We start from the raw sequence: 72,089 nt of genomic DNA on the forward strand, positions 1-72,089 counted from the left end.
ACTCGATCTAATGTGCAGAAAAGATGGATTTTTCATGTCGATGGCACAGAAAAGGTTATGCAGATAATTTTGTGAAATTGTTCAGTTATCCAAAAAAAAATCACATCTTACATGATTATTATTGTAACATTACACCAACAAATTAATTTTATCGAATAAAAGTAGACTTTTATAACTGGGTTAATAGTTTTCGAGTAAATCATACCCTTTACAACATTAAGTGCATAAAACTAACTCAATGCTCTGTTTTTCTTAAGTATTTTAAATATGAAATTATTAACAATCATTTGGACACTTGGAAGCACTACTGTCATAACTCTGATGTTGATGATTTTTATCTAAAATATTTCTTAATATTTTTAAAAAATAAATTATAAATATAGACATTCCTTTGGGTAATTTTGAACGCATTGTTTGTAATATCGTCCACATTGTGTAAAACATCGTACAACAAGTTTTGTAAGGTCCTCTATCCAGAATACTTTCAAGACCTTTGCAAACGAAAAGCCTGTGCAAACAAACGATATTGTAAAGAGATGGGAAGGATGGGAAGAGTACTTTTGAAAATTTTTGTGCGCGAGCAATGAAGCATTTCGGAGTAGTAAAAATAAATACGAACACGAACTACTGATGTCCTCGAGAAAGAGCAGGTGAGAGTAATCTTCTATTTGAAGAATCACAAGGCACCATGGGAAAACAACGAAAACAACATTCCAACGGAGCTTTGAAATATAGGGGAACTGAATTTCATGACCAGATCTTCGGGTTTGTCTGTAGGATCTGGGAGTTGGAGACTATGCCTTATGACTGGAGATTTTATGTATAGGAAACACGCCCCTGGCAAGTTGCCAGAAATTTGAAGTCACTTTCTCATACTTTGAATTAAATTTATATAGGAATTTTTTGCACTTGCGACCATTACATTAAATAACAAAAAAGTGAGAAGTTTTTCCATATTATGAGATACCTTTCCGTATGGAGGGATAAATATACTAAATTTTTGTTCAAATAATTTTTTTCCTCTGAGCACTGTGAGCTGAGTCCGATATCAATTTAGGGATTGGCTTCAAATAGCTTCATATAAAAAAATTAACTTGCCACATGCTTGATAGGAAAAGTACTCCAAAGCACCGTCTAGAAGGTTCTACCTCGAGTGATCTCGGAAAAAACTGAAATACCAGACAGGCTTCCGGCCTAGAAGGTCATCGGTTGATCAGCTGTTTAGCGTTCAGCCAGTTCTGGAGAAATAATGGGAACAAATATCCCAGTTCATCAGCTCATGATCGATTTAAAGCAGACCTACAACTCTATTAAAGAGCAGCTCTTTGACCATCTCCGGTTCAATGTATCAGGTGAAAATGACCAAGGAGAGATCAGGAACATTTCGGATTGATTCTGGCTTACGCTAGAGGGATGCCCTGTCTCCTGTTTTTGTTCAACGTCGCTTTTGAATATGCCTAGCGGCCAAACGGTTAGAGATAGAGACATCAGTCGACCCTGCACTGAGAAAAAAACGGGGGTGCGATTAACTTTTTTCCTCATAACTTTAACACTTTTTAGGTGTAAAAATATATCAATATTTTTTAATATTAATTTTACACCTTTTTAAGGGTAAAAATAACATGAAAAGGGGTAACTTTAACCCATAATATACCGAAAAAGCATAATATTTACACTGATTTCGGATCAATACTGCAGGGTAAAATTAACATTTCCGGAATTTTATTTTAACTTTTTCGGATTTCTCTCAGTGTGGGATAATTAAAATTCCCCTTATTTTCCCCCACCCTCCTCTATCCTCCTAAAACGTATTTTTAGCATTGCTTTAAAACGCGCCCTGCGAGCCCTGCGATTTCTTTCATCTTTGCATGTTTTAAAGATTACCCAGACGAACATTTTGCCCTTATACGAAAATTCCGTTAAATCATTCCTAAAAACGGTTTCTCAAGGTCAAAGACTAAAAAAGGTCTAGAGAGCGTATTTCTTAATCAAATGGTATCATTTTTGAGCTCGTTGCAAAGGTCTTGTAATTCTTGACAAGTCTGAACCGGTTCCAATCGGTTCTGAGAGTGCAATTGACCGGTTATGAACCGATAAATTAATTTTTATCCGAGAACCAATTTTATTACTCCTTAAAAGTATTTTGTGGGATCTTTTGACCTTTTGATTTTTTAAAAATATTCTGTGTTAAACAGTTTAGTTATGCGAAAGTACTTTCGAAGTATAGCTACTAGGTCACGAGTTTGAGCACTTTGCAAAGCCTGAGAGGTTTTGCTATACTTCTGTGCCCTCTGTGTGGCGATCTGATGCTCCATCGTAGAAATGAGACCCAGAAGACCCATAACACTTCTGGTAATGAATAGATAAACCCGTGCAAAAAGATATAGATAATGTATAGGGGAGACCGGGGTACAATTAGCCAGGGGTAGAAGTACACAGTGGATTTTTCTCGATTCCCTTAAAATGCACCTTGAGCAAAGTATTTTTTAATGAAAGTAGGAACACATCCTCATATTCCCAGAAATATTTATAAGTCTGATCCTGTTATCCTACAATTTAGAAGCATTTTTATAAAATGGGTATTAAATTGTAGTTTTAATGTTACAGTTTTTGTCACAATATTTTGTTTTTTAAGTTGTTAGTCAAAATATCATAGTTTTACTTTGTTTCTGGTTTAATAAAGGTAATTAAGAGATATTTTTCACTTGGATAATAATTATCACCTTTTTTATATAAGATGATAAAGACTGAAACAACCCCCAGGGGAAGGTGTAGCCACTCTTCCGTAGCGGGATAAAACTATTGATGATTTTTCACTAATACATAGATAATTGTTAGATGAAAAAGTACTACTGATATTCCTAGCAATGTTGCCATTCGGATGAACAATTTGTGAAATAGATTTTTTCAGGAAGTTTGCACCGATTTTTCAACAATTACAAAAATGTCATAAAAAAGTCGGCTAAAGCCTTTTTCTTTAGGTTTAAGTGACATATTTAGCATCAGTGGTCTTCAGTGTATCAAACGAAACTATATTTGGTATCTCCAGTTTGAAATTTCGTCTGGAAAACTGGTGGCAATTAGTACCTTGAAAGTGGCTATAGGGGAAACTGGGGCACCACCAAACACGGGGTACCACGAAACACTGCGATTTTTTAATCGGATATTCGACTTCAGACGATAAGACCTATAGGAATTTATAGGCACTATAGGGATACTTGTCCATTGAAGAAATGGTCGAGATAGTCCAACTAGTTTAGAAATAAAAATTAGTGTTTGGTGCTACCCCGTGTTTGGTGGTGCCCCAGTTTCCCCTATCTACCTAGGCCGGGGTACGTGTAGCCAATGTGTCATACTTTTTTCATTATACCAACGACTCCTTCATATTATCATATTATGGTAATATGAAGGAGTCGTTGATTATACTCTCTAGAAAAAGTCAAGGATTCTAGATCTTTGAACTACACTGTTTCATATAGAGCCAATATCCTAATGCTACTTATGAAACATAAAAATATTAGACAAACCCTATAATTTTTTCACAAATCATGCACGAAAAAACAGCCTTATTTGCTGGATAAAAGTACCCCGGTCTCCCGTATTCTTGAAACTCTTGAAAAAAGTGAAGAAATCTCCTTTTTCAAATTTAATTTAAAGACTTATACATATCTGCATATTACTAAGATGATATACTGCGCCTACAATCGGTTTAATCATTAAATATATTCTTAACTAATTTCGGGTTTTTGCTCTTTCCGGCTGTTTCTCAAGGTTATAGTTTATTTTTTTAAAGAGTGTATTTATTGGTATTTGTATTTATTAAGTATAATATTTAATGAGTATTTTAAAAAATAATTTTTATGGAAAATTAACTTTTATGATTTCTACACACGGAAGCGAAATAATTGAGGAATGGTAAACTCTGAGGTACAGGAAGATTTGGCTACTTTGATCTGTGGGGCTACGAAAAGTCATATAACAATCTAGCCCCACAGCTCAAAGTAGTCCCACCTTCCCCTATCTTTATTTAAAATTTTCCTTGGTTTCTTACATTTCTGAGACCACAGTGTTTCTGGTGTCGGTTTTATGAACTTTTGCAGTTCTAAAGAATTATTGGGTTTTAAAAGTAAAACCGGGACTATGATAACCACTGAAGTACCAAGAAAAGAAGACTTATAGGGGGAGGTGGGGCTACTTTGAGCAGTGGGGCTATATTGTAATACGATTTTTTCGCTTATTTCTAATGAAAATTGGGCATGATGCAATTTGTATAGTCAAAATGATTATGAATCTAAATAAAATAATTGTAAGACCCAGATTCATTTAGAAATAGGCGAAAAAATCGTATAACAATTTAGCCCCACAGTTCAAAGTAGCACCACCTCCCCCTAGCGGAAAAAATTCCACTGGACTTTACTTATCGGACTTATAGGAAGGGCTTCACTGAAAACCGGAAATCGCTATCTATTACTGTTTGTCCTCCTTACACCGTTTGTTTCAAGTATTGAGCGTATAAACAAAATAATAAAGCAAAATAAATCAATGATTTATCACTTTTAAATTGTTTCAATGCGCTAAAGTTGCTTCGAAATACTTTCTGGAATATATTGCTCAATGAATTATATTCAGTATTGAAACGAAGTGAGACTAATTGGTTGCTTCCTGGTAACTTTTGAGTCTATTTGGTGGTAAATTAATCCAGCCCCAAGCTCTTTAGGGAGGCACATACCCATAAAATTTTTTGATACTCTTCAACGTACCAAGTTGAGTAAAAGGCATGCATCTCTAAAGGTTTTGCAAGAGTCAAGAGGCACAAGCGAGAAACTTTATATTGCACAGAATTATATCATAATGTTAAACAATACCCACGACATAGTAAAAGCTCCACTTCCACTTTTTGCTCAGAGGAATTTCTCCGTGAATTGGACATGAGAGTGGAGTTGCCTCTAGGAGTGCTGTATTAGTCAGGAGGAAGCTCTTCAAAGGTATAAACCAAAATGATTTATTATTCCCCTTTTATTGCAAAATATACCGCATGCCAAATGTACCAACATTGTATAGATAGACTACCCAAACTCCCCCTTATTATTTTGCCCATCACGATAAACACCCAACAAATCAATTTTTGATTACTCCTCATTTTCACTTTCAATCCATGAACTTTAGCATATTTCCTGCAATTGAACTATTGGGAGACCCTTAAATTAGTTCTGAGCTATAGGCATCTTTGTAAATTAAATTTATAGATTAATATTTCACAGAACGTAAAGTTCAAATAAATTTTGAAACAAACATTAATCTGTTTAACTAATTTAAAATTTGAATATCTGTCCTGTATTTAAACTTAAAAATATGATCTCTATTCTTGATTTTAAAGTATTATATCCCACTGTAAACATTAATACTAATTAATCAACTGCCATGATTATTTTTCACCACAAACAATAACCTGTGTTAATTTTACAAATGCTTCTTATGCTTGCGTTGTAATTACTTTAGTTTTGACATCAATGTGACGAAATATTTCGGTAATCACTCAGAATTTTTGATAACAAAAACGAAAATGTCCAAATAATAAAATTGATTTAAGAAACCAAATATAGATCAAATCTATTGTGAAATATTAGTTATTTGTTTACCAATTTTTAATCTCAACTAAGTTATGTTGTAAAAGCAATTAATCATGATAAAAAGGAGAATAGGCACTAGAATATCTTTACAGAAGAAAGTGAATTTAGGAAAGTAAGTTGCTTTGTGCTCTTTCACTACAATAATTCAAATAATTTTTTATCATCTTAACATGGATATTTATCTATGCTTTCAAATCTCGAGAAAATTAAGCAAAAATTTCTTATGATCCACTTTAGTAGATTCACTCGATAGACCGATTTAATTTAGGCTTTTGCACTCAATTCTCTTTGATCTTAATAAGTGATCTTCAGGCTTGAAGGCTTCATGATCACACAGAATCGCACAGGAATTTTATTCAAAGTGTCATTATGATTAAATTAGCACCTTTTTAGTTGTGCTCCATAAAATGCACTCCACAATTTCATATCTTATGCTCAGAGTCCGAAGAAACACTTTCGCCTTTTGTTGTGTTGGTGTTGGAGAATTTAATCGTCATAGGAGATCAGTGATCGTGAATTTACTGTGGAATGTCTTCCGTTGTTGATTTGTTTCTGTCTCGTCTTTTTTTTGTTTCATTAATCTTCACAAGAAATGTTGCATACTTAAAATATGCAATTAAGTAATCTCGGGGTAGACCATTAAGATATCTCTGCGATCTTTCTGTCTGGCCTCTGAGATGACTTTGTCAGAGACGCAACACCTGATGGGAAAATTAAAAAAAAAAATTAGGGGCAAGTCATTTAGGGAAACCCATGTCATTTGCTTGAGTTACGTTTTATGAAACCTGAAAAGCCTCCTGTAGACTTTATTTGAATTAGGAATTACTGAAGAAAATGTTCACGAGATCCAAAAATAAAAAAATACTCTTGAAAAGCCTTAAAGCTAAGTTCCCGGAACATTAGAAAAGCTTTGCGAACAGAGGAAACTCTTCAGAAGTTCGTGTAAAAATATATAAACTATCTAATGAGGTCGCTAAAAACGAGTACTCTCTGATTAATTTCGATCTGATGAATAAGGAACCCCTCAGGATGCCTGTGTAAAACCCAGTGAAACTCTGAAAACAACTGATGAAACCCATATAAATTTATATATCTCTTGCAAATTAGTTTCTAGAATAAAAAATAAAGATAAAATCTTCCTAAAACTCGGTAAAACGAAAAAAGATATGAAGTTTTACTTAGAAATTTTCTAAAAGTTTTACATACAAAAAAAAAAACAATTCATGAAGGTTTAGAAATTAATTTATTTTGAATTTCTTTTATCAACTTATGCCCAAGATACAGTAAAGTAACATATTTTGGGTGAAAGGAACACCTATTGACACTTTAAGAACTCAGGTTAGGACCTATTTACACCTTACTTTGTTCCATTTAGGGTATGAAATTCGAACATTTCTCTTTATAGGAATATGTATATTACAGAAAAAAACATCATATTCCTCATATTTTATTAGATATACTAAATAAATTTCAATATTTTGTCAATATGGGTTCCCTGTCGAAGAGGTGATCCATCAACCCTAGGACTATACACAGAAAATTACGTAAAAATGTAGAAGCCTTCCAAAAAATTCCCGTAAACCAGCAAACAATAAGGGTTTACGATGTTCTCTTCAAGATACCCAAAATAGTTTCCTCGAATCTTGAAAAATCATAATCCTTCTGTGAAGTTTCTAAATAATCCATAAAACTTTGCAAAAAAATCCCATAGCCCGAAGAAATATTTCGTGTAAACAAACAAAAAAATCTAAATGTTTCTAAGAAGATCATCAAGATTTTGATCTGAAAAACCATATACCTTTTTGATTGGTTTTCGAAAAAGTCCGAGAAACTTTTTATATCTTGTTAATATACTTTTAAAATTGTGAAAATAAACCGACGTGAAGTTGCAATCCATAATAGGGAAATCCGGGAGTCGTCAGGAAGAAACAATTATTCAGAGATACACAACAACTCCAGAGCTTTCGGCTCGGTCTCCAAGTCTTCATCAATGGCTTTTTTTTAATTGCAAATAAAATTTTATTAAAAATTTTAATGAAAAAGACTCCTTCTTTTTGCTCATGCCTCTGTTGAAGGCATGGAAACCAAGCAAAAGCTCTGGATATAGTTGATATATTTCCCTGATTGATTGTTTCTTTTCGGCGGCTTCTGAATTTACCTAAGAATGTTTTTAAAATTTTAGAAATTTTCCAAAAGTTGCGCTAAGCACGGAAAAAATCTTCCTAGAAAATCTTCGCGGAACCCTAGAAATCATGAGAATTCGTTAAATAAAAAAATGACTAAGAAATGTGAAAACTCCTAAATTTTTTGAAAATTTCTTATTTAATCGTATCGAGATATTTGTAATATAATCATATTATATTGTTGTTCTATCCCGTGCTGAAGGAATCTGCTAAGTCCGTTGTAGACCGCCCAAAAGCACCTTCTCCGCTGTGTGGATACTTCCATGCTCCCGGTTGGTCAGAGGCACATTCAGTTGTTTGCACCGGGCTGGTCTCGAACTTACAACTTTAAGAATCGAGTCATAGATCTCATCCGCCCAAGACCCAACGGTCTTGCCTATTGTGGCACTGAGATCCCCGAAAATTTCCTGAAACCTGAAGAACAAAGTAAATTTTCGAAACACTTAAGAAACAGTGGGTCAATGAAATGTGGAAATGAGTACCCCCGTGAGAAGAAATGACTTAATCAGGTGTCCATCGAAGGGCGATAGAGGAAGAAATGGTTTCGAAGGCACTGTCACGGAATTTTCCTCGTCAATTAACCACATAAATTGGTCGATTTTATTCCAATGAGTAACCATCGAGGAAATTGATCAAATCGACCATAACGTCTTTAGTGGTACAAAGCGCTCATCCACACGCATTTGAATTCTGCAAGTCTTTCATGTTGCCCACAAAAATGGAAAAAGGCATTTGCTATTGTGTGCACTAAATGCGAAATTGCAGTGATTTTTCAGTGACTTTGGCTAAACACCAAGTCGGGCGGAAAAAGAAGCGTTAAACGGTCGGATTTGTTTTCAATTTCGCACCTTATCATCCATATTTCCTCATTTCCTAGCCACTTAAAATATTCTTCTAGGAAAAATACTAAAAGAAAATCAGGAATTTTCAATTTGTCCGTTACGTTTCATTGAGGGGATTGCAACCGAAAGTTATCTTTAGCGCAGAGGATTGCCTTCAGAGTCATTAAAAATTGATTGAAGCCTAATCTTAGATGATTACTTTCGTAAAAATTTATGCCACTTAAGTTTGAAGATGACTTATGTTGCAATGTGACATGGTTGCAGATTTAATGAAGAAATTTATGTCATGTTTGTTGACAGACTTTACGCTTCTTCACAGCCATGCTCTATAAAATTGCAACAATAAAGAAGAATTTCATAAACATTTGCCATAAACGCACTCATAAACATAAAGTGCATTGTAATTTCTACATAATGTGCCACTCACATTATTTCACTTTTATATTTTGAATTGGTAAGAAATAACGAGCGTTAACAAGATGAATTGTTAAGAAGAATTAGGAAACTATATTGTAAGCCTAAGATGATACTGATCCTAATATGATCTCAGACCTAAAGTTTAGTTATATTAATTTACTTCTTTTTTTTTTAAATTTCCGATAAATAAGGATTTTTGGGAAATTTAGACTTAGAATTGAATATTAAAGGCTAAAGATTGTTATTAAAGATTTCTAAACCTTCAGGAGCTGGGCTAAACTTCCAGCCTGAACCCTGGGCAAGGAAACTGGATTAGAATTGTCGCAATATGAAGGGCATTTTACTTTCACATATCTTAAAATCACTATAATCCTCTATGTGCCTTCCATCAGCTACTCGAAAGGATTCTCTCAACAACATTATTTATTCCAGTATCGGTTCTCTGTTGAGAAATTTTTCATGTAGAAGGGTACCGGGGTAGAATTAACCAGGAATATAATTTGGCCGAAATTACCAACTGGCCGAAAATTGATACAGTTTCTCTTATTCTTTATTGAAGCATTAATTTTAGATCTTGCAAAAATACAAAGTTCATTTCGGCTGCATTCAGTCCTCTGAAATATTTTTAGTTGTTAAAAATATTTTTATTTTAAGGAGTAAGTCCAAAACTAAAGAAACAAAAATACAGAAATTAAATCTACTAAAATACAAAAATATTTTTCATATTTTTAATATTCATTGCATATTTTTTTCAATGTTAATTTACATCAAACACGGAGCACATTTTGAACAATCGTGGCTTAGTAAAAGAGCATTTTTAATTTACAAAAACATAATTTTAAAATTATTTGTAAAGACGTGATGTGGATCACAGCAAAAGTAGGATATTTCATTAGGTAAATACAGATACTATAGACACCTTTGTTTTGAGTATCTCATGGGTATCGGCCAAAATTCCGAAAACCAAAATTCCGAAAAACCCAAAATCCCGAAAAGTCACAATTTGGGATATTATTAAATTTTGCTTATTGGGACAAATGGAAATTTTCTGTATAGGGTAACGTGTGGTATTTCTGGACAAGGTGCTTTACGTGACATAATATGGGTATTTTGGGACACATCAAAAATTCTATAAATATTTGTTTTCTAATTATTTTAAAGTTCTCTATGAAATGAGGAGCTCATAGCAAAAAAAAACGCTATTTTAATAGGGAAATGCATACGACTTAGAGTTTTTTTGCTCTGAGCGCCTCAAATATTAAGCTCTTTACATATCAGATAAACATAAAACTTCTGAAATTTTATTTAATTTAAAGCGTGAAATATACGCGTGAATTGTGAGTGCCACATTTCACTATTTACAAAACTTTTTGTGTTTTCAAGTTTGCAGATGTCAACACAAACAGTGCTTAGTTTTTTCGATTTAAATCACTTTAAAAGTGAAATTTACACAAAATTTTTATGAGAAAGTGAAGTTAAGAACTTCTCCTTAAAGGTAAACAATCAGGCGCGGTGAAATTTATTTGTATAATAACGACTTTTGTCTGTCCCGAAATACGCAACTGTCCCGAAATATACCACTCTTACTTCTTTACATTTTTTGCTATTTTGTATAAAAAAATGATGCATTTTCCAACATTTTTCGATAAGAGTCTTATTCTGGATAGCATAAGGAACATAAATATTTGTATCAACAAAGAAAAAAATGAGAAGTCGTTAAGCTGTTTCAAACTTAAAAGTGCTAAAAAAGTGTCCCAAAATACCACTCGTTACCCTATGACGGGAGATTATTAGCTATTCTGGATTTTGGCATTCAAAATTTTGGATTTCGGAATTTTGTCTATCCGGGATTTTGATTTTAGGAATTTTGGCTTCTGGGATTTTGGCTGCCACCGTATTCCCATATAAATGTTTTAGAGATTGTTTTACGAAGAAACACATTAATTACGTTACTAAATTAATTAAATTCTGGAGCAAGTTATCAATGTAATAATACAAGACTTACCTTTAGTGCATTGTGCATTGAAATCAACTTTAATGACCTTAAGATTACCGTAAGTTTCTTATATGGCGACAATTTTTTTTTGTAGGGGCAGCCTTAAAATTTTGTTGAATTTACAAATTTTTAAGCACTGTGCATTAAAAGACCAACGAATATCTTCCGGTTTATTCCACAAAATTGAACATCTTGAACTCTGAGAGCGGATCATTTATTCTGAATTTCTTTCGTTACAATGAGAGTCGGAAGATACAAAAGAAGAATCTCTACGGCGGGATGATATCTGCATGAGCAGGAGGAAATCACTCTTCCCAAGGATTATGTGGAGGCTGGGCGGTAACAGGAGGCCATCCGGGTGGGCCCGGATCTGGGCCAGGGGATCCTCCGGGACCATCTGTGACTGGAGGCCAAGCCGGAGGTTCCTGTGGAGGACCACCAGGGGGATTGTTGTCAGATGGGGAGTCTGTAACTGGAGGCCACTGTGGTGGAGCTCCTCCTGGGGGCTCCTGCGGAGTGGCTTCTGATGTTGGGGGCCAAGCTACAGGAAGAGCTGCTGCAGCTGCTTCCCCAGAATGCCAATCTTCACCGTACTGGACGACACCCAAACACTCCACAATCAACACAAGCACTATTCCCAAGATGATCTTCATTGTCGCACTCTCACTAGTCGCTAAAAAAAAGTCCACAAAATAATTCCACCGAGGGACTTTCTGCTGGAAATCGCTCAGTGTTCGATGTTCGATTGTGTCTTTGAAGCTCAAGGCAAGCTTTTATAAATTGTCCTAAGCTCATTCATCATTCAGCCAAATCTGGCCAATCTATCACCTTCACCGAGGAGGGCGTCATTCCGCACTTTTGGCTTGTCTATTCCATCCAGAAATTGTCCAGGGTGACAAAGCTTGTGAGAATTCTTTTGGGATGATGACTTCATGAATTGGGGTTACCACTCAAGGAAATTGCTTTCTTCCTTATCACTTTAGGCTAGGGAATTGATAAGAAAATTTGGAGAAATTCATCAACAAGTGTCACAAGTAAAAAGTTGTTGTTTATAGATAAAGGCACTGGCCTTTATCCCAATGTTTCTTTAACCCTTTTTTGTAAATTTTATTATTTTCAGTTAGTATTATTTAATTTTTAATTTATTGAAAAAACTCAAATGGAGGTTTTCCAGAGACTTCCTCTGGAGGTTGACTAGCAATTCCAAGACGGTGGTAGATGCTTCTCCAAAGGTCATATCTTTATTTTTTTAGAAGTTTGCTTCCAACAGTAAGAAACTCTTATACGGGCTTCAGACCTGAGACTTAGCCATGTGGCTTAACTACTCTAATTTTTCAACAATCAAGATTTTTTGGAAAAATTTTCTTCGTATTAGATTATTAAGGACAAATAACCTATTACATTCTGAAAGAGCAATAAGATTGGTTGCTATTTAGGATTTTGAGGCTATATTTCTATTTCTAAGGCTATATTTTTTACGTATTTAATAAAAATTAAATATTTATATTATTTTCCGGTTTATTCGAGTTAAATTTGTATTTTTGTTATTACTTACGAATTATCCATAATAAATAAATTTAAAAAAAACTACATAAAGCACTAAAATTTATTTCCATTTTTAAATGTTTTTTTTTATAAATTAAATTAGAAGAATAACCTCAAGAAACCTTCTAAAAACACTGAGATACAAAAAGATATTTAGTAAAAGAGATGATAAGAATAATTAAGATATTTTTTTCAAAAAATAGGTATTAACACAAAAAGAATTCATAAGAATCCTCTTCAAAAATGTTATGAAGTTGCACATTAGGGGAATGTAGGCAGGCTTCGCAAGTGTGAGCTTTCGAACGATTCGAATTTTCTCTTTATTTCCAAAAAGTTGGTTCCGCATTTCTTAGCCATAAGTTAAGTATTTATGAACCTTATCTTCATTGTGAAAATAGGCAGCCAAGCCAGCCAAGCCCTTCTTTCCTAGGTGCTAGGATCACAAATAGACAATTGGCCAAAAATGGGTAATTTTAATGGCGCACATTTCATTTCAATTCTCGTAGTTGAACTCATTTCTAAAAAAATCACTTTTACAGTGGATGAAGAGTATACTTGAGATGATATTTATGTAATAACTTTTTGCATCGGAGGGAAATTATTTTCACGGTGGCGGAAAATTCGCAAGTACTACACTGTGCGTGGTTTCAAATACTGAATGTGTGAGCGTTCGCACATCCATCAGACAACTTCAGCTTGAAAATCACAACCTCACTAAAGCCTCATAAGCCACAGTGAGACATTCTTCAGCATTTTCTCTTCCCATCTCCATGAGACGACGGTTATTGACAGTGTGAACCGTGTGAACATGTTCATAGTCGATTTTTCGATATTCATTTGGAAGAAAAAACAGTTCTCAAGAAAATGTGAAAAAAGGTGTTTTAAAGATCTTCTTTTAGTGCACTGATAGTTTCCGCGGGTTCACGGGGTTACACTATAACAATCGGAAGATAATTTTTAATTGTAGATAAAATTCATTTCGAGAAAAAAAGCAATGACGAACCCAAAACCCCCATCGTGTGAACGCTGCCCCCGGGGGCAAGAATCGCACAAATCGTCATATTTTTTTCATTTTCCTGTCCATGAAAAACCAACAATTCTGTTATAGTAAACTAAGCATGCATAGAAACTTAAAAGATCAGAGAACTTTTTGATGTAGTGCAATTCACTGCCCATTTTACAGTTTAGTTAGAAAAAAGTCCTGAATACGAAGCACGAAAAAATGTGCGAAGGCTGGCTACATTCCCCTAAATATGCGAAAAAAACCTAATTTTTGCGTGATTAATGGTGCTATTATTCCAATGAAAACTGAAAAGGGGAATACTGCTGAACATTTTTATTTAGCACTTTACTGTTCTCAAGTGCTTTTGCATTATCGACTTTTCTTTATATTGGTTTCTGTCTCGACTGTTTTCTCCAGTTCTTTTCGTGTTCTAAAACCATCAAACAGCCGTAACAGAAACCTACACAAAGAAAAGTCGATAATGTAGAAGCACCTGAGAACAGTAGAATGCTAGAAAATGTTTATTTTTCATTCTAAAAGCTCCATAATTCAAATAAAGTGAAAAGACATTTTTTTAGTAAATGTTTTTTGTATTTTTAAAAATTACAGGACACTAAATTGTTTGTTGGACAGAATAACAAAACTTTTTTATAAGAAATATATATATTAAGTAAGATTGAAATATATTCATTACAAATTCGTAATTTATTTTATTTTCTTCTTTTTTTTAATGTTTGTTCTTCAGAGAATCATTTTGTATACTTACAACATGTTAACAACATGTATCATGTTCGAAAAAATAAACAATTCTTATTATTCAAAAACTAAAAATAATGAACTTTCATTTCAATTTCATGTTCATTCTTTTATTCTATTTATTGAAAAAAAATATTAAAATAAATTAATAAATAGTGTAAGCTGAATTCCAGTGATCAGTGTTTTTTCTCAGTGTAGAAACCTTATAAATGTGCTGAACTATCCAAGTGCTCAATAAATACCCCTGAAGTTATGTGATTTTCCCGCCAAAAAGCTCTACAACTAAGCTTTACAGTCTGGTTATTCTCGAGATTCTCGCTTTGTCTGTCATCTCCATGGAATTGTCTGCTGGGATCACTTTCAGTTTGTCATCATCTACATGTTCTCCAATAAGGTAAGCTTCCTGATTGTTCTCCTCTTCTTCGATGGTTTCATGAGTAGGGTCTTCTGGATCCCCAAATGGAACGTTTCTGAACTGAAAAGCTAGGGGAACTCCTCTTAGGGAAGCCGATGGTTGGGGCAGGAAGGGATTTCTGATGCCGATGGAATTTCCGAATTGATTGAATGCATCACCAATTCCATTTGTCAGGCCCCAGAAACCTTGTCCAAATTGACCGATATTCTGACCGAGGTTCTGCCCGAATTCCTGAAGACCGTTTGTGATGCCCGTGAAAATGTTTCCTCCTGGGAATAGTTGAACCCAGAATGGAGGATTCTGTGGGGGCATTGGGGCAGGTGGAGCGACAGGAGCAGCAGGTGCTGCAATTATCGGAGGAGCTGCAGTTGATGAATCTGGACTCGTGATTATCTCATCAGCAAGAGGATTCTTGAAGCGATCATTGTGGAAGCCTGGATTGTAGGTGGGGAAATAGTTCTCGAAGGGTCGTCGATTGGCGAATGGATTGAATTGAGGAGGGAATTGGTTAGGGAACTGCAGAGGAGTAAATCCAGAGAATGGTCCTTGATGGGCTTGGAGGAAAGCCGGAGGTGGTCGAAGACTTGGGAAGGGGTAGAAGTAATTCGGCAGGAGCGAAGCTTTGTGCTGATCGTTGGGATGTTGGGGATAGTTATGATGACCAAATCCTCCCAAATTGTCATTGGCAATGGGATCACTCAAAGGAGCTGGAGTGGATGATCCACCGATCTCGGGATGAGTAGGTTGGAGCGACTGTCCACTTGGAGGGAAGGGAGTTGCTATTGAACTAATTGTTTGGAAAGGTCCTACTCGTTTTCGCTTCTCAGTCCGGGAGCGGAAGCCTCTGTTATCAGCCTGGTATCGAGTGATCGTCACAGATCCATCAGCCTCTGCCATACCATAAGCCCCCCTGACTGTTCCATTCCTAAACCGTTCCTCATCCTTAAACTGGGTATTCCCGGACACTGGGTCCTCAACCTCATACCCATATGCATAAGTCCCAGGACCATCTGGCTCCAGAATGTTATAGGACGGCCATTTGGCAAGGCTCAATCGATCACTAGGTATTTCTCGAATCCTCTTTGTATTAATTTTCCGGGCATTCACAGAAAGTGCAGAAAGGACAATAAAAACAATCTAAAAAGAAGTGAATCAGATAAGAAAGGGCAGCAGAACTTTAGTAAACTAACCACTAAACAAGCTATTAGAAAAACTAATAGTATATTCTTAGGAATTTGAATAGCACTCACAATTCTTAGCACAAACATCTTAAGATTCTTTTCAGTTCTGTATGGAAAATTTTCAGCAGAATTTTTGCTTGGTCCACAACTCACGATCACTGAGAACTGATCTCTTCTGTCCACTCTTCTAGATCTTTTATACCCAGAGGAAGTGTGTCTGGAGCCACCAAGGAAGACCAATAAAACAATATGCGAATTGAAAAGCTGTCGGAGTTGGAAAGTGTGAATAGATGAGTCAAGAAGTGAATTTGGCACAGGTGATATTTTTCTACAAATATTTTTTATGGTTTATACCCTCCTTTAGGCCTTCTCACCACTCCTCAAGGGGTCACTCAACCTGAACAATTCTTTTTTACGTGAAATATTTTATGACATTCGGGATGATCTTAATACCTTGTAGGTTGATTAATCGATAGCGCCTCATATTCTTGAATTTATTTAATATCCTTTTAATGATTCGTAAATCCAACAATATAACCCGTCAATATGGAACTCTTTTATCAGAGCAATAACAAAATTATTGAGGCAGGTTCCAATAAACAATTATTTATTTATCTTCGCAGATTTTTGTGGAAAAAAATACACGTAAGAATCACTTGAAAAGTCCAAAACTGTGTATTATTTTCCAGCTCAGTACCAACCACTGAGATGCAAATTAGCACCTGTTCGGGAGAATTAAAATTGGCACAAGAAGTCACAAGAAAATTTGGGCCATTTCGCACAATATTTCCACAAACTTCATTAGCCGTACAATTGGTCCATTGTCCGCCAAAATATGCCAGATCAAACGGATTTTAAACGTCTCTATTTGAACAATTTAATTTATTACTCACTTAAGAGCCGAATATTCTCCTGAGGGACACGTTTTACGTTTTATGCGGTCTTCAGATTGGAGATTTAAACCCATTTTGCGGACACTTTTAATTTCTTAAAAATTCGAGAGCTTGAGAGAGCGGCTCTTTTATTATTTCTTTTAACACTTTAAAGTTTAAAGTGACATGGAAAACCCTTTGTATATATAACAAACTCGATTAGGGGAATGTAGGCATGGTTCGCACAGAGTGAACCTTCAAATGATGCGAATTTTCTCTTTGTTTGCAAAGAGATGATTTACCATTTCTCATCTCGTCTCATGAGCTAAATAATTATCTATTTTATGGCTAACACTGAGAAAAAAAGAGGGTGCGATTAACATTTTTTCCTCATAACATTAACACTTTTTAGGTGTAAAAATATATCAACATTTTTTAATGTTAATTTTACACCTTTTTAAGGGTAAAATGGGTAAAATTAACATGAAAAAAGGATAACTTTAACCCCTAATACACCTAAAAAGGGTATTATTTACACCGATTTCGGATCAATACTGCAGGGTAAAATTAACATTTCCGGAATGTTATTTTAACTTTTTCGGATTTCTCTCAGTGAAGAAATGACGAACTAGCTGTTTGCAAACAGAGAGAAAATTTGCATTGTTTGAAGGTTCACTCTGTGCGAACCATGCCAACATTCCCTTATATGTAAGTAGCGGGAGGGTTTCAGGCTTCGCACACACTCTGGCTTCGAATATTTCATATTTTACTGCTCGAACTCAAAGAGCGAGCAGTTATATAATCCACTTTTTCCAAATTGAGACACGGCTAGAGGCCTGGTAAGAGATATCGACTTCTGGTCTTCGACGACCCCCCATAAATCAACATTACTTAGCAATTTGCAAAGTCTTGGACGCTTTGCAACCCCTTTTCTCATTTTCGAATATGTTTTTCAGATAGTCAAGGCGAATATTTCGTGCTTAGATATTTATGTTCGAAAAACATTTCGATATCGAATTTTCGATCTATTTTTCAACCGATTTGGTTAAATTTGGATTTCTTTTGAAAGGTCTTGAAGTTTACAACCCGATTGCATCGGTAGTGAATCCGTAATATACCCGTAAATGTTTTATCTCTCTCGTTTTACCTATCTCGTTTTACCTAACTGTTTTACTTGTTCGTGCTTTTGACTTACCTTAAAATATTCTAAAACCTACTCTTCTTAAGCAATATCTTATTTTGGCATGTCTTTTTTTTATTTATCAATCAATTTAATCGGTAGTAAAGGTGTATGCACCCAAAAAAGCACGCGATAATAATACAGATAATACACGGATAGCTCTTTCTCGAGAGTTCGATTACTTCGCAAATCTGGGACGTCTTGCCATCTTTTTTTAAGTTAAACTGGACCCTATCATGATGTAATTTACCTCAACATACCAATTGTGAAGCTAAAATTCAATATTATAGAGTTCAGTTACATTTAAAGAAGACCGTTAGAGATGATGTCCATTTATGAGGAGGGGGGTCATCGAAGATGGGAAGGCGATATCTCTTACCGAAAAACAACAATTCCCGATAAAAATGATTCAATCATCGGTACTTGACCGATTCATTGCCGATAAAGACCCAGCAACGAAAGAGTTTGGGCTTCGAAAGGCCAAGACGGTGGCGGCCTCCCAAATAAGCTGTTGCAGCCAGGTTCGAAATTCCAATACCTTTCGAAAAAATCCAAATTTAGCCAAATCGGTTATATAAAATAGCCTTACAAAGTGATTGATCTTTATCAATTCAGTAGGATCTTTGTTCATATTTTTTTTAAATATTGTCTTTGTTATAACATAAGAATAGTAATTAACAATATTAGCAATGATACTGATAATAATAAATTAATAATACTAATTAAATTATGAAAATAATGATAATAACAAGTTTTTTTTAATCAATTTCGTTTACTGGCGACTTCAATACAATTATCTCTGCATATAAATTAGGTCGTAGCTTAATTTTTGAGGATCTGGATGTTCTTTTCTACCTATTGCTGACTCAAACTTTGTACTGAGTAATGCTATAAGTGTGCTATAAGATCCTCTTAATTAGGGTGGGACACTTTTGAACCGAATTTAAGTTTTATTTTTGAGATTTCCTTACCGTTTCACATGGGAAAAGTTAAAAGAAAATCACAAAATGATGATAAAGCAGAAATCCATTGAGAAATCCTTATTGCGGAAGTTACTGTTAAATAATAGTAACATGTGTGACGTGGGATACCTAAAGCTTTTGTCTAATACGGGCTTCAGACCTAAGACTTAGTCATAAGGAATAACTTCTAATTTCTTCTCAGTCAACAATTTTGACAAATTTTGACTAATTGATTATATTAAGGGAAATTAATCTATTTAAATCTGAAAAACCAATAAAATTGATTGATGTTTTTTAGATTTTGAGACCTTCGGAAACTGGGCTAAACCTCTAGTCTGAAGACGTTCTAACGCTAATTAAGCCTTGTAGTTAAACCTCAAGTCTGTGAAGATCACCAGTCTGTTCAGTATGAGTTCACTGAACAGAACCATCTTTAACTTTGAGACACCTGGGATTGATGCTTTATTGCCCATCTATTTCTAGCATAATTTTATGATTAATATTCTAGACATTTTAAACATCATAACTGAGAACAAAGGTTACATTATTCTCACATCAGGGAAGAAAGTGATTTTGCCATAAATAATATTTCTACTGGCAGGAAATATTTAATCCCAATGAAAATATAGAAAGTTTATTTCATTTCTTTTAAATTCCTTTTACGACACTCTATAAAATAAAAATTGATAGCATTCGGGTCAATATTGAAGAGTGTTTCATAATATGAGCTTACAAAATGTGAAACATTGAACTTGAAACATGGGGACTTTCAATGCCGCTCAAAATTGAGCTTTATACAACAAGAGTCTCATAATCTCGCTTGCTTTTTGGATGTTATTATTGTAATTAATTTTTATTGCATAAAGAAATAAATGTATTAATCTTACTCTACACTACACCATTGGAATATAAAAAAACATAAGTACATTTTTGAATATGAAGAAATGAGATTAAGACTTGGATTAAGAGCTCTATCAAGAAGATTTTCTTCTTTATATCATCTTGCAGTAATTTCGAAATAACAGGATTGCAAATAGAATTATTCATTACAGACTATAATGAATGTAATGAATTTAATTCAGAGATTGTCTTCTTAGTATTCCCTTATAATTTTCTGAATAAGAAAGAACATAAGCAATAATTTATCCTCATCTTAAAATCTAGGTAAAATCATATAGCAATTTCAGGGGGTAAATAGGTTTGGCACGCACGGTTAAGCTATGGCTGCCGATTAGCCGATTATGGAGACTTTATCGGCGCGATCAGTTAATCATGAAGACAAATCAGAACCTATCAGCTGATCATGAAGACGGGATTTGTCAATCCTGTAGACATATCAGCACCGATTATCTGATAAAGAAGATGTCATCAGTCGATCGTGAAGATTAATCAGCATCGAGTAGCCGATCTTGAAGCCGGGACTTAGCCAATCCTGGAGATATATCAGTACTGATTAGCCGATTTCGTACACTAATCATGAAGACGTAATAATCCGATCCTGAAGACGAATTAGCACCGATCAGCTGATCATGAATACGGGATTAGCCGAGCCTGGAAACTTAATAGCACCGATCAGCCAATTCTGAAGATTTTATCAGCCGATCATGAAGGCGTGATCAGTCGATCCTGGAGATATATCATCAGTAATAAGCCGATAATAAAGGCATCATCAGCTGATTCTGGAGACTTATCGGCTCCGATTAGTAAATCATGAAGATCTGATCAGCCGATCATGAAGACTATTCAGCAGCAATTAGGCGATCATGGAGACTAATCAGCGCAATCAGCCTATCCTGGAGGCTTATCAGCTCCGATTATCCGATCATGAAGTCGTGTCAAGGCGATCATGAAAACTAAGCAGCACCGATTATGAAGACTAACAAGAACCGATCAACCGATCGGAAGACTAATCAGCACCGATCAGGCAATCTTGAAGCCAGGATTTAGCCGATCATGGAGATATTTCAGCACCGATTAGCCGATTATGTACACTAATCATAAAGACTTAATAATCCGATCATGAAGACTGATTAGAACCGATCAGCTGATCATGAATACGGGATTAGCCGATCCTGGAAACTTAATAGCACCGATCAGCCAATTCTGAAGATTTTATCAGCCGATCATGAAGGCGTGATTAGTGATCCTGGAGATATATCATCAGTAATAAGCCGATAATAAAGGCATCATCAGCTGATCCTGGAGACTTATCGGCTCCGATTAGTAAATCATGAAGATCTGATCAGCCGATAATGAAGACTAATCAGCAGCGATTAGGCGATCATGGAGACTAATCAGCGCTATCAGCCTATCTTGGAGGCTTATCAGCTCCGAATATCTGATCATGAAGACGTGTCAAGCCGATCATGAAAACTAAGTAGCACCGATCATGAAGACTAACAAGAACCGATCATGAAGACTAATCAGCACCAATTAGGCGATCATGGAGACTAATCAGCGCAATCAGCAGATTCTGGAGGCTTATCAACTCCGATTATCTGATCATGAAGACGTGTCAAGTGTCAAGCCGATCTTGAAATCTAAGCAGCACCGATCATGGGCACTAACAAGAACCGATCAACCGATCGTGAAGACTAATCATCAGCAATTAGGCGATCATGGAGACTAATCAGCGCAATCAGCCTATCCTGGAAGCTTATTTTCAGATTTTCCGATCATGAAGACGTGTCAAGCCGATCATGACAACTAAGCGGCACCGATAACCAACACAAACAAGAACCGATCAACCGATCATGAAGACTAATCAGCACCAATTAGGCGATCATAAAGATCGGATCAAGTGATTCTGGAGATATATCAGCACCGATTTGCCGAGTCCGAAGGCATGATCATGATCAGCCGATCCTGGAGGCTTATCCGCTCCGATAAGCCGATCATGAACACGTATTAAGCCGATCATGAAGACCAATCAGAACCGATCAGCCGATCATGGAGACTAATCAACATTGATCATCCAATCTTTCAATACACCTTTTCTTGTCAAAAAAATATTCTGTTCACTTCTTTACTTTGCGAAGCGGCTCTTCAAAAGCGAAATCAAAAGATTTTCATGTGCTCTTTCCATTGTTTCTACAAAAGAGTATTTTATTTTCAGTTATTTAGGCAAAAGAGAACTTTTAATGGATAAAGATTGATGTATTCCGTTCATACTCAAAGATACTGTTAATTTTCTTTCTCATACCATCAATAATGGAATTAAATTCCTACTATTTTAATTACGTCATGAACTTAAAGCCCTATAAATTGAAAACTTAATCATGATCCTATCATCTGGAAAACTGCTGTAGCGTGATGCTCTATTGAAAACCATTAATTACTTATTGGTCTTTAGTTTCAATGCTCAACTTTAAACCTTTCAATAGGGCACAGCAATTTCTATCAGTGTTTCCTCGGCCTGAAGATCTCGAGATCAAGGCGACCATCTCGACTGTTCTTGACTGATTCTTTGCTGCACCCAGATGATCTTTTTATGTTGCAAAAGAGTTGGAAAATGTGTGGGAAAATCGTGGCATTTGCCATTATAAAAGTCTCATATGGTTTTTTCAACACTTTATTTGATTTTTTTGCTTTTTGTGTTATATACATTGCTTGTTTTTTTTGTCTATATATGCACATTTTGTAAAAATATAAGAAGTATTTTGTGTAGGGAGAAATTGTTCACAAATAAAATATAATTATTGTTGAGAAAAGTGAGGAAGAAGGAAGGTAGCTGGAAGAAGAGATCGGTGGAGAAGAAGAAAGATTGAAGAAAGAGGAAGAATCCTCAGAGGATTGTTTTTGGGTGGAGGAGAGAAAAGATGAAAAATTTCTCCACAAAATATTTTTTTATAAAAAAATAAGAATCTTGTACCTTAGGGAAGAGATAGAGAGCTTTTAAGGAGCTTTTTTTCGATGTGAAAGGCATTGGCAAAGGGGAAGAAAAGTGTGATTGTAAAGATAGTGAGATTATGAAAAATATAGATAAAATAGAGTTCATAAGAGAGATTATCACAAGTTAAAACACTCTACATTCCACCTTTTTGGGGCCAATCACAATCGGGATTTTGTCCTTATTGGCATCAATAAAAAAGCTCTTGTGATGGTTTTTTTTGTTTGTTTGCAAAAGGATAGGAGAGGATTCGCAGAGGTGGAAAGCTCTACCAAGGAGGAGGAAGAATAAAATCTCTACACATTTGTGGTGGGTGGAGAGAATCGATGATGATGATGAATAGCGTTGGTTAAAACTTTACAATATAACATATTTTTTTCTTCGTGATGCAATGAGTCGCTTTCGTCGCTTGTCTTACAGGTAATACATATCAAAAGAAATATATATAAGAGAAAGAGAGACGTTTAACGATTAATGTGTTATGGTAATTGAAATGCCTTTAGACAGATGAATGGCCGCTTTAGTGGAGATAGTGGCTGAGGACTGGAGCATGTGCCAGGTGGACAGCTGGAGCGGCAATGACCTGGAAAAGAGTAGTGCGTGCAGTAAGATGAAAGTGAGAGTTGAGCTCCAGCATCTTAGGTCTCTTGCATGTGACTTACTTTGTGGGCAGCTGGAGCAGACTTGTGGACCACAGCATTGAAGCCATTGTGGTCATCGGCGGTGTAATCAACAGTGCGCACGGAACCATCGGGCTCCACCAGGGAGTACTGTCCCTTCACGACATCACCATCGCGCTCCTCGGCCTGAGACTTGATGTCGCCGGTGTGGGGATCCTTAATGCCATAGTTGAAGGAGTACTTGGGGTACGCCTGTTGAGGCAAACAATCAAATATTGAGTACAACACGCAACCCATGGGACTACTCACGATCTTGTCCATCTTACAACTGGTTCGTGGACCACAGCCTTGTGAAGGGGGGCATGGACGTAGGCAGGGGCAGCGTGCACGAGAGCTGGGGCAGCATAGTGACCATATTCAACGGGAACGGCGCTAGCCACGGCGGCAATCAACAAAACAGCAACAACACACTAGAACAAGCACAAGGATACAGGGTTACAAGGATACCATCAATCTTTAATATACGACTGATAGTCCTAAAGCAAGTTCTAAAACCGAAAGTTACGATTTAATGATTTTAAAAACGATCAGGACTTGTCCAGATCCTCCTGAGAATTCGTGGATACCTGAACTGAAAGATATTTAAGGTAAGTTCGAACTTATTAGAATTCAAATTCTATAAATGTGAGAATGTAAGTTTGTCCGTTTATGATAATTCAGTTCTGACCGGTTTTTCGATAGGATCCATTCTGGTAAGTCGCCGGCAGCCACAACCCGGCTAATTTAAAATCAAGGATACAAAATGAAATTTAGTTTACGATCTTCGATATACTCAATTGATCGAATAATCAAATTCGGAAACAAAACGGTCTTGATATGAAAAAGTGGATCACAAACTTACATTACTTTAACCAAAATCAAGAAAACCTTTAATTCTTCGAAAACAAATATCTATAAAAATTATTCAAAAATTTTTCACGGAAATCCATCCTATGCACCTCTTTGTATAAATCAATGCATTCAGTAGAAAACGATGTGAGCCACCCTGCTCAATTACAACACCATCACTCAACATTGGAATTTATAAACATTATTTTGCCACTCGTTGCTTTGGGAAATGTGTCTCAAAGTGCCCCAGATTCAGCTTTCTTATCTCATCGACTACCTCGTGACGTTTTGCAATGGTTGAGGATATGTGAGAGTCGGCATTAAAATTTATGCCGCATTGAGAAATATCAATCGGTTTGATGAAATTCAAATCAACTGTCTCACAAATTGTCGCTAATTATGAGCTTTAGCGGTGTTTGCAATCTCTTTAATTGGAAGTAGAGCACTGGGTCGGTTGCACCTTCAATGAAGGTCTGAAAATTAATTTCTATTTTTCGGAAGTATGAAATCAGGATTCGGCGATAAGAATCCGGATAGAAAAAACTGTAAGAATAAATTTTCCAAAATTTGAAGTTTTGTTTATGAAATCCACTCTTTTGTTCTAGCGGTATAGCCCTGCTGTTGCAATCCTTATCCTCAGGATTGAGACACATTTCCACAGACATTCACAAATACAAAAAAAGAACACTTTCATAGATCCTTGATGATTCTTAATTTTAGTGAAATCCACATGGTGTTTACCTTCATTATTTTTTTGATTTTTGTTTTAAAAAATACGAAAAAAAATTTAATTGAGAACTAGAACGTTTTCTTAAGTATTTTCTCTCTCTCTAAGGAAGTCCTGAGCAAGAGGAGCTAAGCACACTTTTCAGACACCACCAAAAGGTAAACCTCAAACACAAACTGATGAGGTCTGAATGTCCAAAACGCCTTTTATACCATTTGCCCGTGTGTCGCCTTCGTCGTGAGGAGCGCGCGTACATTTGGCGCCGCGATTTGTGCGATCACCCCACTCTATAATTTTTTGGGGAGCACTGCATTTTGCTTGGAGTCTCTCTGCAACAGAAAGGAGTTTTCAAGCTAACGACCGGCGGCATGCTCGAATTAAGGTAGGACGTATATAGTGAAATTATGCGGATTATGCAACAGAGACACATATCAACGCGAGTATCTCCGATTTGGACGCCTGTGTTGGAGCACCTTTGGAGGCGCTGGGGAGGAGAAAAAATAGAGGTGGTGGTGGATCTTGATACTTTGTCTTCAATCGCTCTTTTTTTTTCCAGCATCCATTGGGCGATTTATGCCACGAAAAACGACACCATATCTCCACCAAATGAAAAACCACTCGACACACCTATGGTCGAAGCACGAAAATATCGTCATTGCACTCTGTGGGAGACAGTCTTTTTGGCACAATCGCACCTCCAAGATCCAAATCGCCCTCTAAAACACCAATATTGCGAAAAAAATGCTCCACTTTTCATAAAATGAATCTGATTTCTGATTGTCCAATTTAAAAGCAATTTAGACCCATTTTCTCAGTAATTAAGAAGCTGCTGCTTGGACACAAAAGAGGTGGCAAAGCTTCCGATCTTCGCGCAATGCTCGCTCTCGAGACTTTTGGTGTTTTACCCCGAAAAAATAGGTTTCATTAATAAAGAAATTTCGAAAGATACTTTAGATTTAGATTTTCCTAAATAGAGCATTCTTATGATATATTTACCCAGAATTGTCCCAAAATCTGAATTATTATTCTAAACTTCTAAATAGATTTTATTTTTAATTTCTATTAACTAAATTTTGTCAGGATTTATCATTTTTCATAAAAAAGAATTTATTGATCTCAAACTCTACAGAAAATCTCAAAATGGACAACAAATTTGTTATCAACTGATACAAATTATCCTGAAAACAATTACTATTAAAAATATACTTTTGAAAATAATCTTGTAAAAATCAATATAGGGCAAGTGTGCCACATTTCGGCATAGTTGCAAATAAGCACCGAAGTCTTAAGTTTGAAATGCAATATTTTTAATTCATATTGATATTTTTTGTTACTTCTTTTTCGGGAGGGTTGTGTGGAACCTTGAAAACTAGTTTATCATCTTTGTTTTCTTTAAATCACTTCCTAAAATATTGAAAAATTAATAAAAATGTGGACACTGCTTTGGGTAGTATTCCGGCCACTAGTTGAAATACCGGCCACCTTGTTTGTGACCACCTTTTGTAACGCAACGGATAGAAAATTTCAAAATATATATGACCCATAAGCCCTGAGATCTTCCGTGTAATTTGTCCTAAATGCCTGAAAAGTAGAAATTCAAATTTACGCGCAGATTATCGTAGCAATTTGCTCTTCCTGAACTCTTCCAAGGTCTTTTCCACATCATCATTTTCGTAGAAGCGATGGCTTTTTTCTCTGGACATTGTAGAACTCAGAAATTGAAAAAAAAACATCAAATGAATAATAAATTTAGGAAAGCAAAAGACGTTGCCGGAATAGGTAACATTACCTCACCGGAGAGACGCTCACAAAGTATCTACTTTTTTACGCAAAATATAGGATCCAGCTGAGAAATTTGACCCGAAATTTAAGGATTGATTCACTATTAACATAAACAGAAACAATCTTTAAAGAAAACTAATAAATTTTCATGAAAAAACACCGAAGGAAAACCCTCTGCACTTCACCACAAATCACAAGACTGCTAGAAACACAAGAGATCTGTCACATTTTTTCTAAGACTCTTTCCATACACTGAGTTTTTACAACGCAATTTAAATTCAAATTATAACTAAAATTTAACGATTTTTGTGTCAATACATCCTAAAATGAATAAATATTTAAAAGCAAAATGAATTCATTGACTATTCGAATTTTAATTAATTTATTTGCTTGGCCGAAATTACACTCAAAGTGGGCGAAATTAGAAGCTGGCTGAAATTTGGCACACTTACCCTATCTCGGAAAGAAAATGTTTTAAAAACTGATCCTAAATATTAATATTTCCTACTTTCCATATTTGTTTCTTGCATTCTAAATCTTAAATCTTTAAATTTAGTACATTTTGCTCCAGTTCCCTGATTCATTGCTGATTTTCGCTTTTTAAGGGGGTTCCCCTAATTAGAAAACCAAAAAATAAGCTGTTACTGTTAATAATAATGTTACTGCGCGAAGTCTAAGAAAGAAGACTTCTACAATCCACTGTTTTTTAACTGGTTACACGGCTAAAGGTCAAACTGCAAGAGATATCAACTTCTCATCTTCGACGACCCCTCCATAAGTCAACATTATCTAGAACAGTCTTTTTTTCCCTCACCTCCCTTCTTCCTCTCCAAAACCATGTTTTTTCGTTTATTTAGAAATTGGCTATTAGATTTTATTTTCATTTTCGGATATGTTTTGGAGGTAATCAGTGAAAATTTCGCCCCTAGGCAGCCATATTCGAAAAACATTTCGATATAGACAAGAGACTATAAAGCACGTAATTCATTTTATAATTCTAAATTGGTAAAATTGTCAAATCTGCGTCGATATTTACACAAAGATCGACATCGGTCTGAGTAAAAATTTCAGAAATTGTTCTACTTCAAAACCGTACTGAACGAATTTTAAATCACCTCAGATCATCTAATTAAAAAACAAAAAGTTAAATAAATTTAATTTGGAATAAAACTTAAAAGTCGGTTCGCGACAAGTTTGTTACATGTTCATAATGGCTTTCGAATCGATACATAATTGAGTTTGAACATATTCAAATTTATCCTAAATTCAAAGACCTTTTAAATGAATCCAAACTTGCCCCAATCGTAGCAAAAATCTGCCCTTTAGAGCGTTTTTTTTTTGTTTAAAACAGAAAAAAAACAACCGTAAATAATAGTTTTAAACCGTTTTGGAACTGTATTAAAATTACTTTACTAGCGAGCGAGTGGAATATGGTAACATCAATGGTAGTGTCATTATTCCCAGGTGTGGAATATAGGGGAAAGCGCGCTACCTTCGGACGACTCAAGCTGGGGATAATTCAATTTTTTTCTCTAAGTTCCTTATGGATTTCACCTGTAGCTCTTTTCTAGAAATTTGAGGCATTGGGCTACCTATTAAAATTTAACATTATAATGGGCCCAAGTCATTTATAACACATCGAAAAAAATTATTTGTGCGAAGCATAAATCATCCGAAGGTAGCGCGCTTTCCCCTACCTTCCAAAATGACCCCAAGTTGCTGTTTCTAGCCTAATATTACCCAAAACAACAGATTCACAAAATTTAAATCATAATACAACTTCCAAAGTATCAAAAATAGATCGATTGCATTGCTCTCTCCACAGAGTTCGAGCAACAAGACAAGAAGAAGAAGGAATTTCACGGATTTAATTAAAAATCTCAGCAAAATATTTCAATCCTAATTTGTGTAAATTGAATTAAACGACACCTCACGCAAACTCATTTATTCATTTTATTGCAGTGCTTATGTTTATTATGAGGCCATTTGATACCATTTCCATCATTTTGCAATAACCATGCTACAGCCCAACTGAATTTTTACTATCACATTAAATCTTTGAGGAATGCACTTTTTTCTTTGGTGATTTTTTTCATGTTTGTGTTGTTTAGCATAAACAAATGTGCAATGCTGAATAAATATCTGGAGTTATGGTGTGAGAATTATTTTATGCTAAATTATTGCAATCATTAACCTTCAACTTTAAATGTTTTGAAAAGTGATTTGCAAAGTTCAGGACAAACCTTATTAATATTGATGATTTTTCTTTTAAGTTTTCTGTGATGAGAATAAATGTTATTGTGACATTTTTCAGAACTATAATGATTCCTTTTAACCAGATTGTTGAGCCTCTTAAGAGGCTTTCAAGATAACGTTCATTCAAGATTGAAATTCTCTTTTTCTAATTGGTTTGAACTAGACTATACTCTACATTTTGGGACGTTGGCATAAATTATTATAAAGAAATAAGTTAACTTGTTGTGAAGGTTCTTCAGAGTTGAACTTTATCCACTTGGTTCTTTACAGAAAAGGAGGAATTTTTCTTAAATTTCGACTTAGAATGGTAGAATAAATGGTAGAAATGAAACGGTTAGAGAAAGTCTATTAACAGTCCTATCGATTTCCTAAGAGGTCAACTAGTGTTCAAAAAATACCATAGATGCGGGTAACTTTGCCCCCCTACCGTTCGTAATTTTTTCTTTAATTCTAATGTTTAAGAACGGTCTTCAAAGCGGAGACATGGTAGATCGGATTGATACAGACCATCCTTAAGTGCTACAATTAAAGCAAAGCTTGCGAACAGGATGAGGACAAAGTTACTCGCATCTACAGTAGGGGAAAGCCCACTATCTTTGAAAGACTCAAGCATCGAACAAATCGTTCTTTTCGATATGTTTTTAATAAATTATATTCATTATAATATTATGTTTTAATAGCCAATCCGATGATTTAAATTTCCTTAAAAGAGTCATGGGTCAAATTCGTAAAGAATTCAGAGAAGAGATTGAGTTATTCGTAGCTTGAGTCTTCCGAAGGTAACGTTAAGAATTATGGACTATTTTTCAAGGTCAAATCTTAAAAATGTTTTAAATGGCATATTGCTTTACTAACTTGGACAAGCTTGAGTTCTTTGGGAAGGTTTTGGAATTCTTAATAATTCGGAGGTCAAATTTACGAACGTATCCATTCACAACTGGTTACTGTCTATTTCTTTTGCCGATTGTCTACTTAATCGAAAATTTAGCCATGACCAAAACCAGTTATCTCGTACAATACTCCATTTTGTATTAATCCGAGACACTTTCCTTTCTTTTAAGCGATGAAGTAAAATTATCACTATGAAATATATTATATTAACCCTTTAAGGACGGTTGGAACACCCGTGTCCCATAAAGAAAATAATTTTTCCTGACTACCTAAAGTTATTTTTTTTCTTATGTCTGTACATAATTGTAAAGTAGAAGGTTGAAGGAATCCAGAATATTTTTTGCAAGTCTTTAGCTATTTGCTATGTAGTAAATATTTAAGCTCAAAAATGGCGAATTTTTAAATTTCAAATTCATAATTGATTTTATTTATTTTTTATACTTCCATTTTTTTAAGCAAAACCCTTTTGTAAATAAAAAAATACAATACTCATACGTAATATTTTTCATTAAAGCGAAAAATATTATTCATTGGTATTGTCAGAAAAATTATTTAACTTTTTGGGCTATTTTTGTCCCTATCGTTCATAGAAGCACAAAATATACCGTATCAGACTCTGTTGGACTTTCCAAGGTTAGATGTAAAACTTATCATTAATTATGTTTCTCAGTTTAATTTTTATTGTTGATTTTCAATCCGTAAAAAGTGTCTCGTCGTTAAAGGGTTAACCAAGTACCAGTAAAAAACTCATCTCGTTTTTTTAATTCAGAGATAATCAGTTTATACCGACTGTAAGCCGTTGAACTTAAAAACAAATTGAATATTGGAAAAATCTAGCGAAATGCTCTTCACTATGCTTTTTCCCATGTATTGGATCTCTAAAGAAATTTATTAATATTATGATAATATAACCAGTTGATATTTCTTCAGTAGATGTGAAAAAAATTAAGGGATAATCATTGTAATTTTCCGTTGTAAAAAGTACTACGATTATCACGCATTATGGCCATAACAGGACTAATACAATTATTGATATCTGAACAGATATTATTGATATCGTTGATTATTCCACGATTATTTGGTATACTTTTCCTAATTTATCGTAGAAAAAAATAAACTTTTGAGCCGAAATTTGAATTTTACAACCATTAGCTTTAAACCATCATCTTCTTTGGAATTTTGTAAATTAAACTTCAAATCATTTTGGTCGTGTTAACTACAATCATTTTAAAATTCAAATTACAATTGAAAAATGATCCCTTGGCTATGATAATCGTTGGAAATATTACTAAGATAATCGTGGTGGTCGTGGTAAATTTATTACTCAATCGTTGATGCAAGACCGCTTTCGGGATATAATATAAGGTAAAAGTTCGAACATTTCGCAAATTTGAGATGCATTGCTATCCCTTTTATGTAACATTACATCAATTATTATCCTGTTACAAAATAGATCAACAATATTTGTACAGTTTTTACTGTATAATAATTGTACTTCATAATTTTGCATAATTAATAAGAAAGTTTAGGTCATCGTGGTTAATTTAAACAAAACTTGTTTTCATTCACCAAAAGTACCATGATAAAAATCGAATTTCATGAAACTGCCCCACCTTTTCTTATGCTTGTAATTCATTTGTGTGCTACTTCATTCAATCATCAATTGACATTTTGCATGAAATTTAATTCTTTTCGTATTTCGGAATTATTAGTTTTTTATTACTCACTTGTACCAACTCATCATTTGGCAAATTAATGCAGTTGGCAAATTATTACAAGACACTGGTATTCACAGATTTTATTCCAACAATCCCACTTGCAAATTTTGTATATATGCAAGAGATGCAACATCCAATGTGACTCTTCCCATCCCATCGTGGGCACGAAAACATGAATTCTTGATTAATTGACTAAGAATTCTCTGTGGTGAATTGCGCCAAGAGGTGCATCTTCGACAGCAACAAAATAATTTACTCAAATTAGCATAAAATTCTTACTTGCAAATTTTGACACACACGTCGACGGTGAAAAATGAGTGGCAAACATTTTACCCGCTTACGCCTATTGCCCACTCATGCGACCAACAGTGCAGTGCAATTGCGGGACAAGGAATAGTTTGCGCGCCATTCATGTATCACCTGATATTTCATATTGAGTGCAAAAATTAATTTGACTTTGCGCAATGTTATCGGATATTTGCAAATATGAGATGAAAAAAAAATTGTATCTGTTGGATTTTCTGTTGTTACTCTTTTTAATTAATCTGCAAATGGTGATGAATTTTTTCGCATGTTTTTTTCTTTCTCTCTTGTAGCGGTGGAAACTTGAATTGGGGCACTTTTCGCAATATTTTATCCAGGAGCTGTGTATAGCTAAAAAATTTTATATATTTTATTTACTTGTTCCAGTGCGATAATTATAGTGCGGGTTGAAATGTACGGTTGAAATGGTTTTGAAGATAAGGGAACTTGTTTTCCTAACGATCAATTTCAAAAGCTCTCACCTCGAGCTCTTTCGGCGGGAAGTTGATGAATCTCTTTGGGTTATTTCACGTGTGAGCTTGAGGTGTTACATAAATGCATTTCCCTCCCCTGCAGAGATGCTTTTCAGCTGTTATTCTGACAAAATCACAGGTATTGTAATGTGCTCCGGTCAACTTCCTTTAAATGACCTCATATTCATAGAGAATATGATTTGAATATCTCTGATTGTAAATGGGGGAACACATAAGGGGAAGGTTTTCAAACTCCGCTGACACTCTGGCTACGAACACTTCATATTTTGGCTATCTTTTTTATGTGAATATGTGGAAAATTATGAAGTTTTCGAAGCCACAGTGTTTGAGAACCCTGATTTGGTCCCTGATTTTGGTCAGTAAAATATTTTACTGGCATAAGTTCGGTCAGTTCTACTTCATAACGTTTTAAAAACAGAATGCGACCTAGTCTAGTGGTACCATTCGGCTGTGAACTTCAAAATTCGTAAAGTTTTTATTGAGGAATAGAGATAATCATAAATGAAATGATTGAGAATCACGGAACACCGCGTTGAATTCTTACAGAAACTGACATATTTTATAGCTCGAATTCAAAGAGATTCGTATTTGTTCGTAAATTCAAAGATATTTAGGGAAAGTGCTCATAATTTTGGACAGTCTGCTTAAGAGCATCGATGTTCCAAGTTTGAAGTGCGATATTTTCAGTAATAATTGGATTTTTTTGTTACTCTCTTTTCAGAAGGGTTATTTAGAAACTTGGCAAGCTATTTATCGTCTTATTTTTACTAAAATTAGTTTTAATGGGTTTAAAAATGAATTGATATGTAGAGGTGAATTTGACTCTTATTTTGGACAACTTGGCTATAAATTTGGACAGCTAATCCGCCTCAACAGGATGCCCATTGTTCTTCATTTCATGAACCAAGCTTACCAAATCCTCTTCCTGTTCATGTAAGGGAAACGTAGAATGTCACAAGATGTCCGGAAACTTTCCATATCATTCATTAAAGTGAGTTGACTTCGGTAATCCAAGTACTCGCGGATTCGTTCATTCCCTGACCTTTCCGGGACCCTTTCAAGGCACTTCTCGCTACATCTCTTTCGTAGAGATGATGCTCCTTTGTTTCTCCAGGAATTTGTCCAACCTAGTTATCACAAAAGCTAAAACTTCACGAAATTTCGAGAGAAAAACACCTGTCTAAAATAGGGAGTATCACCTCACTGGTGAATGTCTTAGAAAATTTCCCATTTTTCACACGAAAAATCTAATTCACAAGACAAATCTCACTTCAGATCAAATATACAAATCACCATTAACGTGAATCAACACAATGTTCAATGAATATTCAATAATATCATTAAAAAGAGCGAATAAACATTGTTAGTACTTCACCACAGCTAAATAAGACTGAAGTAAACACGAAGTTCTGTCATATTTCTCGTTAGCAATTGCTCACACTGAATTTTCAACAAAGCAATTTCAACTAAAATCATATTCAAAATTTAACGTATTTAGTGTTAAAATCTTCCAAAAAGAACAAATATTTAGATAGAATTCATTATTCATCAAATATTGGAATAAAAATCCATAATTTTAATCAATTTATTTATAGTGTCCAATTTTATCCTCACAGTGTCCAAAATCAGAAACTGTCTAAAATTATGAGCTCTTCCCCTATATTTGTTCGTAAATGTTCATAAGTACACAAGAAATGTTAATAAAATTTTGTTCGTAAATTTTTGTTTGCCGGACGAACATTTTACGAACATTTACGAACAAATGACAAAATTTTACGAACATTTTTTGTGTGTTTACGAACATTTACGAACAAATGTTTGTAAAAGTACAAAAAATGTTTGTCAAATGATCATGTTACGAACAATGTTTGTGAAAAAAGTACAAAATTTTACGAACTTGTTTGTGGGTTATACGATTCACGAGCATTTCGTAAGTCTGCCATAGGAATTCACAAACATTTACGAACATTTTTACAAAAGATTTTTTTCTGTGTACTCTAATAGGAACTTTAATAAAATTTCATCGAATTCGTGATGCACTGTTCCTCAAATTAAAAAAAAATCCGATAATGGGATAATAAGTTTAACCATGTGCTAAGCCACTGCTAATGCAAAGGCATTTGGACTATTCTCAAAACTCTTTCCACTGTCGCAGCCCAGATAAACATCATTCTTTGTTAAATTTGAAACTTTTTCGTACCATTCTACATAGTAAAAAATTATTGGCTGCTTTACCATGATTTTCATTGCAAATTTTACATTAAACATGTAATCGTGTGTACTGATACACATTTGTGTAATTTGTACACATTTTGTCTGAAAACTGTGTAATTTCTACACATTTTATTTGAAAACTGTGTAATTTTACACGAAATATGTAAGAAAATGTACACAATAGTGTAATCATTCGCAATTTATTACACGGTTTGCAATTACATCAAATTTAAGTTACACATTTTCCTGAAATACATAATTTGTGTAACTTTACAAGAATAATCGTGGTAAAAAATCAAACCAACGATTATCCTTGTAATTTGTTTTTACTGTGTAGGTATAGATAACGAAGACGTCTATGTTGAAAATACTACCCTGGGGTACTATTTGGATTATACAGGCTTCAGACCTAAGGCTTAGTCAGATGGCTTAACTTCTCTAAATTCTTATTATAAACCTATTCCTAATTAATTGCATTGCATATGCTTGCAAAAAAACTGGCTACTATAAGCCTTACTATTTATATCCGTTCCTGGAGCGCTTCTAAGCCGTTGCGGTGTCATTGCCTTCTGGGTCTTTGTCACTGTTACGTATAATTTCGAGAACTGAGAGAAAAGCCAATCTTATGAAATAGTTCATGGTACGAAATACTCAGTAAAACAATCACAGCTCCTATAAGCTCTTACAATCTTATCTCTGACATTTGGATGTCATCGTCCAGATGCTAAACTCTGTCAAGTGATCTTTGGCTGGTTATCTCACGCGAGATTCACCGAAAGAGAATCCGATGACGTCCACAGCATGCATCTGATGCTATAAATAAATTAATTGTCTGCACAGAGATGCCCATTTGCAATGGAAACTCGTAACTCCTTCACTTTAAATGTCATTGTGTTGCATTGCGAATTGTTTATATGTTGAACGAGGCACTGTGCAATTTTATTGGGCATAGTGATTTTGAAATTCTAATAAATCTCTACAAACAGAAAAGACATTCAATTAAAATCACGACCAAAAGTTGGTTCAATGGTAAAGTCAGTTTTTTTTTATCCACTTCGCCTCTCTTCATTCCATCACGAGAGTGATCACTTCACAGGCCTTTTGATCTCATACCTCGATCTTGTGCGATCAATCGATGGCATATTGTTGGCAAAAAATGCCTATGATTAGTATGTTAGACTTGAAAGAAGTGTGATTCTAAGACTGACCTTTATTATGGGTACTTTTGGAAAAAAAACGAGCTTGGAAATAAATTAAGTATAAAATGGAAACTCTACCTTGAATAAGCTGGTAATAATTTTAGGCCACGCCCACTTCATGAGCACTGCGGCCAACGTTATTTCAAATAAAAGTAGGGTGAAAGGAACGTCTATTGACACTTTAAGAACTCGTGCAGCACCTATTGACACCCTACTCTATACCATTTGGGATATGAAATTTGAACATCTCTGTTTATAATAAAAGGTATATTACAGTAAAAACGTTATATTACTTATTTTTTACTAGATACATTAAATAATTTTCAACATTTTGACAAAAGTGTCAATAGGGGTTCCCTGTCGAATAGACGTTCCTCCAACCCTAGTATAGCATTCGCCTAATAAAATAAGGATTCCATTTGAGTATGAAATCAAAGATTGGATCCGACTTAGCAAATTGGTTTTATAGCCATATGGATTTTATTTTCATATGGCAATTGATTTTATGTATACTTTTATTTTATAAAATCCGTTAACATGTTCGCCTTCTTTAGAATTACCCTAAAGTCTTTCGCATGTGACTTCAAACTAAAAAGAAATTGAGATTAATTAAGCTGACTAATCTATTAGAACAATGTTCTAGAAATAATGGCGATTAAATGTTCATATATTGAAATATGCTCAATTTAGAGAAAGCTCGAGACCGTTTACACGAGTCTTAACGGTCACTGAATTTCAATTCTTTACATTATTTTATTACAAACTCCATTTAGTTATATAGTGTAACTATCTAAGAAAAGGATTTTCGCCTAGAATTATAATCAGGAAAGAATATGAAGGAAAATATTATCGAAAACGATGCAATGTCAACATTTTCGTGCATCACTTCTAGCAAAAATTTACATCACATTCCTCGAAACGGGAAAAAATCGACGAAATGTTGTTGTACTTCTATTGGGTTATTTTTCCCCCATCATCGGGAAAGTGAAGTAGCAAAAAATCCTTTTCTCGTAAAAAGCCCAATATAAAATTGCGTAGAAACAAATTATCCAAAATCGTCTAGTAATGCGACAAATATTGTGGGAGTCCCTAATGGTTTATTGTGAGTGTTTTTGAACAGAGTTCTTACTGATCACTTGGTACGTGAGTCTAAGAGTTTTTGTGTTATTGCACAGAAAGTGCAACCCATTATCACAGCAAGTGATAATGGGTTAAATTGAACAGCTCTAAATTAAAAGTAGGACCGAAATATTTGAATCTTTGAGGAGGAATTCAAAAAAATATACGAAACATTTTACAAAATACTTTTTTGTGTAGTAAGGGCTTCAAATTACTAGAATGTTTCAAACATTTTTTAGTTAAAAATGGTATTTGAACTTTCTCAATGTTTTATTTCAGCTTTATTTACTTATTCATTTAATAAAACAACACAATGCAATATACAGTAGGTGTCAAAAGTTTGTTGCCTCATGTATGTTCTGGAAACCGGATGGAAAAAGATAGGAAAAATAATATTTAAAATTTTTCTCTTTAAAAATTGGTTGCCTGTAATCCGTAGTTCTCATTTATGTATTTAAAATAAATAATTCATATTATTTCATATATAAAATAATTATTTGCCAAAAGCTGATTATTTTTCATGCGTCAAAAGTTTGTTGCCTCATTTGCAACAGTAACTCAAAATGGTCAAATACGTGCAACTGACTTGTTTTAACTCTGTAACATCTTGAAGTTATATCGTTTTATAGGCAAATAGTAGATTTTAAGACATTTTAAGTTTGCAGTGGTCAATATCTGCATATAAGGGAAACTGGGGCACCACCAAACACGGGGTACCACCAAACACTAATTTTTAGTTCTAAACTACTTGGCCTATATCGACCATTTCTTCAGTGGACAAGCATCCGTATAATGCCTATAAATTTCTTAAGTCTTGTCCTCTGAAGTCGAATATCTGATTAAAAATCGCAGTGTTTGGTGGTACCCCGTGTTTGGTGGTGCCCCAGTTTCCCCTAAACGTGATGATAATGGGAAGAGTAAAGTGTTTTTTATTAATTTTTAATTTAAGTTAAAACAGAAAACTACAAGGAGTTAAAAAGAAAGGAAATTATCCAGAGATACTGTTGTAATAGTGATTTTTTTTTGAATAGAAGGGTTTTAATTAACATATTAAATTTTTTGCGATTTTTTTTGCAATTTCTAGGAAAAGTTCAGTACAGGGGGCGTGGACTAATTTTACCCGATTTTTTTTTACAACCTCTAGGATCCATTTTTCCGTTCCGACCCATTTTCATATTTATATTAAATGACTATAATCCATAATTTCATAATGTACTTAAAAAAACAATACTTTTTTAAAAGGAATAAAAAATACAATTTTAGTTGATTGTAGATTTTGTAGAGGGCGTGGTCTAAAATTATTTGTGGACGTTACTTATTCGGGAACTTCAATATCAGTTTTATTAAAATATATTTTGAAAAACAACCTGATCCCTCGCTTATAGTTAAAATTAATCTATGGAGTATTATGTCAATTTTTAATTATTATTATTATAAATCTTCATTTAAATTACACACCAGTTCCATAAATTTATAATCGTGCAAATTACAGTTATGTTCTGAGTAAATTATACAAATAAACTACCATAAAATTATCTTTTGAGTTAAATGCATTAGCTGTGAAGTGTGCAAAATACCCAAGACAGGGTTCAAAAGTAATTGAAGGGATTTCATTGACCAAAATATACGTGAATATTGGAGCTTAACCTTCCTCTTGGCTCTCACTCCAATTTTTCAGCGGCACTCCAACAACAAAAGAGGCCCCAAACTGTGCAATTCATAGATGGGAAATTGGGTTAATTCACTTTTGATTATCACACAGCGAATCTCAGTGATAGAGGCGTCTTATTCAATATTGAACTTGATGTGTATTCATTATAGTAAGACAGTCTTATGTGTTACATAATTACATAACATTTTCTCCCATACTCATTAATATATATATCGGCCGCTAAGTAATTTCCGTCAATCATAGAGCGTTTGGCATCGCTGAGCAATAAAAAGACCCAATTAGAGCTATGGCAGGTTCGTTGTCTATCCGTTCATTGATGTCTTTCTATGTATTTTCAATTTCACTCTCATTTTGTATCTATTTTAACCACGAAAACCATCTGCAGAGCCATCAAATAGAGCCATTAGGCCTATCTCATGCCATCAAAATAAACAACAATAAAAGTGTCTCCATGGCTTAATAAGATGAATATTGTTAAGAAACAAACAGACTCTAATAATGCTGGAGTTTAGTCACTTGTCTGCACTTCCCCGCAACATTTAATTACCTATTGATGTTAACTTGCCACGCGTTTTTCTGTGGCAGATTACAACAAAACCCAATTTCGCCTGAGAAAATTTAAAACATTCTCTTTTTTTTCACTTATGGAATGTTTCGCGATTCTTTGCAAATTGTCTTTTTGATATTTCATATACCATGGAAGTAGATCAATGGGTGAGAAATTATTGATCTAGCCAATATAGGGGGACCTTAAATTATCCATTTGATGACATAATCTGACATTGTGCTTTTTTTTCGCAGTTAAAACTTAAATAGAGTTCAGTGGTTTAAATTATGACGCAATATTTCTGAGGAGAAACACCATTTATTTCACTGAACTCGGTCGCATAAACTTGTTATTTTATCAAATTCTTTATCTAATTGCTGTGATAAAATATTGATTTTCTTTAATTAAGTACCAAGTGATCGAAAATAAATTCTTCACTGATGTTAGAGCATATGAGACTTGTTATTAAAGTAATACACGATTTATTACAGCAAGTTGTAATTGTGCATAAATGATCAGAATATTTTTACTATCGAACTAGTCTTTAAGTTTTTGCCGCTGAATGGGCGTGCGGTATTCAAGAAGGGTGATCTAATTTAAAACAAAGGTTTATAGCGTCATAATTATAATTTGTTGACCATAGATTTCTTATTTTTAGATTAATAAAACATTCTTTTGGCAACCTATTAACGATAGCGTTATATACTGTTTCTTTTTGAATGCCAATTGGTTGAATTAGTTTATTTCTTGCACAGAGATTAATGTAATTGCTTATGCTTCTAAATGCAAAACTGTCAACATTTTTAAATAATGCCAAATGGTCGGTTGGATTAGTAATGGTCGTGTCAGTAATTACTGTGTAGTAGTCTTTGTAAAGAAGATAATACAAAAATACTATTCAACAAAAGGATAATGGATTGAGCCTTTTCATCTCATCTCATGAGATTAATAATAATTATCTTAATTATGGCTAAAGGCGTCTACACATTAGGAGCAATTTTCGTCAAAAATTGCGTTTTTGACAGAAATTTGACGTTTCCCCCTATAACGCTGCAGGGAATTTCCTTCAAAAAAGCAATTTTTGACAAAAATTGCTCCCAATGTGTAGAGGCCATAAGAAACGACGAACTAGTTCCTTAAAACCAAAGAGAAAACTCGCATCGTTTGAACGTTCACTGTATGCGAACCATGCCTACATTCCTCTATATTCATAAAAAAAAATATTAATCAAGAAATTATTCTGAGGATGAGGATAAGCAGGTCTTTTATCCGCTATTTATTATCACTACCGATCAGACGATCAGACTCATCAATTCTTTGGATTGTTGGTAAGAGTTTTGGCTGATTATATGGATTAAGTTGGCAGCAAACACCATGTATAGGAAAACATTTGGTGAAAATCCAGATCTTAAATAAATTATATAATTTATTTCATAAGTAGATAACCAGTTATATCAGGACAATATCTGTATATATTTTATTTAGTAAAAGTGCTGCAATCAATATTATTTCAAAGGAATTGTAGAAATGATCAGTAAAAACTAAACACCGTCAAACAAATATGCAAAATTTGAGCTTTAATATTAAACTTTTAAACTATGTACTTTTGTTAAGTAAGAATAAGAACCTATAAGGCACTTTTTAACGAGTTAAATAGTAACTACAACAAATAACTTAGAATGCTGCAGAGGAGAATGTTGCGTTCATTTCCGGCCATTTCGCGTAAGTTTTTCAACTGTAGCCGAATCCGTATTGTACTGGAGCGGAGATCATCAGATGTGCTTATCCGTGAAGCCATTTACTTTCCAGGAGATTAGAGAAACGGACTACAGTTTTAACCCAGAAATGCACTTGGTTTGGAGAGTTTCGATCTTATAACACCAGTGATTCTTCATCTCTCGTTAGTTCGTTTGTTTGATCTTTCATAGGTTCGATCCTACATGTTTTAGGGTCGGAGGAACGTCTGTTCGACAGGGAACCCCTATTGACACTTTTGTCAAAATGTTGAAAATTATTTAATGTATCTGGTAAAATATAAGTAATATAACGTTTTTTTCTGTAATATACCTTTTACTATAAAAAGAGATGTTCAAATTTCGTATCCCAAATGGTACAGAGTATAGTGTCAATAGGTGCTGACACGAGTTCTTAAAGTGTTAATAGACGTTCCTTTCACCCTAGTCCGTTCGATCTTTTTTATCCCCATTTATTCACTTATCGTCCGTCCATCTGCCCTCCCTGTTCCTTTGTTTTTATATTTGCTTGTCCTCATGTTCGTTTGGTCTTTCATTCGTTCGATTTTCATAAGAGTGTTCTTTATCTCAGACTTATGTTCAATGCCATGCTCCGTTTGCAACTCTTCCCTGTGCAGCTAAAAGTTACTCAGGTCGCAATGTACTTCTAAACCGGGAAACCTTTGGATTATCGGCCCTTTAGCTTGCTCGCAGTACCGTCCAAACTTGAAAGGCTTCTGAGGTCCAGACTGGATCCAATAGTATCGAAACAGAGTTTGATCAATGATCACCAATTGAGGAAGTGCATCGTGTCGTTGACCATGTTACATAACGATACTGCCCGTGTTACAACAGGATGCTTAAAAAGCACTCTGGTGGACAAACTCTATCCCTTAGCAGGAATTACTCCACCACGGATCAGGAGACAAATCATCTCCAGTAAATAGATGTCCAAGGTTCTTTCTGAATCGAAACATCTCCTCCATGGTCAGAAAAAAATCAAGAGCAAGGCTAAAGTCTCGCAGGAGCTTTTGCCAGTCTGTAAAAATACTTGACCATGCTCCAGAGGAGGCTAGACTCAATCTGTGAAAGAAAGTCTTTCCACAAGATTTTGTCGAATTATGGGAAGGCTTTCCTTCTGGTGGTGACCAATACTGGAAGACATGCAGGTCTCTCAATCGTTTGAGAAAGGAGGAAGGTATTTCTCTGCAGCCTTCCTTAAAACCTGTCTGAATGTGTTTTCTTATATATGAAGATGCTACATCTACCTTGTGTTCCGTTGTATGTGGGGTTTCTCAGGGCTACGTTGAAGCGTTCTGGTTCCACTACTATTTACACAACGTATTACCACTGTGATTGAAAACGTGGTCGTGACCACCTACGTAGACGATATCCTTCTCATGTTTCACTGAGTGATCCTTGCGTTGCCGCTCAGAGACATCAACTGGGGCTATTGGCTTTGGAACCATGGCTCAGGAGGTGGAAAATGACAGTCTCTAAACTCTAAAGCTTAATCTAGTGATATCTCTTTCACGGCAAAAAATCAAATCAATCTGCCAGTCTCATTGAATGGCGAAGTCCTATCCATTCACAAGGATGTCTAATATCTGGGTATGCATTTGGATAAGCTCCTGACCTGGCAAACACACATCTTGTTAAAGCACTGCCAATTGAACTTCTTGAGAGCAAGGTACTGCCCTACAAATTCATACTATAACCCATTTATGGACTCATGGTATTCAGTTGTGGAGCTCTGCATCATACTCTAACATCGAAATTATTTAGAGCTTCCAGAACAAAGTTCTATGTATCTTAGTTGATGCTCCCTAGATATATTCCCAAAGATCTTATTAGACAAGACCGCCAAGACCGACAAGACCTTCAATTACCTACAGTCCAGGAGGAGATCGATAGGTGCAAGGAAGCCTATATGGACAAAATAGCCTGGTAAGAGTGTTATTTGGCCCTTGTTGCCCCTCCAGGTTCAAGTGATCGCGCATACCAATTCTGTGATATTACCAGTAGTGATAATTCTGTTTCTTTTTTTCAATGTGAAATATATTATTGAGAATTACAATTTTACATTTATAATTAGTCAAACTGTGCAATAATTGCCGTCTTCTTGCCAAAAAGCCTGATGTATTTTGCTCGTGGGAATTTATGTAAAATAAGCGTGTGAAAAGCACTGACATGTGAATTTATTGCAGCAAGAAGATGAACTGTAGTGACTTCTGTCCACCCTCTTCTCCACCTCGCAAAATGTGCAAATTCCATCGGAAAAGTCGATCGAAGCTCAAGCCAGCACAAGCGAAAATTTATAAGTCATCAATGCATCAAAGAAGTCAGAGTCATGAACCGCACAAATATTAAGTTATTTGCATATATTTTATATATTGTGCCTGCCTCCATATTGGATCCAGTGAGGCTTGAAAATGCAACATAGATGTGGCCAACAGTTCATAGTAATTTATTACAATTCGAGATTCTATTGCGCCACTCTGTAATGTACACACATGCTTCAAGGTATCTCTCTTCTACTCCTTCCATGTAATAATGCACTGATATATTCCACAAAAGCCTCTCTCTCTCTGCTCCACAATTCCACAAACATATGTTTATAAATTCAAATAAGATAAATAAAAAAAAAGAATATAAGGGAATTTAGTCCGAAATATCGTGCAAAATTGTAATCCAAGTATGTGATTAAAAACTACTTTCATTACTCTACTTTTAATTACGTAAATCGCTACAATAAAATCAAGTTTATTTTTGTTTATCGCTCCACGTAAATCTCAAGACTTGTGCACCACTTACCAATTTAGCTCTTATATTAGAATGAGAAAATTTTTATTTAAATTGTGTGTTATACTACAAAATATGCACTTAAATAACGATACGATCACATTTCTCTAGTTTGCATTCACCAAATATGTTCGGTACATATGGGAGGTAAAAGTGTCACAAGAGGGTGTTATAGAGCACTCGATAAATTCCTTAAACTACAATCTACTCTTTTCTGTAGGTGGGTCTTATGAGCTTTTTACCACTCTTCCTTCTTTTCACACAGACTCTATGTATTTGGCTCATTCTTAATTGCCACTTGCCAATTCTAATGATTTATGGACTCTTCAGTGAATTTTAATTACAGCACCATTCATCGACAATTTTTCAAACATATCCCCTACTCCTCTATCTTCCCTCTAATGGCTTCATGAAATGCTCATAGCCACGACCAAAAATATTTGCAGACTACTCTCCAAGATCTACCTAAATGGTTTCGGAATTTGAGGACAGATTGAAAATAAGGGTCAGAAGTGTACACTGTTCATCTAATCTGATCTGAAATGGATGTCTTAGAAAGTGCAATTAGAAGCTTTTTAGTGACCCTTAAGATCAGCATAGTTTTAAGCGTATATTATTAATGTTAATATTATTTTATACCACGCCCATTTTAAGAGTTATTTACCTCTAAAATAGATTTTGGTAATTTTAAATGTTTGATAAAAGATTCACAAGATTCACCTTCAGGAAAGAATCTTTCTCTTTCATTACCATATCCCTGTATTATGAGTTACTTACAAGGGTCCGGTCAAAATTACGAAAGCCAAAAATCCGAAAGCCTAAATTCGAAAATCAAAATCCCGAACGCCAAAATCCCGAAAGTTCCACAATCCCTAAGAATTAAAGTGCTGAAATGATCCAATTTCGGAAAGCCAAATCCCGAATGTATCAAAATTTCGAAAATCAAAACCATGGATAGGGGGGATAGGGTAAAATTTCAAATACCAAACTCCCGAATGGGTCGAAATCCCGGTAAGCTAAAATCCAAATGGGTAGGAATCCCTTAAAGTCATGATCCCGAATGGTTTGATATCACAAAGAGCCAAAATCACGAATGGCGCAAAATCTTAAAAACCAAAATCCCCATAGGGTTATAATCCCAAAGAACCAAAGTACCAAATTAGTTCATCTTCTGAAAGCCAAAAGCCCAAGTGGTTCGAAATCCTAAATAATCTAAAATCCAGATTGATAAAATTCCCTGAAGCTAACATGTGAAATAGGCTAAATCCCGAAGAGCCAAAATCAAAAATGGGTCGTTATCTCGAAGATCTACCGATGAGTCGAAATCTCGAAAACCGAAATCCCAAATCAAAGTATTGAATTGATCGAACATCTGAGAGTCAAAATCCCAATTGGTTCGGAAGCCAAGATCCTGAATAGGCTAAATTTCGAAGAGGAAAAATCACAATTAAGTGAAGATCTCGAAAACGAAAATCCAGAATGGGCCGAAATTCCAAAAACTCAAAATCCAAATAAGCCAAAATCCGTAGGGCGAATATCCCTAATGGATCGAAATCCCAAAGAGTTAAAATCCTGGATGAGTCAATATTCCAAAGACTCAAAATCCCGAATGGAATACAAATAAAACGAAAATCATAATGTAGCACGAATGCTACAGACCCCGAACCGGAACCGGATGGAGCGCCCTTTATTGGCAGCCTCTTGGAGTAGAGCTCCCATTGCTCTTTCCGGGGAGCCACGGATCGATCTTACTCATAGCTTCACGGTTGAAAGCCGCCTGAGCAAGCTTATACGTACACACAGAAAAATTTTGACTCTAAATTTAAGAATATATAAGATCCTGGGAACTTAAATTGGACGTGAATCCCCGAGGCGTTTAAGTTTAGAAGTTCTGAGCGAAAAAAATGGCTAGAATCCCTTGCTCTTTCAAGTTAAGAGATCGGGAACTTAAGTTCAGCATTAGCTGGAAAATGAAAAATGTCTACAGATTTGCAACTAAAACTAAATTATCAAAGGATTTAGAATTAGGGCATTGGCATTCATTGGATGGGATTTGAATTTAAATTCCTGGGTGTTTCTATTTAAGAATTTTCCATTTTTCTGTGTGTATGCACTATCAGTGTAATCCATTGGACGCTCACCGATCAATTCGCGATATAGTGTCCTCTGAAGTTAGTCGTTATAGCATCCCTGAGAGTCTCCACGACAACTGAACCTTAACTGGTACCGTTGACTTATAAACCTTGAAAGAGTCTTTGTCAGGACGGAATTTCTCCCTCCAACTCGTCTAGGTTTAACAGTTCATATCATTATCGTTTCAACCGCATGGTGTCGCGGGCCCATGACCAGGTTAACAGCCCAGGTTTGTCGATCCTCCGCAATTTAAAGAAGATGTTCAAGTTCTATCCAAAGGCACTCCCAAGACTCCCAAGCAAGATCCTGAATTTGATTCAGGCACCTTGTCCTAGTTCTATTTCGTGGTCGACACCACCTCAAAATCTTGCATAGCTTTTCTGGGGAATCTTTCGAAAATCCCGAAAGCCAAAATCCCGAAAGCCAAAATCTCGAATCAGCCAAAATCCCGAAAGCCAAAATCTCGAATTCTTAAAAGTGTCATAGCTACCCCCACGATTGCACCCGTGCTCGCTGGAGGCAAAGGGAAATTTTCTGTGTCTTGGGAAATTATTCTATACATTTTCTTCCATATAATTTCATCCCGTTCACGATTTTGAACATTAGGGATTTTGGCTTTCGGGATTTTGGCCATTTCGGGATTTTGGCGTTCGGGATTTTGGCTTTCGGGATTTTGTCTTTCGGGATTTTGGCTGCCACCGCTCGATGGTACCTTAGGCATTCAATCAGATATTTGCACCGGACGGGACTCGAACCCTTAATTGTAAATCAAACCAGAGACCAATCCGTCCAAGAGCTAACGGTTTTGCCTATTGCCCCAGACAAAAAATAGCTCCTACTTTTACCGGTTATAAGTCCTCTCAACTACTCCATATCGAGAATTGTATAGTCCAAGTTTAGCACAAAAAAATAACCAAAGTGTTGACGCAAGGTTTCTTACATAAATTATGGAAATGCAAGAGATATTTTACAGGACTTTAACCATACACTGAGAAAAAAAGAGGGTGCGATTAACATTTTTTCCTCATAACATTAACACTTTTTAGGTGTAAAAATATATCAACATTTTTTAATGTTAATTTTACACCTTTTTAAGGGTAAAATGGGTAAAATTAACATGAAAAAAGGATAACTTTAACCCCTAATACACCTAAAAAGGGTATTATTTACACCGATTTCGGATCAATACTGCAGGGTAAAATTAACATTTCCGGAATGTTATTTTAACTTTTTCGGATTTCTCTCAGTGTAGGTATTGTCTGTCTTGATGCCGGCCAAAATTCCGACTGTAAAATTCCTAACTCAAAAATTCCGAAAACCAACATTCTAAAAGGCAAAAGTCCGAAAAGATGATTATATATTTTTTTCTATCTTTCTCCTGGATTTCACTTACTTCTTCCTTCACATTTTTCCAGGACAAATCAGACCCTGCTGCCTCGATGAGATGTCTGTATCACAGAGATGAATTTCATGAAATTTTCCAAATTCGACTTCTTCAAAATTATAAAAGCTCACTTACGTAATTTTCTGTAATTCATGAATTTAGGAATGTTTCGATTGTCATGTGTAACCATGTTCATCTGCTTTTCAATTTTTTTCAATTTCAAAGACCTTCCCAAATTGCCAAATTTATTCAATCGATTGGTTAGTGAAAAAGTCTTTTTTAAAGAAATTCGAAAAAAAAGGAATTCCTACTTCAGAAACTAGATTCATTAAAAAACGTTTATTGCTATCTTCGTTGTTATTGTCCACTAAATAATAAAAATTTCACAGTTTTATTTCTGTGCTAAAAATTGTGCACCAGTGTATTTATGGTTTCTATAACAGTTTTCTCAAACAATAATAGTGTAGCTTAAATTTACTACTTTTATTTCGGATGCAAATAGCCAAGAGAGCTTTAGAGATCATAAAACTCATAGAGATCATAAAACAGGATAAACTTTGACTTCCGTCAATTATAGAGAACCCTTCTTCACTACAAATTCCATGCATTGCAATAAGCAGAAATCTGTATTTCTTCATGAGACATTTAAAAGCTTCTCTCCTTTGGACTTCTTCATCAGATAAGCTTATCCAATTGACGTCTTAATACCACTGCGATTGCTCGAAATTGCTGATTCTGTCTGTTTTATGTGCCAAAAAGCACTCAAGAAGTTGCTGTTCGCATCTGAATTGCGCTTTTTGCAATTATCTCAATGTACTGGCATCAGTAAAGCACGATTAAAGTGAATTTCACGAATTTCCAGTTCCATTGAAACCGTTGATGACCAGCTGAGGTGTTTTCCAGGTGAGAAGCCCAAATTAGATGATGAGGGAAAATCTATGTGAGTCAGATGAGGAGTGGAGGTGAATTTCTCGTCGTATGTCTTGACAAAGATGATGAATGGTGGACCAGAGGCAAGAGTATCGATTTACAGAGAAACCACTCATCATAGCTTCTCGTGAAAAACCAAAGGCCCTCCTCCGAGCTTCAGGTGCCATGGCAAATGTGGAAAACGATCGTGAGAAAATATTTTCAGTGTCGGTTGCACAACAATTCACCAAGCGACTCACAAACGTCACGTCAAGTTCCATTTTGGCTAATTAACGATCTGCACGTTTGTTTCACCTGTTTGAGCATCGTGATACTTAGTTGCACAAATGAGCTTTCAGAGCTTTCGCCAAAAAGATCGCGCTAACGGCGGCAAAGGCGTTTGGGATTAGGGACTTTCGGCGTCAGGGGCTGAGATACAGCCCACCAAATAAAAAAAAATTAAATCGAATTGGTTTTCCATTTCAAGAAGTCACGGCTTTTGCTACTCAGTTTACCTTGTAATGCACTTTTAATTTAATCTAAAAATCAATCCGTGCTCTTGATTTTATTAATTAAACTCTCAAATGATATAAAAATAAACTTGAAATCTTAATCTTGCAATTTACATGGTCTTTTTAAATAACCTCAATATTCTATAGGATATTTCAATTCTATACAGGTTCCGAGAAACTTAGAGAATATACACTATTCAAGACCTTAAAGAAGTGTTCGGTGACTTCTAAAATTACAAATATTAATTATACACTGAGAGAAATTCAAAAAAGTTAAAATAACATTCCAAAAATGTTAATTTTACCCTGCAGTATTGAACCTAAATCGGTGTAAATATTACCCTTTTTAGGTGTATTAGGGGTTAAAGGTACCCTTTTTCATGTTAATTTTACCCTTAGAAAGGTGTAAAATTAAGATTAAAAAATGTTGATATATTATATTTTTACACCTAAAAAGTACACCCTCTTTTTATTCAGTGTAGTTCTATAGCTCTATAGGTTGACAGATAATATCTTTCAGATTAAAATGGTATAATTCAAGATATAGAATACAAAAGAACTTGACGTTAAAAATGAATATTTCGCACAAAAATAATACTTGCTTTTGTAAGATGGATATACGAAGACGTAAAATTTAAGCCACGCCCCTTTAGGCAGCGTCAAAGAGGCGTGGCAGAATAATTTGTTACTTTTCTTTGTACCATTTGAATCATCATACAAGAAAGCTCATAAAAATTAAAATGTGAGACTGAGGATATTGCAAAAAAGGCTGCATCTGATTGGGCAATATATTTTAGTAAAAATTATCGGTAATAAGTTTGATAAGATTTAAATTTAAAAAGAATCATATATTCTAAAATTCCAAAAATTGTGAAATAGTCTTCGCAAATGGAAAATGATGAAACTATAAACCATTTCAGAACTTTCCGTTTAATTAAAAACGAATTACCATTAATTTTTAGGTTTATATTTTCCAAAAATAGAAATTTCTACTAATTAAAATTGACATATTTTTTAATTTTTTTTCTAACCAATCTGGTAGTTCTGTAATTTTCTGTTATTATATTTTTATATATAAAAAAAATATAAAGACCAAAAATGTTCACTTCCTCAGACAATTAAACAGAGTTCAAGAAATGCGGAACAAGATAAGGCTTTTGTATACAATAATGGCCTCTACACATTGGGAGCAATTTTTGTCAAAAATTGCTTTTTTTGAAGGAAATTCCCTGCAGCGTTGTAGGGGGAAACGTCAAATTTCTGTCAAAAACGCAATTTTTGACGAAAATTGCTCCCAATGTGTAGACGCATTAAGTCTTGCAAAAGACGTGGCTTAAAGTTTTAGAGAAGGGTACTGCTTCAAGCCACAATCAGGAACTAAACCTTTAGATATTATAACTGGTAGGGTTAACCAACCGATTTGAACTGAATCATATATCTCTCAAAAGGTCCCACAAAACAGTTTTAATAATAATAAAATTGATTTTCGGACAAAAATTATTTTCGGTTCATAACCTGTTCATTACCGGTTCACAACCGATCTGTAGGTCAATTCTGAACATCTTTTTGCTAAGATGTAAGATAATTTTCGTTAAAAATGTAAATGTATGTGTGAATACAGTGACAGGAAAAAGTACATTTCGTTAACTACGTGTGGCGCTGGTGGTGTTCGCGCACTTTTGCAAATCGCAATCTGAATTTTCACACATACAGTCAAACAAATTCTGTGTACGTGCATAAAGATATATCTTTTTCTTACCAAAAAGATGTTCAGAATTGACCTACTAAACTGATTTTTAATTATTCAAAACATTGCCCAAAATACACCTCTCAAGTAATATAATTGAATTCCGAAAGTGAGTTACCGGTCATGAACCGATTCATTATCGGTTCAGAACTGACTGGAACTGGATCAGTTTTATTAAAATTTCCAAGACCTTTCTAATGAACCTAAACATGATACCATTCGGTTAAAAAATACGCTCTCTAGAGCCTGAATAACCCTTAACCTTGAAAAAACGTTATTGTCATGCAACGGTATTTTCGGACGGAAATTCCACCTGTAAAGTGAAATAGATATTAAATTTTGGTCTGTAAAAACTTGGATTTTTATGTCTCTGGAACACTTTTTAGATCAGGAGTATTTCAATAAAATCTAAATTCACTATCTCTATCTATCCCAAACGTTTTGCTTTATATCCTACTTCTTGGTACTCAAACGGATCGAACTTAATTGAATTTTTGCGATGCTCAAAGGAAAATGAAAAATACGAAAGAGTAGAATAGACTTTTGCAATACTTTTGGGGCAGAAGGGGATGTGAATTTTGACTTCATAAAATTTTCCTGATCTAAAAGTTGTGCCGAAAACTTCATAAAAAGGAGATAAAATGTAAAATATTTATTTCCTCTTTGCCAGAACTTACAAAAAAAATTCACTGCTTTCTAGCCACTGAATACATTTTATATCAGGGAAATTTTATTAAATCTAAATTCAGATAACCTTCTCACACTTCTCAAATGTCTTGCATAACTATGTCTATCCCACTGTTACGTACTCTTGGTCTTTTTTTGGACATTACAACTAATTCACTCTAGTTCAATTCGATTTTGAGTGTCAAAGAATAGGGTAGATATATGTAAAACATTTGAGGACGAAAAGCTTGTGAATTTAGATTTCGTGAAATTTTCTTTATGTAAAAGTATACCGGAGCCATAAGGTTCTAAATTGAATACTAGTTAAATTTCATTTTTCTTACTACTTCTTAGTATACATTGTATCTTGTACATTTAAAACGCAAAATCTAGAACTTATCGCTCAACAAAATTCTATTAAATCAAAATTCACATACCATTTTTCCTCCTCAAAAATTTTGCATATGTATATCCCACGCTTTCGCACTCTTCTTCACACTCTTCTTCTTCTTTGAGCATCACAACAAATTCAATTTGGTTCAATCTAATTTTGAATGTCAAAAAATTTGGATTCCAAGAAATTCTCTTAAACTTATAAGTGTATCAGACATCAATTGAATACTGCGTAAGTTTAATTAAATGCTGACTAACAGTACCTTGCGGCTCATGCTTTTAAAATGCGAAATTTAAATTTTAGTTGACCAGTACTTCTAAATGGGGCGTGACCTAAATTTATTATTCGACTCACCTTACTAAAAATCATTCTCTTCTGAAGGTTAGTTACCCAATTAATTACTTAATTTAACTGTGCTTTCTTTGAACTTGATTTTAAGTGAAATTTATCCAAGAAATCTAATACCAACTTTCAAGAATATATGGAATTTAAATCACACCTAAAAGGTGATGATGTTCTGTAAACGGTTTTTGTGTACCTCAAATTTAACGATTTGAAATCTCATATTGTCCAATATAGGGATCACAGCAGCTACAAGCCTCCCAATGACTGCTGATGCTTTTTCCTCACTTCAGTGCAGCATAAAATGATGGAGCTTGTATAGTTTTAACATTTCAATTACAGGCGACATAGTCTGTGCGATCTCGAAGAGGGCCTCAAAGCATCGATAACTTCCATATAATACCATACATGAGGCACGCTGAACAATTTTAATGGGTTGGCTTTTAAAACTCCATGCTCGTTGCTCCACATTTTAAGCACAAAATTGTGATATAACAATTTCAATCTTGCAATAGATCTCGACAAACATTCGCCTTCTCGCAGCTTCTTATTTTTTTTTTCTTCTTCTTCACTTCTGAGCCTCAAGTGTTCAGTGCAGATTTTTCATTTATGCGAAACAGTGTGAGACAGTGTTTTCATCAACGGTTGAGATACACGGTAAATTTGCACGAAGGCGAAGTCAAGAGCCTCAGAGTCTGTTTGGATCTTAGGCAAAATGCACTTTCTGGGAGGCAATAAGAGAGACACTATAATGTGAAATTGCCGGAGAGAAGATGGTGTCGATAAACGGACAAGCTGAGGCAGCTTTACATTATTCTTCGGGGCAAAAATACTAAGTGAACAGAAATTTTCTCATTGCACCCAAAAGCAATAATAGAGAGTTCTGTTTGGCTGCATTCCCTAACTTGTGATCAGAGATCAATCATGTTGATGATGACGCTTGACATTTTCAATCCAATTAAGCTGCCCATAAATATACAAATCTGAAATATGGACTACACTTCCATTTACATCTCTTTGGGTCTCGAGCACAGCTGCGATGTTGCACAGTGAAAAATTGGATAGAAGAATGGCAAGTGGCTGCTGGTGAGCCCAAGGCTGCTAGAGCACTCGATTGCCCACCAATTGATTATATAAGTCCCTACAGACACCAAGCCATCGTAGCTTCTGTTAGCTCCAACTCTAGCTTTCATCTAAGAATATTGCGAAATATCGTGCAATCATGCACTCTGCTGGACCCAAAGACCTCAACAGCCAGCTAAGAGTTAGGCTTGTGCAGAACTTAGCCCACATTGCTTGTGATAAATTTCTTAATGTACTTAAAGATCCGTACACATTCGGATCAATTTTCGAGGAAAATTGTCTTCTTACAGAATGTAATATTTCTTCTTGCACTTCAGGCGATTTTCAGACGACTTCAGGAGATGTGATTAGAAACTGTATACTAATTTTCAACACTTTGAAAGTGTTTGTAAAATCATTGGAAACTACTGACACTTATTACACTTCTTCAACTTTTTGATATACAGGGATGTGGAACTTTATAAAGTCGAAAACATTGGTTTCCAAGGTTTTCCAATTGAGTCCATTCTGAACTAGTTTAATAAAGAAATAAATTATCTAGTATGGTTTGACTTTGACCTTGAAAAACCAAGATATACAATATTTAAAGAAATATCAAAAAAAAATCATCAAAATTCAGGCATATTTTCTCTTTACAGCAAACTACAGACCGTACATCCACTTGACTTCACTTAAAATTCGTAAAGGCCCTTTTATAAGTATACCAAGGTTTAGGGAAATTAAGTATACCACCGATGACCCGCTCAGAACTGAGGGTGCTACTGATCTTCAAAATACAGATCGAGGAAAGAAAAGATACCGAACGAGGAATTCCGAATGTTTATCAACTACGAACTGAAGCAGTTGTACGGAGAATCTGTCCTTATAAGCACTACCCATGCAAGAAGAATGAGATAGCTTAGCCAAGTGTACAGAATACCTCATAAGAAAGTGACGAAAACGCTGAACCTAGAACCAGAGTAGATAAATAGAGAAGTAGCTGAAGCACATCATCAAAGAAGATAGAAGGACCTAAATGTACAACGTTCTTTTGGAAAAGGAGAATCCTTTTTTGAAAGTCCAATTGAGATGGTTGATAGAGGAAGCTTAGTCCGTCTAAGGATTATACCGTTGTCGAAACTAGAGGAAAAAGTTGTCTTATATAAGGTCATCAGAGACCGGAATTGTCTGGCCTTTACCGTTTGAACTGTAAAATAACGATACGTAGACTTGAATACAACAGAACACCATGCGTCGACCGGATCTAAGCAGAGAAGCATCAACATGGAAACGCCCAATCTCACTGTTATCCCGGTTATCCAGGTTTCTTCGCGACAGTGCTACCAACTGATACAACAAAGAGGAATTTCATCAATACCGAAATCTAAAGTAGCATTTTCTATATGAGAAACAAAACTGTTAGAAGGCAATTTTAGTAATGAAATCTCAACACCAAAGTGATAGTATTCTCCTAGAGAGACTGCACATGGGATAATTGAAGTTTTCGGAGTTTTCAAAACACTTGAGCGAGATTTTGGTAATTCTGGTAATTCTGGATTTTAGCTACTAATGACGTTATAGCGCCAAAAGCATTGGCAAAAATATTCGTGTTTTTTTCTTGTTCTGAAAGGATAAACAACCCTAACGTAACCGGAGGAAGTTTTATCTTCCTATTTCCCATAAAAATTACTTTAAGCCTTCTCTAAGTATGTTGCAAGTATGTCCAGCACATACGTTTTTTTGGGTCCATACGATCTATTCATAGCGAAGGACATATCTTGATGACAGCTTATTAGAGGCACGGAACTAGGTAAACACAACGTGTACCAGTAGAGAGATTCTGTAACAGTATGACAATGTCATATGATAAATTTCAGAATTTTTATATGGTAAATGCGGAAAAAAAATTGAAAATCAGATTTACGTCTCTTACTAAGAGCTTCATAGAGCTTCCTGCAGTAGCTATTTGATGCTTATTGGCCTTCAATGTTGTCCTATTCCCAAATTTATCACGAAAATTTTCATATGACATTGTCATATCGTAACAGAATTCCCCTAAAGGTTTAAATTGTAACAAATCAAGGTCAGGTCACGTCCAATAAAATTCAAAAATAGTTTATCTCTTGAGTGGTTATAGACCTACGGGAAGCATTTATCGCTATAAATGAGTAGAGATGTCTGACATCTATACGAAAACGATGGCGAAAACTTTACAAATTTCTTCTATAAAACCGCATAAAAGAGGCCCATATTTGAGTGAATGGGGAATTTTTACATCCGAAATATAACAAATATTTATTTTAAGATATAATCACGGCATTATGTTCGGTAAAATGTATCGATTATGACTGAATAAAATATTATCACTCTGTAATACCAATATTATAACTATCGAATGAAGAACTGTAATTTCTTTTCCATTTTTCTTTATGAATTTCTCAAATACTTTTCTCGAATGAATATTATTATTTATCTTCACCAATTCAGTCATATTTAAAGAGCCTCGTGCACTTTTATCGTGTATGAAAGTTTAATGCAACGACCGTTTTCCGTGAGAGGACACAAATTTAGTGAATAAAATTGCATTCTCGTTTTAAAATCCCCAGGGGAAAGTTGTAAAATTAAAGAAAGTAAAATTAAATGAATTTTCCACTCTTTTCATCATATTATTCAAAAAGTTTATAAATTTTAGATTTTAACTGTGCTAATTAACAGAATATATCACTTTAAACACAAATCTAGACAGTTATCGACACATATCAATGTTTTTTGCATTATTTTTATTTTAAATTGTGTTTGGTGAAACCTAATTAATGTAATTTTTTACGGCATAAACCTTTTTATTCTAATAAAATAAAATAAAGATATTATAACCCGAAGAAGTACGAAATATAGAAGAAAACACGTCTTTACATATTTTTGGTATTATTTTCACATTATGTTCTACATTGTATACAAAATATGGATATTTTATAACAATTAAATCACTACACAATAGAAAATATCAAAACACTGTAAATTATGCTTTTCATGAACTTTTTCTGCATTCTGGGCACTCTTTCTGCAATTTAGTTTCACGTAAAATGATCAGGAAGCTGTCCTAATGCTTGTACTTTCGATATACTGCAATTAAAGAAAGAAAATGTTAGCTTTCACAAACAAAGTATTAATTCACTATTCTATCTACGTACTCAACTATACTGGACACGCTGGCACACTTCAAGATTTTAATTTATGTTAAATATTACTTTTTTTCACCATTTTTCACTCGAAGATGAACCTCTGCTAAGTAAACAAAGCAAGATTTGGCAATCTGGAAGCTTTATACAAAAAGAACACAAGTTGTATACAAGTTGTCTCCTTTACGGAACAAATATAACTAAAAAATATCAAAACATGATGTTCATACAATTTCACGACATTATGTCAACATAATAGCGGAAATATGTAAGATAAATATACTTTCGATATTTTCGACATAGATTTACACATTTTCACTTAAAAATGGATTATATTATGACCTTTTTATGGATCTAAAAACATTTAGTCGTAATTTTAAGGGGAAATTTCAATATATTAACTGGAATTTATCAAATAAAATGTATTATTCTTATTAATAGAAAATAACTGATTATTTTCTATACATTTTTTAGTTAAGTTGTTTTTTCTTGGTATTTATCGCATATAATTTTCAGTTTATATACTTCCATTTTGTTCATACTTTATATTTTTTAGAAATAGATTGGTTACGTTGAAAATATGTTGGTTACATTTGAGACATACATTATTTGGATATCAAATGCCGCTTGGGGGATGAACTCCTTTCTAATGTATTTGAAGAAATCATGTCGAAAGGTTCGTTCGTTACTAGAATTATTCAGTTCGTGCACTGTCCCTTAGGATCACCTTTTAATGGGAATATTTCTTACGTTTATGTGCTCTCTTTACTAAATTTAGGGTTTGGAGTGGACCAGTGACAGTGCTTCACCAGATGAGCCTGGATTTATGTTACCAGTTAAACAAGCACTACCACTACCACTGGTTGCGGTCCATTAATTGAATTAGGTACCGTAAGTGCGAGAGACTTTGTCCCGTGAAAGTGGCTTTGACACTCTCCCTGTTCGTAAGCGTTTCTTTACTTCTAGAACTTAAGAATGGTCTTTACCGATCCGATCTACCATGCCTGATCGATAAAGACCAGTTTTATGGCCTCTACATACTACAGAAATTTATGTCCATATTGAAGAGTTTTTCTTGCACAAGCGTAGGGAATTTTCTTCAATATGGACATAAATTTCTCTAGTGAGTAGAGGCCATTACACATAAAAATTAAAGAAAAGTTTACGAACAGGAGGGTGTCAAAGTCACCCGCAGGGGACAAAGTTACCCGAACTTTCGATACCCCTTCGTCATAGATACAGAACTCTATTTATTTATCAATTATCGCCCGCAGTTATTTGTACCATTTGAATAATAAAATGAGTTAACAATGAACCTTCCATTGAGCGCACTTTTCAATACAGTACTATAGTGAGAGAATTCCGTGTTGGACAAGCTAGAAGGCGATTGTGGAGCGACGTTTTGAATTTTCCCATCCAACATTTCTACCTCTAAGTCTTTTGTGAATCGATCGCCCAAGAGGAAGAAACATATTCAATATGCGCCCACATCTCAAACCAAGAAATGGAACATCAAAGGCAATCGGTTACGGAGCTTTTATCGTGTGGATGGAAAAGTAAAAGTTCGCATTTAATTCTTTAAACACAGCGGGGGAGAATTTTATGACTTTAACCCCATATTTCATGCAGCTCGAAAAGCAAATTTGTCTCTGGCAATTTGTGGTTTATATTCAAAATGTCCTTTCGGGGGTGTTTTAACAAACTTCCGCATTTCATTGCGTTTTGCGGCAAATTGTAATGGTAAAATCAGTGCAGAATGGCCCAATTGGCCATCGAGATTAGTGCACCTAGAGAGAAGTGCAAGTTAAGCACGTGATTTCACAAGAAATTTTCCTCATTGCCTCAATCTGTGATTTATGTCACATTCAGCGAAAGAATTTTCATTGAGGAATATACATAAGTGATTTTGATTCATCAGAAATTCGTGATTAGTGGTTTTATGTCCAAAAGTGGTCTTTTTTAGTCACAATTAAAAGACTTTTATTATGGATAGAAGCAAGTATACAACCTCCAATTTTGTACCAATTCACTTTGGTTGACGCATGTTTTCTCGCCGCTGAATGTTTGTTAATTTTTTTTTTGCCCCAACATATTCAATACATCATTGGAACAATTAAGTATAACTGAGAGTTGGAGATATTTATTCGTTCAATCACACAGAAAAATTTCGCAAGAATTAGCGTGTGCACATTTTATTGCTCGATCTCCAATGAATGGGACTACATATTATTATCTTTAAATTGATCGTTGAATTCTCATCTCCGATCTCAATTCTCAAGAGATGGTAGAAGAATTTTTAGGTGAACTATGTGCCGGATATTGCCGGCCTTACCGGTTTCTGTTCAGATACTTGTGTGTCTAATATTGCCCTAGAAGTCAAACGGTAAGAGATATAACATTTGACTTTCAGCGACCCCCCTTACAAATATATTTAGGGTAAAATGAAGTAATTTGGAACCATGTATAATTTGGGACATTTGAGACTTTCTCACTGTTTCAGATGAGCAAAGAGAAAACAAAGACCACGAAAGAGAAGAAAAATAAGATTAAGAAGAACAGAAAAAGCTTTTCTTCCTTTTGAATTTATAAAACAGTAATAAAATCTCAAATGTTCCAAATTGTAAATGGTTCCAAATTACTTAATTTTACCCTACTTTACAAAGATTTTGTTACCGTCCTCTATCCTTCTTCATTTTTCCCAAAATCATGTTTTTTTTAGTAAAATCCAAAAACGAATTTATATTTTAAAATGTTTTACAGAATGCCTAGTTTGAAATGAAAAGTTTCCTAATCGGACAAATCGATCTTGTCAAAGGGATGTAGTTTACCAATTAGACAAATTTTTTTCTCACATTTTATAAAGAAAAACATATTTTCACAAATTTTTAACAAAATCCAGTTGACCGCTAATTTGACAAAACTTTTCCATATTATGTATCTTTTCAACGAACTTTTTTGTTAATTTGACAAAATATTTTGTTATTTAGTCTATTATTTTCTCCAAACGCCGTCAATGATATTGAACCTTTCCTTGAAACGATGTTTTCTACATCGTATTCTTTAAAAAGCTTTTGGTTAAACATATTTCTTAATCGATTGAGATAGGGTAAGTGTGCCAAATTTCGGCATAGTTGCATGCCAAGGTCTCAAGTTTTAAATGCAATATTATTAATACAAATTGAATATTTTTATTACTTCTTCTTAAGAAGTGTTGCTTGGAACCTTGTAGACAGTTTATCGTCTTTATTTACTTTAAAATCATCCTTAATACATTTTAAAATAAATAAAAGTGTTTACAAAGCTTTGGTGCCTATTTCGGCCACCATCATTCTCATAGTTCTTTGCAATTCGGGAATTCTTCAAATGTCTTTTTCACGTCATCTCGTTTGTGGAAGCTGATTTTTTTGTTATTCTGTATAATCTCTAGAGTATGTAAAAACTAAAAATTCATGGAAATTCGAGGAACAAAAAAGGTGGCCGGAATTGCAAACTGGACGGAATTTGGCACACTAACCCTATGTAAGACATTCAAACTTTCTTCTAATGATTCTTCTATGTCAATTTTTTTTCTAAGTTCAAATTTTTTGAAATGTTAGAAAATTCAGAAAATTATCTGTCTGATTCCAATCAATAATGAATCGGTAATTAATTACTAATAGAATTGTTACACTCATTCTGAAAACCAAAAAAAAACATAAGAAAAATAACAATAAAAATTCGAGCACTCAGCGAATTCAACTTCACCAATTTTTGCGTAGACACAAAAAAAATTACTTTGATTGTCTTTTGCCAATTTTCTCTGAAGTACATTCTTTTGTTAAACCTTCATTGGATTTTTTTTCGTGTTTGCCGCTTTGCTCTGCAGACGCCGAGACACCTGTATTTAATGAAAGTCTACGTGCAAAAAGCTTAATCCAATAATTATATGCACGAGACATGCGAGATAAAAGAAAAAAAACAAGATCTTGTGTTGATTCAATATTTCATGGTGCAATTTTTTCAGCACCAACTATCGCTTTCGACAGATATTCACACAATTAATTTTGTCTCCTGACCATGGGTAGAGAGGTGAGTGTGTCCAAAAGATAAATGTTATCGAGAAATTTCAGATATTTTGGAGCTAAAAAGGAAATGGAGACGCCCGGTACCTGGCGCCTCCATCTCGAAGCACCTGCAAATTTGCATAAAATGCAGTAAAGAAGTTTCTCTTCTCTGTCAAACCACAATTTCAGCTTTATGGTGTGATTGATGGGGTTGCAGTAATCGATCTGCTGCCAGTAAATCACCTCAAAATCAACCCATGAACTCAATAATTAACACCACATGGATTTACACGAAATTGCACTTCGAAGGGCAATTTGAGCTCAATGAAAAATCATGTGTTTAATATCTTTTCAACAAGATTTTGAGAAATGAAACCATGTTAGGAGTGACTTGCTTCAACAAATGTTGTATAGCCGTATCATTTACATTTGTCAGAGACTGAATTTCGTAAACTCTTCTGTGGAATCGATATCAAATACGAATTTGATCAGTGTTAATCCTATAGCATCTTATTGAGTTGAAATTTTTTAAGTAAGCCAAGTTGGAGTGTCTACAACAAATAATAAATACAAATAATAAATACAATTAATAAATATATATATATATATATTTTTTTTTAACAATTTTTCCATAAGATTTGTGTTATTCCGTTTCATAAGAAAAAATGTATTTAAGATTAGGTGTCATGAAACTCAATTTTAATGGACTAGAACGTACCTAATGCTAATGTATTAACTCAAAATATTTCATTTTGTGAAAATTATCATGACAAACCTGTTATGGGGGTTGTCTCATTTCAGAGAACTCGAACCCATCTGGCCAGGAAACCTATACAGTAGAATCTCGCACAATTGGCTCTTTTTCAATCGGGCGAAAAATTTTGTTGACAATTTTCACGTTTAATTATGAAGCTAATTTGCCCAAATTCGCTGTAGTTCTTCCTATTTTATCGTGATCCTTTATAATTGAGCGCTTTTTGTGGAATTTACAATGACTTTGACGCCCAAATCTATCGCTAAACCGGATGACATTTTGCCCCATATGCCCGATTGAGAGAGAGTCTACTGTATATCTTTTGGGAACTCGAACTATTCTGATTGCTTTTGACTTACTTCTTCTATAAACTGTTTTATTAGACTTAAATGATTGCGAAACCCGGATTTATAGGCATCTGAATACAAGCATGGTATATTTCTGGTGAAAAATGCAAAGTTTTGATGTACAGTTTATAAAATGTGACGCATTAATTGGCCATTCAATAATCCGGTAGAATGACACAGTAGCTAGCTAGTATTTTTGGACATTGCTTTTTTTTTGTAAAAAATACCCACTTTTCCAAATAGCCTTTGGCTCGGAAGTTTCTTCATCTCTCAATACTGTCTGGCCTATTCCCAAAGACAATATAACAATGATGTTGTAACAAATAACATACAGCCTGCGAAGAGACATTTCCATCGTTTAGTCCTGGAGGCTGGAATCAACGCTAAGACGGCGATGGATGCATGGGAAGGAAGGTAAAATGATGAAATGAGATGAAAATAAATTGAACTAAATTGAAAATGGTGCCACTATTGAAAAGCTTTGAATGCATCTTGAATCCAAGTGATATGTGCCAAAATTTGACATCAATCTAACCATTGATTCTCAAGTTGTAGCTAATTAGGAACAATCTATATTTCAGTGTTTTTTAATAGAAAATACCGAGTTTCGTATTTTTTATTTCATTATTATGTACGTAAGGGCCTTGACAGACCTGAGGATAAGCCTAGAGACGGATTAGCGTAAATATATTCAAAATAATGGTTATACTTCATTGTGAGAATTTTACGAACTTTAGGTAAAAATGTTAATAGTATTTATGTACAGAGAAATCGTCAATCAGAGCAAATGACACTCAAATCATCCAATTTTTTCTCAGTGGAGATAGGAAAAATTCCTGCCTCCACCCAGAATCGAACTGGAGACCTCTCGTTAACTAGACGAGTGCTGGGGTTAGACTTCATTTCCATCATTTTCCACTAAGTCGTCTCTCGGATTAAGTCGTAAGTGTATCTAGGCCCTAAGGAAGCGACAACTCAAGCCAACCCTAAGCTATGAAATGCCCTAAACACATTTATGACTTAAACTGAGAGATGGCTTAACGTAATTATAATCAGAATAATGATCAGATAGCATTTCCATCAGTTTCTGATTAATTCGTCTCTAGACTTAAGTCGAGAAACGGCTCAGTTAGTGGGTTACTGATGAGAATGTAGTTTAATCATTATTTTGATTATAATTACATTACTTGGCTTAAGTCGTAAGTGTGTCTAAGGCATAAATCTTAATTGGAATCTTCGCAGTTAATTAGGGTGATTCAGATTTGGTTTTTGGGAAATGTTGAAAACTCAATGATACTGTGTTGAACGGCCTCAAAGTGAAAAAAGAAAATCACCTAAGATCACAAAGATGTCGTATGACCGTGTTGTTTTAGTAGAACTGTTGAATCTAGAGGAGTTGGAGGCAGAAATTTCGTTCTGACGAAGATTCTTCTAAACCAACTGTATCAATCACTGTTCAGCCGGTGTGGTAACTTTGAGGGGCGCTATAACGGCGGCTAACCTCAAGTTACGATATCTCTATAATTCCGCTAAAGGTACAATCGAATCGGCTCCCCAGTCGGTTTTCTCTAGCACAGCGTAACAAAGACGACACCAGTATTGGGAAGACGTGGCTGTTTTCGAGTAGGAAATAGACCTCAATTCATGGTATCTAGCGATGCAGGGTGCTCCAACATGGTATGGTGTGGAGCATCAAAATCTTTCATGATATTTTGGACATGAAGAACCTCTAATTTAGACATAATTTTAAGGGAGGGGGGGTCACCGAAGACCGGAAGTTAATATCCCTTACCTTTTAAGTTCCATAATCGTGACAATTTAAAAAGAAGCTCATTGTATTTCGTTTAAGCAGTAAAAAATAATTTTTCGCAAATTATTTTTAAAAAAAATCTTTTTTTTGCAAGTTATAGTAATCTAAATTTAGTAAGAGTTCAATTGACGCACCTTATACATGTGAGGTACATTAAAGGTCATAATTTCGCAATCAAACTTTCAATATTCAACGTTTTGAAAGTCTAACGTTTTTATTTCAGTTTAGTTAAGGGTCGAAGGTTATACTGGTAAGAATGAAACATTAAATTAGATTATACTCCATCTTTTTCAAAATAATGGATCATATTTGAACCCCTGAAAGGATCACTAGTGTCTCTTGAAATTTTGTGTGCAAATTTATCACGTTAGATTATGTTTTATCACGAACATATTACTTATATTATATTTCTCTGATCTGAGCGAACATCAAAGATGACTTTATCACTGTTTCTGTTCGCTTATTCCGGAGGTAAATAAATGTCAAAACAGGGACACCTTTTAAGGATCCTCGGTGATTCTTTCATTTTTACCAGTTGGATTAATTTAACCCTTTTATTTTTACCAGTGTACTCTTAAATTGGGGTACCTTTGAAATTGGGCTTTTTCTCCTATTTTTGAAGAAATTGAGGCTTATCTAATGTAATATATCTTTACAATTGCTTTATAGAGTTAAATTTATATAGTAAAATCGAATTCCATTCGAAAGTACGACAAAAGTCTTAATTTCAAAGACACACCAATTCAAGGGTTCACTTCCTCCTATTGCATAATGTATTAAGTTTTGGTATCTATTCTTAAGAAAATATTCTATGCTTTAAAAATAAAAATATATTTATAATGTTTAGTTTTATTATTTTTCTCTGAGATCTTTTGTGAAAGTTTCAAGGTTTACCAGAAAATAAGAAAAACATCTCTCCAACTTTACTGCAATGCCCCCTTCGCTTTGTGACATATCGATCTTGTGAGTTTAGAAAATCTCCTCCCAGCCGGTCAATAATAAACATTTGTTCGGATTATTTTTAAACCCTTGTCCTGCGATTTCTGCAGTTTATGGAACAAATCTCTTGCGTAAAATGACTTAGACTTCAGTCAGTGCTATAAATTTCTCTCATCGTTAACCAGTTTGCCCCCTGGGGCTTGTACGAATTTAGTGCAACAAATTTCCCGACCTTTTTTGCAAATCACAGACTTCACATGATTTCTTGTGACAGTTTTGGGTTAAGTCTTTTTCTTCTCTTTGCTTGATCCTTGAGATAAAACTGCGATCATGTCTGTGGTGTGTCTGCTTTCTCTCCTGACCGATTTTAATTCTTTTTTTTTATTTTTTATAAAATAAAATAAATCCTAAAAAGCCGCCCACGGAATGGTTTTTATGCAATCAACACGTACTTCCAGGTGGCACTTTTTGCATTTTATTTGCCAATCGGAGGTGCAATTTGTGACTTGAACGTTACAATGGAGGCACAGAAGCAGAAAAAGTGCTCAACTTTTTAATTGCTACCTGTTTCACTTCTATGCGTTTGAATGAAAGTTAACATATGTACATTACTGGTACCTCCGTGTCGAATTGCAACTTTTGCATTTTAACCCGATTTTCAGTCTCGGACGATTTGTCCAGAAAACCAATCACCGTAGATGTTGGGGAAGAGGAAAAACCTGAAGAATTTTTTTTTTTCTGTATCTTATTCTTTTTTTTATTGTTTGTCTTTTTCACATGGACATAATAAACAATATTCGAGTAATATATATAGTTTATACATTATATAAAAAAAGCATGAGTTCGAATGACGCGAATGTCAATGAGACAACTTAGTAACTCTAACATCTAACCTGATAGTTTAATATCACAACGTAGAAGAGTGATCTCAAAATGTGGAAGATGAAGCTTCTGGTGTCTCTATCACAAGATGATTTTGGGAGATAGATTGAGGACTTGGAGGAGCCTGAGGATGCTTAGTACTCATCATCTTCCTCGCTGCTCTCGCCACTCGCATGATGTGTATACTGTTCGTGGCCCAAGGGTGCTGCCTGCTGGTGATGGCCATTGTGGCCAGTAGTGTCTCCGTGAACTTCGAGTTTACCATTTGTGATGATCTGAGCCTGGAAGCCATTGTGCTTGTCTGCGGTGTACTTGACGAGCCTAATGTTGCCATCGGGGTCAACAACACTGTAAAAAATTATTAGCATTAATTTTCGCCTTTTATTAATGCTCGTCGACTGGGCTAGCAATTGTCGAACAGGTCGTACACTCATTAGAATAGCTATTCTAAAAGGCTTAAATGCAAATCTAAACGTTTTGGAACAAGGCATGAATTTAGAAAATGTCCAGAATTGTGTATCAGAAAATATTTTAGAGAAAACTCGTCTTGAATTTTGTTCCGGAGGTTGGCTCCCAAGGCTAAGACGGCGGTAGACACTAACCTAGAGATTCTCTATATGTCTATCATTTATACAGCAAAATTATTATCTCTTTAATTCATAGCAATCTTCTGAGTAATAGTCTTGAGTAATTCCCAATCTCGATATCAATCATCCACGCAAGAAATCAGTGAGTTAAATACCCTTCTAAATTCATAAATTAGCAAAATTAAATTCAACAAGTTGATATTTTTATATCATCAAATCAATTGCAACAAAGATGAATAGTTTACTGTTACTATTTCCCTATGAATTCTTTAACTATTTCCTCAACTTTCCAAGCAATTTGCAGCACTTCGCATGATTATGATGCCAGAAAGAATTTTAAGTAGCAGCTATTTGTAGCAAGTTGCATGATTAGGATGAACATTTCAGGAAGTGCTTCACTCCATTGCTTGGCAAAAGAAATAAAAATAGTTAAGGAAGGTAGAGTCAATTAATACAAAAGTATGTCAATGAGGAAAATGCAAAGAAGTTGTTCAATAAACTAAAATCTATGAAAGGTCAAAATTTTAGATCATTTCCAAATCATTGCGGAAAGATTGGACTTGCAAAATGGTAATTTAGCAATTTTTTTTCGAAATTCTCATGAGAATTTGTTCCATTTGTTGTTGTTGTTTGTTTTAGGAGATCTGGAATTGTTCTTTGAGCAATTACCTTCGAAAAGTAGGGAAATATTGTTATCTTTGCTTTTAAAAGTAAATTTAAAATTGCTGAATTTGATTATAGAAATATAATGGGAGCTACTAATTTAGAAGTAGAGTAAGATGGGGTAATTCGGAATCATGTATTTTTAGATTTTTTTTCACTATTTCAGATGGTCACAGAGAAAAGGAGAACCACGAAGGAGTACAAGACTTTACATTCTAGAGTATTTCTTTGTGGTTTTTTCCTTTTGACATATAAAATTCTATGGAAATCTCAAAATTCTAAATTAGACATGATTCCAAATTACCCCTTCTTACTCTAATCTCATAATAGGTATTGTTCCATTATCAGGAAGGATTCCAAAAAATCTCACATATTTTTGTCGAAAGTTTACCAACTGCAAGAGCTTATTTATTGATTGAAAATTGCTATTTTTAGCTGAGTTTCTTTTGTGACTCTGAAAAATATTTTAATAGTAAGGGACACCGGGGCAGAATTCGTCATTGAATGAAATATTTAGGAAGGAAACTAATTAGTCAATATTCCTTCTAAGGCGAACTATAACAACCCACTACATACCATTGTCTAACTCTATCTTAGTCTCCTTTAGTAATTCTACAAGATCTCATTGAAATTTTATAGGACATTAGATCAAAAATAACTATCCCATTGCTTTTAATATATTCATTGACTCAAAGAGAAAATTTATAGATTTTCTATGTCAGTAAATCTTCAATATTAAATGTAAAACATTTTACTTTTTCGAATTATTCTCAATCAAGTGACAAACATTAGATAATAAATTCTTATATGATCGATTTACCTTTCAACACAATAAAATAATTGATTTATATCACTTATTTATTTATTCTTGATTTTTGAACTATTAATCCGTCACCGTGATAGCCACGAACAGCATTTAATTTATGTAATATGTTAACTTAAGCACGACAATTACTTAATTCTATTGATAAAGTTTTGTATCCGGTATATGCTAAGATAGGTCTTGCAATAATTTCTGACGAAACTTCATGGCATCTAACTCTATCGTGCATTTGTTTTTTCAAAGATGTTTTAGAGGAAAATTCTTGATTGAAAACCCCAAAAAGTATTTTAACCATTAACAATATTATATTTTTGTTTTCTTTTAGTTTGCAATTATCGCGGTATTCATTCTAATAAAGGGTAAATACATTTTTAAAGCAAAGCCCTGTATTCAATCTCAATTCTCCTTTGAAATCTAATACCATTAAAAGAAAAAAGATATTTCGTAAAACTATTAGTTAACCCTTTAAGGACAATTGGGTCACCGGTGACCCAAAAATGAATTCTTTTCTACGGCCATATAAAGTTGTGCTTTGCTCTACAAAGTCAGAAAAAACGATTGTTTCTGACTCTCAATTTTTGACTTTTCCGTCCTTAACCCTTTAAGGACGATTGGGTCACTGGTGACCCAAAACTTTTCCTACGGCCTTCTAAAGTTGTATTTTGCTCTACAAAGTTAGAAAGAATTATTTTTTCTGACCCTTAATTTTTGACCATCTCGTCCTTAAAGGGTTAAAGGGTTAATATTTCTGAATTCCTACTGGAGACTTACGAAATATTCGTAATGCGTTTAACCCATTAAACCCAGTTCGTAAAATTTTGTAGTATTTTTCAAAAACATTGTTTGTAACGTAATCACTTGACGAGAATTTTTTGTTCCTCTGCAAATATTAATTCTTAAATGTTCGTAAGTACATAAAAAAATTTTCGTAAAAGAACAAAAAATGTTTGTCAGGTGTTCATGTTACGAACAAAGTTTGTGGAAAAAAGTACACGCTTTTACTAATTGGTTTGTGAGTTACACGCTTTACGAGCATTTGGTAAGTCCCGTAAGTCCCCAGTAGGAATTCACATTCACAAACATTTACGAACAATTTTACAAAATATTTTTTCCGTGTTATTAAAAATGAATTATTGACTGCATAGGGGATAACTATGGGGGTAGTTTCGCACACTTAAAATTTTCTAAAATCAATTATATTTTAGGATGATCAAATAATATTTGGGAGTTGTCTTGTACACTTTAAGATAGCCAATTTCAAAGTGAAACAATTAAGAAACTGCGAGCTTGAATAGCAATGGGTAGGGTAGTTTCACGCAGTTAAATATTTTTCACATTAATTTTATTTTCATATTATGTGAAATAAATTTGAATAGTGATCAAGCTTATTACGAATATCTTAATGAGTTCAAATTGGTCTAATGAATATTGTTAATTTATAATCCTTAAAAGATATATTTTGTTACCTTAGGGGGAAACGTGGCACCTTTAGAATAGGGCTTATTGCTCCTATTTTTAGTTGGAACTAAATCATACAACAATATAATATAGTTCCACAAACCGATTGTGAAGCTAAATTACATCATGATAAGGCTCATTTTATTTAAAAGTAGGAAAAAATGCGCGAATTTAAATGTGCCCCAATTCAACTGTGCCCTACTTTCCCTTAATAATTTGTGAATAGCAAGGTCAGGTCATATTTATTTCGAAAAATATTTCAATAAAAATCTGACTTGTCTTAAATGGTCCCACCTATCCTTACAATTTAGTTTGTCTTTTTTCCCATTCATATGACTTTTACAAGATTTAAATCTAAAAAAATGTGGAAAAGCCTTTCTACAAATTTAATTGTATTACTAAATTAAAAATATGAAAATTAATTAGTTAAAATGTTAATTGAACACAAATATTTTGATGAATTTTAACGAAAATATTAAAATTTAGTCCTATTGATTGAGTTGTTAATACTGTCAAGCGTATTGTATTGATTGTACTAATACAATTTATCAATATTCAAGAAAAATATTTCTATTTTGCAATAATTTCTTAATAGATTATGAATTAATCTTTAAGTCTTTCTAATTTTAAAAATAAGAATCTGGAGCTCTTTTCTCTTAAGAATGTTGAAAATGAGAAACGTGTGTATGAAGAGATGTCAGTTATTACAATTGCTAATACAAGCGACAATATTGGTTTTTCTGTATAGAATTTCTAGGTAATTATTCCCACGTTATCAATTGATTTATCAAAATGACAAACACTGATTGAGAAAGGAACTAGACTAAGGAGAGTCTTTATATCCTCTTGTTAGGTCTCTCAGTAAACCGTGATAGAACCAAGTATTTTTAAAGCCTTCTTGAGTAGGTCCTTAACATGCTTGACATGTTAATAAAGGTTTTAGCATCTTCTACATGCGTTCCAAACCACAATCTTAGCTTTAATCCTTATAAAGATCGATTTATAAGGTCTTTTGGTTTTGATCTTTGGAAGGATACTTACGTGTACTCTCCGTGCACAGCATCTCCATGTCTCGTCTCCTTCCTGCTTTGGGATACGTGGCTCTTTGGATCCTCTACGCCGTAGGCAAAGTGGTAGTCTGGCTTGGCAATGTAGTCAACTTTGTGCCCATGACCGTGGTCATCTTTCACAAGAACTTCATGCTCTGGACCACTCACTGGACCACTGAATTTAGCGTAGGAGTAGCCAACGGGATGATGATCCTGCGCCACATAGGCTCCACAGGATACCACCAAAGCACAGACAACAGCAGCAATCTGGCAAATCAAACGCATAATCCTCATTCTCAAATGGCAATTTATCCAACAAAAGGGTTCATCACAAAGTCACTTACATGCATCAGGACCATCTTTAATCTCCAAGTGTTTTTGGTAAACTAACAATAAGTTACTACGGTAGCACTACAAGAGGTGTTTAGCACTACAATTTGAACACGATACTGTGCCGTTTGAACGAATTCACCAAAGTATTTATACCAAAGACGGTAATTTAATGCACCATTGGCGTCTTTTTTCGGTTACGGTGTAAATAGTGTGTTGCTCTTTTGTGCATTACGTCAAATAATTTTTTTTTATTTCACCTTCTTTTCTACCCTCACCCAAAACAACCCAATACTTTAACCAATGTATCCGCTTTTCAGTGCAAAATTTTACATTTGTGGCGCCTAAATGACTCAAAATTAGACTCGACATGCACACAACATCGGTCATTTGGCATTTCCCACCCAAAAAGCCCACCACAAGCCTCCAGTGATCATTGATGCGAAAATTTCTCCAAGAAACAAATGAAAGATCTAATTGCTGAACAATTATTTTATATTCGCCATGTGGCGGTTTTTTTTCCATTGCTCGAACTTCAAGTAGAGAGCAACATTCATACTCAAAAGAAAAGTTTGTAAGAAGTTTGAAAATGCTTCTGAAAAGGAGTTCAATTTTGGGAGTTAAAAAGAAATAACAAAAACAATTGTTGATTGAGTAATATTTGTTTATTGATATTTGGCACTACTTCAGAATGATTTAAAAATATCTACTTAACAAACGTTTGACAAAAAGTTCTGTTATTTGGAGGTTGAAAGTCGTAAAATGTCTTGAGTTTCAATTCTGTCCCGTACACAATTTTCAAAATCGTTGACAAACAAGTTTGTAAATGTTTGTCAAAGATCTGACATATTCTAATATAATATCATTTAAACAATATATCAAATGTTTTAACAAACTTTTGCAAACTTTTTTGATACATAAATTTGCACTGATAGGTCTGACATATTCCAATTTAACATCCTTTAAAAAATATATCAAATGCTTTAGCAAGTGATTACAATTTTTTTTGACAAATACGTTTGCAAATATTTTACCAAGGTTTGATACGCTCCAATTCAACATCCCTTCCACGAGATACAAAGCTTTGACAAACGTTTCTAAACATGTTGACGAACGATTTTGCGAATGTTTGTCAAAGTTATGACCAAGTCCAATTTAACATTCTTTAAGCAATATATCAAATCTTTGACAAATGGTTATAAACTTGTTTACGAACAAGTTTGTAAATAATTTTTGAAAGTATGACGTATTTCGATACAACATCTTTCAGAAAAATATTAAAGCTTTAACAAACATTTACAAACTTGTAGACGAACTAGTATGTAAATGTCTGTCAAAGATTTGATATATTCCAATTAAACATTCTTATTGCAGGATTCTGCAAAAAGTTTAATAATTCGAAAAACAACAAACTTGTTTGTCAAAACTTATCCCTTTTGGAAAATTGACAGTTATTCAGCGCGTCAAATTACTACACCTTATAACATTATTCATACTAAGTTCAACTTTTTTAACAAACTTTTTACAAAACTTTGTAATAGAGGAATGTAGGCATGGTTCGCACAGAGTGAACCTTCAAACGATGTTAATTTTATCTTCATTTGCAAAGAGCTGACTTACCATTTCTCATCTCGATTCATGAGCTTAAATTATCTATATTATGGCTAAGGAATGACGAACTAGCTCTTTGTAAACAAAAAGAAAATTTGCGTTGTTTGAAGGTTCACTCTGTGCGAACCATGGCAACATTCTCCTATTCATCCCCATGGTCAAGAACTTTCTCAAGCATAACTTATTGTAATTACGATTTTGCAAATTTGATATTTTCTTAAAATAATGTCACGTATTTTTTGTCAATCCGTCTGTCCGTTTTAGGGTTTACAAGTTAAGCGGTTGCGGACAATAATTTAGAAAGCATTCGAGGAACCTTCTCTTAAGACTGTCCGTGTCCACCACCCTCTAAAACCGTTTTAATTAAATTTTCCAGAAATTTGTTCATCAATTCTTATCATTTTCGAATAATTTTCGGAATTTCTCTAAACTTATTTTTCGTGAATATATGACAACTAAGTTAAATCTTTCCTTCTAAGGATTTTGCAATTTTTGAAGCTAAAAAGTGTCTGGACAACATATTTCTTAATCGTTTGTGACAAATTTAGTTTCATTTGAAAGGCCCTTGAATTCTTGACAGATTTGACTTAAATCCAATCTGTTTTATCAACCGGTATTAGTTGTTAATG

The 72,089-nt window shown here is 34.4% G+C and overlaps 3 protein-coding genes across 3 annotated transcripts; all 3 read right to left on the minus strand.

The window, feature by feature from the left end:
- Nucleotides 1-14,185: 14,185 nt before the first annotated feature.
- Nucleotides 14,186-16,129, minus strand: LOC129800401 (uncharacterized). The gene is made up of 2 exons (XM_055844750.1): nt 16,038-16,129; nt 14,186-15,924 (listed from the first exon to the last, which is right to left on the minus strand). The coding sequence occupies exons 1-2, from the start codon at nt 16,053-16,055 to the stop codon at nt 14,662-14,664; spliced, it is 1,281 nt and encodes a 426-aa protein (XP_055700725.1). The 5' UTR covers nt 16,056-16,129; the 3' UTR covers nt 14,186-14,661.
- A 6,408-nt stretch (nt 16,130-22,537) lies between these two features.
- LOC129800416 (cuticle protein 8-like) lies at nt 22,538-25,287 on the minus strand. The gene is made up of 4 exons (XM_055844767.1): nt 25,121-25,287; nt 23,818-23,961; nt 23,534-23,743; nt 22,538-23,454 (listed from the first exon to the last, which is right to left on the minus strand). The coding sequence occupies exons 1-4, from the start codon at nt 25,124-25,126 to the stop codon at nt 23,392-23,394; spliced, it is 423 nt and encodes a 140-aa protein (XP_055700742.1). The 5' UTR covers nt 25,127-25,287; the 3' UTR covers nt 22,538-23,391.
- A 39,497-nt stretch (nt 25,288-64,784) lies between these two features.
- LOC129800413 (adult-specific cuticular protein ACP-20) lies at nt 64,785-69,975 on the minus strand. Its single transcript, XM_055844765.1, has 3 exons — nt 69,864-69,975; nt 69,512-69,786; nt 64,785-65,287 (listed from the first exon to the last, which is right to left on the minus strand). The coding sequence occupies exons 1-3, from the start codon at nt 69,876-69,878 to the stop codon at nt 65,074-65,076; spliced, it is 504 nt and encodes a 167-aa protein (XP_055700740.1). The 5' UTR covers nt 69,879-69,975; the 3' UTR covers nt 64,785-65,073.
- Nucleotides 69,976-72,089: the final 2,114 nt, after the last annotated feature.

The sequence above is a fragment of the Phlebotomus papatasi genome, chromosome 2, assembly GCF_024763615.1.
Source record: "Phlebotomus papatasi isolate M1 chromosome 2, Ppap_2.1, whole genome shotgun sequence".
NCBI lineage: Eukaryota > Metazoa > Arthropoda > Insecta > Diptera > Psychodidae > Phlebotomus > Phlebotomus papatasi.

What these genes read in the sequence shown, in the direction of transcription:
- LOC129800416 (XM_055844767.1), bottom strand. An exon ending in CTGTGGTCCACGAACCAGTT is followed by an intron (nt 23,744 to 23,817) that starts GTAAGATGGACA and finishes TTGCCTCAACAG; the next exon opens with GCGTACCCCAAGTACTCCTT. An exon ending in CTGCTCCAGCTGCCCACAAA is followed by an intron (nt 23,455 to 23,533) that starts GTAAGTCACATG and finishes ACTCTTTTCCAG; the next exon opens with GTCATTGCCGCTCCAGCTGT.
- LOC129800413 (XM_055844765.1), bottom strand. An exon ending in GCTGTGCACGGAGAGTACAC is followed by an intron (nt 65,288 to 69,511) that starts GTAAGTATCCTT and finishes AATTTTTTACAG; the next exon opens with TGTTGTTGACCCCGATGGCA.